We start from the raw sequence: 60,948 nt of genomic DNA on the forward strand, positions 1-60,948 counted from the left end.
TAAACGAAATTCCAGTTTGAACATCGCATTTAGTGTCACAATAACTAACACCATATTTTATACAGAATGATTAACGTGGTCTTTTAACTAAAACAACGAACACAAATACTTGTTTCAGTGTCAAAAAAGGTAGGATAGTGTTAATGTAATCGATGAGGTTTCCACACTTGATTGTTTACAATCTATTTTTAGACGAACAGAAATAGGCCAGACTGGTCGGGGTTTTATTATTATTTTTGTATTATTATTATTATTTTTTTTTAGCTTAGATGTTTCCTTTTTGTCTCTTACCCCCTCGTGCTGTGCACATACATAATGCTCTTACATGGGACATTTCTCAGTAGGGAGATGTCCTCCAGACCGCCTTTGTTAATCCATGTTCCATTGTCATTATGTTGGTAATAAGCAGTAGGCTAAGTAGAAATGGTTCCAACCTTTAAACATCTAAATTGTTTTAATCCAAAATCTCTGCATTGTGCTATTCTTGGCACTATGCTCTCTCTCTCTCTCTCTCTCTCTCTCTCTCTCTCTCTCTCTCTCTCTCTCTATACATATATATTCGTCATAGTCTATTTATGAATAAGGTTCTGTCAAATTATAGAATTATTAGGCTAATTGAAATGTTTTACTGTATAGAGACCTGTCCGTATTAGCTCTTTAAACTATTTATTAAGTTATTTAAAAGTTATTGTTTCTCAAAATAGTCGACCACTAAACTCGAGGAAAAGTTAGTGCACACGTGTTTTATAGATTTATTAATTCTGCACAGTAATGCAGTTTTTATTGTTTTAATTTACATAATCAATTTTACATTACACATATTGAAAGTAGCTAAACAGAAAAAGTAACGATAATATTAATATTAATAATAATAAGCCAGCTTGGTTATTAAGTAACAATAGTATAATATTTGTTGTATTTGTTTCGAGTTAAAACAGAAACATCTAAAATCAAAAACAGGTTCCAGAGCAGACTGACTGTACATGCTGTAGGCTACATAGACTTCAGCTGCCGCATGCAGCGTGTCTTCAGTAAGGGCCCTCAGAACTCCACGGAAGTCCCCAGTTGTGCTGTCTGGAGGACCAGCCACTCCCAGTCACTCTCTTCCTCTGGAGACGCACCGTAAACACCGTTCAGCGGGCGCAGGTGCTACTCCCCTCTGCAAACCAGAGATTACATTTCCATCTCATGCCTCCTGAAGTCATGTGAAACAATAAGCAAACACATTTACGCAATTCTCAAGCCACACTAGGCCACGTATTGTGGTGTCTTTTTTGTTAAGTCACAACATTTATAACAAACATACAGGCTATATTTACACTTCAATAGCCTATTTTATTATACTATATTTTTCTCTCTCTATTGTTGTTTATCTGTGCGTTAGATCAGTTTATTACGCAGTAGCCTACTGTCTTCCTCTTCGCTGTACGCTTTGCATTACTGCACGGTGTCTCTTTGAGATCCCAGCCTCTTTAGACAGAGAATTGTGCAGACATAGCTGCTGTCACTTGGGTCCCTGGAGGTGTCTAATGAGTTCTTCCGTGCTGAGTGCGACTACCGTAAAGGAGTGTATAGGTTTATACCCCAAACAAATACGTAAAAAAGTAGCTTTTATTCATAGCTAACATGGCAACATTCAAAAATTGTAGGGACTGGACAATTCGGACCAGTGGTGAAACTGATCGCTCCGGATCATATGCCCAAGCGGTATGCAGTGCGCGCCGGGCACCGCGTGCCCTCCGCCGCTCTTGAGCGCGAGAATAGAACTTAATGAAATATGTATGCAGAGTGACGTGACGTGTGGAGTTTCCTTTCTATAGAATGTGGAGCTCACGTCTCTGTGCTTTGAGGGACAGACAAGGAGACGGACAGGTGAGGGAAAGGGCCACTGAACTGAGTGTATTGTAATTAAAATAACCTTAAAACAGTTCATAAACGTTTTGGTGGAATATAAAAAGATAACACTCAAAAGTTTATAACAGTAAGAAAAAATAGAATAGTTAGATAACATAAAGAGTCTTTATTGTAACCAATTTATTTGCATTTTGGTTTGTTTTCATTCCCATTTTTACTGTTTAACGCTATTCTACAAATTTATATAAAAAAGTAGCTAATTTGTGCTTTTTCAAACTAACAATTTAATACATTTACATTTAATTTAATTTAATTAGCAATTGGCTAGAATGTGTAATTAATCTTACAATGACCTATAATTGTGTATTCAAATTATATAGGCTACCTAAAAGTTAAATTTGTTTATTCAAAAGTAGTAAAAGTACTAGTTGTATAGTTGTAGTAGTAGCAATAATAAAATAATATACGCCATTACATTAAATGTTAACAGATTATACAAAGCACAAGGCGTATTTTTTTTTTCGTCCTGTTATTTGGGCCTGCTTATATTAATAGCTACATTTGATCCAAAATAGTCAAGAAAATATCTATCACGGTGGGTTGGGGATTTTTTTCTTTTTTTTTTTTTTTTTTTTTTTTTATGTGGGTTGATAGGCCTACTAACACGAAGGAATTCCCGTCTTTTTCAAGTCACTGCATCTTTGTAACCTCAACAACACACATACAGCTCTACAGTCAACCACGCAACTGGGCCGAATACTTTCATGGCCCAACAGCGCCATCTGCCGTTTCGTATCACTGTCATTCACAAAGATGAACTAGTTTTTATTTACATGTAAATTATACATAAGGATTTATATAGGCTACTACTTTTCTTTGTAAAATTGCATTTATTTGATTAGGCAGATAATATAGATAATGGCTACATTTTTATTAAGCCTAATATGTTGCTATTTTCCCCCAAAGTTTTTCAAGTTAAATTCTTGAGTGTGACATTTTATATATAAAGTTGTCACTAAACAATTAGTAGGCTACCACGATTTTACCATCTAAGTCAAGAGACCTACTTTCGACTGTAGCCTACATTTTGTTCGATCATCTGGCAACCTATCAAAAATTCGATTGATCGTGGCTGGTTTACCGAAACAGGACGTTAGAGCGTAATCTGTAAACCACGTTTACCCAAATTACAGTTATTAGTTGTAGTAAAAGCGTTCGTAAATTAACGAAAGCCCCAGGCCACTCATAAATCCATTACGTGCAACTTTAATGAATCTTTTCGCTTGCTTTCATAGTTTATCGGAGATAAATAGTGCATTCATTTTAATGCATTTGTATTTTTACAAAACGTCTATACATTATAACAGAGAATAAAAGAATGAATGAGTTAAAAAATAAATAAAATAAAAGGTTAACAAAATCGCCTTTAGCAACGTGCATGCCACCTGATATTATTATAGGTGTATAACTTCAGACAGACCAACTTTGAAAACAACTTACTAATTGCAATAGATGGATAATATTTTCCCAATATTCATATTAATTTCATGCAACATTTTGTAGACTTACATAAATAATTGAATACATTCACTTAACTTTTAAGGTCTTCTTTACAAGATATGGTAACACTTTATTTCAAGGTGTCCTTGTTACATGTACTATTATAATAACAATAAATTATGCATGCATGCAAGTAACCCTAGGCCAAACTGTAACAAGGACACCTTAAAATAAAATGTAACCATAAAAAAAACATTGTTCATGTTTGGTAGTATTTTTGCATACTGTTTTAAGTTTTAAAGAACCTTTAAGCAATACCATCGAGAAACTCTGTCTCATTTTATCAATTTGACATGACATAATCTTGTATTTTTAAGTTATTGGTGGATACAGAGATCCAGAGAACTGTATATCGATATGAAACTGCAAGAATTGTAGCTAAATATATCCTATACATGTTGATCTATTAAACTATATTTCTGAAAGTGCACAGCTACGAGATATACAAACATAGTAAAATTATAATAATGTAAATTTTGGTGAGGTGTCTTTGGTGGATTTTGGGAACATTGTTTATAATGTATTTTATCATCTACCTGTTTAATACTGACATACATTTAACTAATATTCAACTTGAAATGGGAGAGCATATTTCAACAAGCAAATCAGACAATCAACGAATATAATTTTGGTCAGTTATTAGTATACAAAAATTTTTTTTTTACAGATTTTGCAAGAAGCCTTCATCCAAGCTATAATATTTCAGTCCAAAATACAGAGAGTAATTTACTAATATTAACAATATGAGGCATTAAGGGAAATGTTGTTCATTTATTGGAGTTTTCAGTGGTAAAGTGCTTTTCAATTGTAAAATGTAACTTTGTATTTATTCCCAAGTCTCCGGGTTTGAGGATCTCTGTGCTTCGCAGCCCCCTCCCATAATTGGAGTTCCATTAATCACTCAAATCCATGGCTTCCACTTGCCATCTGATCCCAAATGTTAAGTTGCCACGCTCTTGTGGTGGAGATGTTGGGTGGATCGATGGTCCTCAGGGGTCTGGTGACATCTCCAGCCACACGCCTGCCTTTGCTTCATGGCGTTCCGCCAACTGAGGTCAGCTATCCCAGCAGGCCATTCTCTTCAGCAGCAGTTACCAAGGTGACAGCATGTCAGAGCTTTGGCTGCTTGGATCGGGCTTGTAGGGAGCTGATGCATCACCTCCTTGATGGATTTGCCAATAGTGCTTAGACCAGGAGGGGCAGCAGCCCGCATGACACCCACTGTCCCAAAACACATGCAGGCAAGCACCATCCCATCCAGAGATCGCCCCTTTGTTTGGATAGGCACGTGCTTTCCTATACATCCACTGATTAAGCAAAGTATCAGTGGCTCTTGGACAAGAAGGAAAATGGAATTACAGTATCCTCAGAGGCCCCAGGAGGGGGACAGCGGAGCTGGAAGAGGGGCTGTTAAGTTCATTGTCTCATTAACCAGGTAGGGATTTAGAGTATGGAGCATCTGAGCTGTCTTTAGCTCAGAGAGTTGCAAAGTAACCATTTATAGGTTTCAGGGTTTAATAGATTACTAATAATTGGACCCACATATCCTAGGTTAGGTATTACTGCCTGAAGCCAATAAATAGATCACTGTAAATGGATGCCACAGCTCTTTTGCTTAAACAGAGATCAGCAATGCAGCACTGGAAAATCTTTTCTAGATAAGAAGAGTAAGTGTGAGAGCGTGAGTGAAAATTGGTTTGCATGCATGTGCAGCTGGTTCAATGGGTTTTCTACACTAAAACAGAAGATGCTATAATGAACTGCTTCTTGTTGTGAAAGAAAGTTGTCCGTAGCCTAAATGGCTTCTGTAACTCTTTTGAGAAGGGGAGATGAGGATAAAAGGCTCAAAGGTGCTCTACAGCAGCCCTCATTAGGACAACTCCAGGTGTGGGAGAGTTAACACCTGGACACTCATTCACCTAGCTCGGGCGGCTGAGATTCATCGAATCCGCTCACCATTGGGCAGACGGACGGCGTAAACTTACTCACCGAGGCTTTGATATGAGAGTGATTAACCTTAAACATCAAAGGTGACCTGCCAGAAACGCAGGAAGACAAAGAGAAGAAAAGCAGAAAACTTGGTTAGACATCTGTAGTGCACTCGCAAGCGTTGTATGTGCAGATTCTCAAGTCATTAAAGGCTTTACTCCCAGAAATAATAGTAATTAATTGGTGTAATACACAAAGGACATAATTATCTTTTTTTTTCTGTACTGGCACATATTTAATTACCCGTAATTGTTCCCCGAGCCTCGTTCAAAAGGGGTGTAGACTAGACAATCATAATGCATTATGCTCTAATCCTATATTTGGTTTTGCAAAGAGGATATCAATATATCAAAGAATATATACAGCGACTGCTTCACAATGTTGGAACAAAAACATCTCAGAACTCATTCTCAGGTCAGGTTTACATCATCAGTAGATTGTCTTATGCGAAGAGCATTACGTATGTTAATAACTGCCAGATTTATCCCCTTTCTCTCACAGACCAAAGAACAAAACTACTGATTAACACGAATTCTTGTGAAGTGTGGAGAGTGTTGGGAGCTAAATTTGCCCCCTGTGCAGAGGGCTGAGGGCAGCCGCGCGGCTCCTTGAACACAAGATGGAGTTTAATAAGTAAACAGAACAGCGAGAGGACAGAGACTCTGATCATGGGCCCGTTTGCCCACCCCGGCCCCCTGCAAGCCAGGCGAGCTGATTAGCTCTGCCGATTGTACCTAGTAATTGCGGTGCCATGACCCCCTCCAGGCAAATATTAGATTTTAGTGGTTTAACCTTTGCAGTCTACAGTGGGTTTAAATTGCCTCTGCAGATGTTGGGGAGCCCAGTGGTAGCCGGAGAGCCGGTGTCCTCTCATCAGCGCAGGGAGATGTCTCAAGACTCCCGGTCCTTATTATCCCTGTCTCATTAAGAACAACTCTTTATGTCTGATTGGTAGCACTGAGACTTTCACCGATATCATCACTGGAATCAACTTTGTTGTTTAAAGTGTTTATAGTTGTGTGCACAAATGCGGCTGTGCACAAGCGATTAAAAGACAGAGTGCAAGCATTACCCGTTATTCTATGAACAAATCCCCAAAATGAAAATATTGGTCAAAGAGGGATATTATGCTGGGAATGTAGTTAAAGGTAGCAGGATGAGGGGGTGCCCCTTGCAGGGCAAGTCCATTAGCGGGAAATGTTCATGAGATGAGGCGGTAGGAAGTTTTTCTAAGGTCAGTCTCAGCTACTCCAGAGGGTCGGATTACTCCCGTCCTGTCTGGGGTCTTGAACCTCTTCCTCCCAAGCGACAGGCAGCTGCATCCCACGGCCTCTTTCTCCGCACTGTGTAGTAATGGCTTCCTTCCTGTAGCTGCCACAGGGACCCTACCTCAGATGCTTACCTGGGGAAAAAATACAGACGCAAGATGAAGGAGATGGGGGTGGGGGGGAAGACACTGGTCTTTTCATCCATGGGAAGCAGGGAAGGAACCCTTCAACTTGTCTCAGGCTGGAAACCCAATACAGCCATTCCACTGGTTTGTGTGTGTTTGGGGGGTGGGTTGGGGGGATCTGAATGGGCCTACAAAGTGGTTCCATCTGAGAGTGAAAGAGACTCACACAGGATACAGCCTACACACACAATGTAAAGCTGACGGATCCGTACTCTGATCTATCATTACTGCCCGTGTAACGAATATTGTGTCGATGAACCGAGGTGTACGACATGAGATGAACGAGATAGAAATACATTGAGAAAAATGGCGCTAGTGCTGGCTGTAGCCCCATGACCACATAAACCTGCAAAGGAGGCATTAGCAGAGCTGGCAGAGGCAAAGCACTTCACTGATCTAAATCGCCTCATTCTTCCTTATCAGCAGTGTGTGGGGAGCAATACTCAGGTAGCCCCCCACAGGCCCATCGCTAAAAGCCCTAATATCTGTGGACGTCCGTGGCCATGGCCCAATCTGCTGCGGCGGTCGATTTGTTTCACGCACTGCCAGAAGTGCTTTGTAATTAGGCTGATATTGATGAGGCCTGATTCCAGCAGGTAATCACTGGCAGTTCAGCTTCTCTCCGCTTCTCAGCAAAACGTCTCTATTTATTACATAGCTTTTGCTATCAATTAAAGGCCACTCCACACGCGCCTCTTTGATAATCAGTCGGATGATTTCCATGGCTGTTGGAGGGCAGATATGAAATCTGGATAAGCATTCTCCGCGGATGCCTCGGGAGCATTACGTTGTACCAATACTGGAGGATTCGGCATTAGAAAGACTTGTTTCATTAAAACTCCATTTCCTAAATAAACCCATTCTGGAAAGGCAATGAAAATAAAACAGTGATTTCCAAAGAGCGGCTCTTCCAGAGTTATGCTTTCGTGTCTTGCTTTCACTCCTGCATACTTATTATTTAGGCTTAGTTGATTGTGTGTGCGCTACATGTGTATCTACATGTCTGCGTCCCTGGGCCGTGTGTGTTCTGTGTGGATTACGGCTCTCCTGGATTCTGTCTGTGTCTCCGAGGAGAGGACACCATTTGGGCCTCGCTCGTATCCTCCGGCTGCCTTTTCCAATCACTGCCTCTCTACCTCTTCTTTCTCCCTACAGATAAGCAGCCAATCAGTGCAGGTGCTAGTTCATGCAGAGTTGGGGCAAGGGGTAGGTTCCATGGCCCCGGGACATGAAAGGAGCACTAGCACCCATGACAAAGACACACACACACACACACATACAATCAGACACTCACACATTTGCACCCCAACGCAAGTGTGTGTTCAAGGGGGAAAAGAGAAATCTGTTGTTTTTCTTTCGCTCTTTCACCACCCTCACTCCCCTCCAGCTGTTATGTCTTAGAATCGATCAATGGTGCTCCCTGCATCGGCGAACTATTCATATTTGATTCATTATTGTAATATGGGCCCGTGTTGCACCGTCCTAAATTGTGGCTTACGCTGCGTTATAAGCAAAAGAGTTATGAGTATGAGTGAACTTGTATACTAGACGGTTAAATAATAGCCTTGCTATATTCATTGCTATGGAAATAGCCACTTTGCATCCCATTATGCAAACTCATGAGAACACATTTGTAGTGTTTGTCGCAATATTTCCTTTTCTTGAAATAAAGCCTATTTCAAAAATCTCTGGACAGTTGCCATTTACTTTGGCACTGGCCCCGAGTAAACAAAATCATTAGACCAAGTCTTAACAGAAAGCATGTGCTGTTTGTAGCCACTAAGATGTTTTCACATAAATCCCCCGTGAATGGAATGAGAGATACAGCATGCAAAATACCAGAGGAAAAGCAGTTTTAAGCAGACTGTCCCTATGGCTGATTGTGTCAGCCACAATGGACGCTGTAAGCAGTGTGAAAGCTTTAAGGTGAAAATGACACACGCTGTGAGAAGTGCTTATCCCATCACAGGCCAGTAAGGATATTAGGAAAAGCATGTTGGAAATTATGACTAGAATAAGCTTGCATCTTACTACTAAAGCTTAGAATCCAGAACCATCTCTCTCTCTCTCTCTCTCTCTCTCTCTCTCTCTCTCTCTCTCTCTCTCTCTCTCTCTCTCTTTCCCTCACTCCCTCCTTTTTCTTGCCCTCTCATGCCATGCCACTTCTAACAATTTTTTTCCCTGCGGTGTAAATCTGTATTTCTTAAAAAGACTCAATTCCCACATTTCAGCCTGTGGAATTTGCGATTCCTTTCTCGTTCTCTAAAACCACACAGCTCTTTTGCCTTTAAAGGAACTTACTTTCTGGACTACGGCCACTTTCCAAAATTCCAGGAAAGGAGGAGAACATTTATTAAACTTTTGAAAAGACAACAAAACCATCTTCGCAAGAAAGTGGTGAAGTCACTACGCCATGCTTTACGATTAAGGACGATAAAGCAGTCACAATTCGTTGTTCTTGCAATAATTTTGACATGTTCCAGGTTCAGTAGAAGCTAATATTTATTTATACATATATTTGATCACATATCTATTAACTGATTTTACTGTATACAACATTTTATTCCTGAAAAATTGTGAAAATGTAATCTTCTAATTTATGGAAATTTTCTAATTTATGGAGTGATAAAATGAAAAATACTAAATCCCCTCTGCAACTTTGACTCTAATATGCCAACAAAATGAAACATGAATTTCATCCAATGTTAAAATTTTTATTCTGGAAATGTATGCAAATTATTACAACTAGATTAATTTTGCATATTTAAACACAACATCATAAAAAAAATATATACAAAAAAAATATTTTAAATTCTTAATGTAATCAATCAACTGTAGGGTGACTTTTTCTGTTCATCTGGGATGTTTCGGTTTAAAAGCAGAAAGTATATATAGTATTATAATTGTATAATTATCCTTGTATGAATTATGTCAAAACTTGGATATTATTTGTTATATTGTTTGTTATGTTGTCATGGCAATTAACATGTGACTGTAACTTTAAACAGAAAAAGCTAAACCATTTTTTCCTTTTCCTTTTTGTTTTTGCTAATCAACATTATGCCACGAGTGCTGTGGATTGAGCCGAGTTGTACTGAATGTGGACTATTCCTTTTATTTACATTTCATGTAACTGAAATGAGAAGTGATTTAGAAGTGCAATAAAAGTCTAAATAGAAAGAAGGTTAAAAGTGTTTACGTCTTAAAAACCAAAATTGAGTTTAATAGAATTCTTTAATCCTTTGCTGTACAGCTTTGTGACATTTGACATTTTTCATATTTGCGAGGGTGGCTCACAGAAACACCTCCAGCAGACGTGTTAGCCCTGAGTTAGCTGAGTTAGGCCAGAACTAGCATGTGATTAATGTGAAGCTCACTAACCCCCATGGTGAATTGGAGACCAGGGGTCGAGTCTATTTTTCTTTGTGAACGCTTGTGGCTAAACCTGAGCACAAACGTTGTTCATCATTGCGCCACATTAGCTCGCCAGAGCATTGACTGGCACAAACCAGAAGCGTGTGCCCCTTCACTTTGATTAATGTTCACAAACACTCACTCCAACTCTATCATGAGTGAAGCCCTGGCATCTATTAGGAGCAGTGCACACATACATATAACCCCTGGAATAAATGTTGGCCTGTGGCTCTGAACCCTCCATCTGATTTGTTCACATATAGTGTGAAGGAGATGGATTTTTTTATTTTTATTAATTAAAGTTGGTCTCACCCCACATCTGAAAATGCCTACTTCCAGACTATTTAGTATGCAAAAAATAGAATGGCAAATGAGATGTGCAGTTTTCACCTCTGATGAACATTTGACTATCCCAACACCGAGGATTTTTCAATGGAAGAGAACAGTAAAATGGCTGACATTTTAGATCTCATGACAAATCTGACCTTTTGGAAGATGCATGTCCAGATATGTATACTCCACATATTTTATGAAAATACTTTTTAGCAGTTTTTAGATTTATGTAAGCTACACTTATTTACAGTAATAGGCTACATCACAATTGCACTAAGGATGTTGGTATTAACACCCATCAGCCTTGATTCTGACAGCTATAGGTCGGTTTTTAGAGGTAGAGCATAAAGTTGTATAATCAGGCCAAGAACGTTAATGAGAATATTTAATATTATATTTAGGAACAGGCATCAAAAAGAGATTCAAAGTGATCAAAAATTAGTTTAATTGCAACTGGCACAATTTAGGATATCGTTATTTAACACTCTTACTAGAGATTTGGTATAAAACAACATTTTAAATGTTAAACATTCAAAAACTTTAAACTTTGTTTCTCTTCCAAATATATTTAGAGTCTCTGAGAAAAGATTACTGTGTGGGCCTACCTTGAGAAATATTTTATATTCATCAGATTTTATATTTTATTTTATTCTGGATTCTGATTGGCTGACAGGTAGGCTGTACAGTTAGTTCCAAGTCAGTTTAATCACGTTTCCATATTAATGCGCAGCTTTAACAGATGGTATTTCAGTATTTTAAGGTACATTTATGATATTTTCTTTCTTTCTTTCTTTCTTTCTTTCTTTCTTTCTTTCTTTCTTTCTTTCTTTCTTTCTTTCTTTCTTTCTTTCTTTCTTTCTTTTAAATAATGTTTAAAACAATATACAGATGATGACAGAGTATAATTAGCCTAATTATAAACATGTAAATAATTATTATAGTTAAAGGGGTTAATAAAATAATTTCAAACTAAAAATAGTTTTGAGAAGTCGTCTTTAATGAGGGAAAGAGTTGCAAACAGATTTTTTATTTTATTATTATTATTATTATTATTATTATTATTATTATTATTATTATTATTATTATTATTATTTGTTACTCAAATTGTTTTACGGAAAAAGAGAGGTCTGATCTATGAATGTGGAATTTTATTCGTACCACTACAATGTGCCAAAGGCTTTTTTGTGACTGATGAACGACCTTGCCTGCTTCCAGGATGTGATGTAGTCTCCACTTCCTGTAAAAGCGCGAGTCGTCGAGCAAACATGGCTGCCTCCGGTTGCAGAGGCGTGAGGTCGATTTTATGGAAGTATGGGAGCTGTGGGAAGAATTTCTGCTTGTCCCGATCAAAGACGGTTCCGCAGGTGAAATGCGTTCTTCTTTGAGACTAGTCAGTCGTGACTGGTTCTGATGTTGCTTAGAGTATCATGTCATTGTAACAGTGCTTTTGGAGTCTGTATAAAACATGTAACGTTAGATTGACAGGATGAAAGGCTGCCTTTCCGTTTCATTGCATACATGGTGCGATAATAACCAGTGCTATTTGAACTGTTTGTACTTTATAAAGTATAAACCGTTCAAATAGTACAGGTTATTATCGCAACATGTATAATATAGAGACAATATGGCTTAATATGATGTCCTCTGCTCAAGCTAGCTATTTAGATAATAGAGATTAAGAAATTAAAATAAGATTTATAATTATATAGACCTTTACTTTCATTTAGAATAATATTCATAATAAATAAAAGCTAGAATTTTCTTACTTATTATTGGTGTTTCATTATTTCATATTAGCTTGATCACCAGGCTACTTATGAACTTGTTTTTTGTAGCAATTGACTGACATTGGTTCTTATTTGTTGTTCTTATTTTTTCTTAATTCCAGCTGCCAGTCAGACAAATCTGTGTGTCATCCTCTTTATGGAAGAAGAACCTGGCAGCAGCAGGCCCTCAGAAATTCACACAGGAGTTTATCGACAAACAGGTGGAGGAGTTTGAAATTGGCAAACGACATTTGGCCAACATGATGGGAGAAGACCCAGAGACATTCACACAAGAGGATATTGATGTGAGTTACAATTCTATATTCTATTCAATTCTATTCTCATCTGTTATATTCTGTTCTTTACGGTTCTTTTCTATGCTTCTACAGTCATGGCCAAAAGTTTTGAGAATTACATAAATATTGGAAATTGGAAAAGTTGCTGCTTAAGTTTTTATAATAGCAATTTGCATATACTCCAGAATGTTATGAAGAGTGATCAGATGAATTGCATAGTCCTTCTTTGTCATGAAAATTAACTTAATCCCAAAAAAACCTTTCCACTGCATTTCATTGCTGCCATTAAAGGACCTGCTGAGATCATTTCAGTAATCATCTTGTTAACTCAGGGGAGAATGTTGACGAGCAGAAGGCTGGAGATCTTTATGTCAGGCTGATTGGGTTAGAATGGCAGACTTGACATGTTAAAAGGAGGGTGATGCTTGAAATCATTGTTCTTCCATTGTTAACCATGGTGACCTGCAAAGAAATGCCTGCATAAAAATGGCTTTACAGGCAAGGATATTGTGGCTACTAAGATTGCACCTAAATCAACAATTTATAGGTTCATCAAGAACTTCAAGGAAAGATGTTCAATTCTTGTAAAGAAGGCTTCAGGGCGTCCAAGAAAGTCCAGCAAGCTCCAGGATCATCTCCTAAAGAGGATTCAGCTGCGGGATCGGAGTGCCACAAGTGCAGAGCTTGCTCAGGAATGGCAGCAGGCAGGTGTGAGCCCATCTGCACGCACAGTGAGGCCAAGACTTTTGGAAGATGGCCTGGTGTCAAGAAGGGCAGCAAAGAAGCCACTTCTCTCCAAAAAAAACATCAGGGACAGATTGATCTTCTGCAGAAAGTATAGTGAATGGACTGCTGAGGACTGGGGCAAAGTCATATTCTCCGATGAAGCCCCTTTCCGATTGTTTGGGGCATCTGGAAAAAGGCTTGTCCGGAGAAGAAAAGGTGAGCGCTACCATCAGTCCTGTGTCATGGCAACAGTAAAGCATCCTGACACCATTCATGTGTGGGGTTGCTTCTCATCCAAGGGAGTGGGCTCACTCACAATTCTGCCCAAAAACACAGCCATGAATAAAGAATGGTACCAAAACACCCTCCAACAGCAACTTCTTCCAACAATCCATCAACAGTTTGGTGAAGAACAATGCATTTTCCAGCACGATGGAGCACCGTGCCAAAGGCAAAATTATAACTAAGTGGGAACTTGTGGTCAATCCTCAAGAGGCAGGTGGACAAACAAAAACCCACTAATTCTGACAAACTCCTGAAAGAATGGGTTGCTGTCAGTCAGGATTTGGCCCAGAAGTTGATTGAGAACATGCCCAGTCGAATTGCAGAGGTCCTGTAAAAGAAGGGCCAACACTGCAAATACTGACTCTTTGCATAAATGTTTGAAACGTATGAAGTGCTTGTAATTATATTTCAGTACATCACAAAAACAACTGAAACAAAGATCTAAAAGCAGTTTAGCAGCAAACTTTTTGAAAACTAATATTTATGTAATTCTCAAAACTTTTGGCCACGACTGTATGTTCAGTTTTAATCTGCTATTTTATGTACATGTCTATGTATAGTTACTAGAACCATTAGGATTATCTTTTATCTTCAACAATTAACAACAGCATTGATACAGCAGTAGGCTACATCTGAATCTTTGGCTTATTAATACACACACACACATGTTGGTTTCTCCATAGGTGTAATGATATTTATACAGTACAAACTGTATTTTCTATTGCCCTACACCGACCCTACTCCTTAACATGAAACTTTCTGCATTTTGGATTTTCAAAAAAAACTTATTCCGTATAATTTATAAGCCTTTTGAAATAAGGGCCACACCGAAAGTGTCCTCATAAATTACCTTCATGTTGTAATACCTATGTCAAACCCATGTCACTACACAAATTTGTGACCTCATAGAGATGAGAATGGACAAAGTATACCTTCTTCTGCTTCAGCTGTTAAACTGATATGTCATTTGTTCATAATCTAAAATATATGTTAAATGATATAGACGTTAGATGGTGTTGTTATTCCTTTGGTATTTATAAGTATAGTGTAAATATGGAGCAGAAAACAGTTTTAAGTTGAGTAAGATGAGATATCTTGTCTCTAAAGACTTTTATGAATTAGTCTCTTAGAAATCTGAGAGGATTGACTCTGTACTTGGTGCCAAAGGTACTGCAGATGTTAGGTTTAAAAAAAAATTAAGTATCGACTTTTGACAACCCTAATCGTAAGAATATAACAGAATGAGTAATTTCTAAATACTATTGTGCATTAAGATTTGATTCTATATATTTTTACCCTGTCTATCTTCTATAGTACCATTTAGAAGTTGATATTCTAGAATAGTGTTTCTCAGACTTTTTCTCTCCAAGCTTTCCCATTGTCAACAACAATATTCAAAAGCCAAATAGTCTTAGTTTTGTTTTTCTAAACTTCTTATAATCTAACAGGACATTTTGTAATTGCAAGAACATAGGAGAGGACTGTACGTCCTGTATGTTTTGTGATTAGTTTAAGTATTTGCTACTGACTGTTCAAATGCAGAGTTTTGTGCGTTGTGTGTGCGCGATAGATAGAGAGAGAGAGATAGAGTCACACAATGGAGTCAGCTGTCTTGAATGTCTGTGGCTTGTGTACTGCAAACACATATGAGCTTCATCACTGTGTCTGTCACGCGACTCTGAACTTGAGCAGATGGTAAAACTAAGGACATTATTAAATGTCTTAATGTTTATTTTGAAAGACGAAGCTTGCAATTATGGAAGGAGGTGTTACATATCCGACGAGTGCTTGCAGTGTTCGGCCAATCACAATGCGTTGGGTCACTTGGCCAATCAGAGCAGTCTGCACTTTTCGGAAGGAGGGACTTTGTAGAAAACGATGCGTTTGAGAGAGGCGGGGCATAGAGGACCTACAATAATGTACAGTATTTGAAAAATAATGTGTCTTTTGAACATTAAGCATGTCAGCATATTCTGTTACCCCAAATACACAAAATAATTATCTTTTAAAAAGCATCATATGAATCCTTTAAGATTTTCCTAATTTACATTACTTTTCCAGGTATAGAAATCATACTTTTTCATCTTCTTGTTTAAGGGATGCAAATTAAAAGAAGAAAAGAAATCGCTTTATTGTATTTATTTGGTTCAGATAATTGTATTGTTCTGTCTTATTTTAAGTCAATCTGAGGCCTCTTAATGGGCCCTTGGTCCTCTAGGCTGCCTGGTGCCTCTCTTCTGGTTTCCTTACAAGCCTCAAAAAGAAGGAACTAGAAATATAAAGACTTATACAATCAATATCACTGTGACTCCTTTGAGCTAAAAGTAAAGTCATCAGCTGGTGTCACTGCAGAACTTCTGGGACCTGCTTAAAACATGGGCATATATTTACAAACAGTATTTATGTCCAGTATTTTATTCCGTGACAGACAGGAATGGCCGTAATTGATTTATCCCACTAATTTGGTCCAATTTCTCGATTCTTAGTATTATTCCCCAATCTCTGTCACCATTAATGAATTGAGTCCTCAGAGTAAGTGTGGCTAAAACAAGCTGACACATACCGTCCCTCTGCCAGCTGATCGGTGTGTAAGGGGTGGAAAATGGCTGCGACTGCGGGGCACAAAGCGAGTACAGGATGGGGCGTCTGTGCCTGAGCTGGCACCGGCGTGTCTGCCAAGCGCTTCAGCCGACATGACGTTCCCGTGAATGCGCTGAAGGTGTGAAACAGCTGCACAGCAAGCGCTGCCAGGAGGAAGTAATTAATAAAGACTGCAAGCCTCACCTGCCTTCTCCCGCTGTCTTTCGTCTACTCGCACACACATTGCGTTTGCACCCGTCAGGTGGGATATGACTTTCACAGAGCCCATGCAACTGAAATTGGGAAGAAATTTGCTGAGTTTCTGACAATTCTAACTTGAGCAAACTTTTAAAGCAGAGTGGTTCCACATGTTTTGGAAAAGAGTGCAAGTTATGTGATTTCCGTTTATGTTGCATATTATTGGAGCTTGGCAGTGTGACCATTTATTTCTATTGATAATATCAGCTCGGGGATACTGCAAAATAACTTGCTTTGTGTTCCACCAATACAAAGAAAACATGCTGATTGCAAACAATAGCCAAGTAGGTTATGTTTAGGAGAACTATTGGTTTAACATGAAAAAAAAAAAGTCTCCTATAAAGTTTTTTTTTTTTTTTTAAAGATGCCACATTTTTTAAAATGTACCCGTGCTAGATTCTTATGGTTTAAAAAAGCCATACTGTTTAAAAATAAAAACAAAACACTTAACTAAAATATATTTATAAAATATATTTATAACTAAAAGTTATATTTTGAAATTATGCAAGTTGGTCTATATTTATTTATTTATTTATTTTTAATGTGCACTTCTATTCAAAGGTTTTGTGACCTTTAGAATAACAGATTTCTATTTTACTATTTTAAAATGTAAATAATCAGCAGCCATTAAACCAGTCATCCAGAAATCAATATGCTGATTTAGTGCATAAGGATTTCTTATTATTATTAGTGCGGAAAGCAGTTGTGATGTTTTGAGAAAACTGTGATTCTTTTGATTCATTTAAAATAAATATTTTGTAGCATTATAAAATTACTGTTTGATTAAGTTAATTTGTCCTTGCTGAATAAAAATAATAAATAAATAAAATTCCAGGCACCAAACTTTGATCGATTATTATTTTTTACATCAATTTAATAATCACTTTGATATCAATGAATATGTTTTTATTCCCTTTTTTTTATTAAGATTTTTTTTGTGTGTGTGAACTACTCCTTTTATTGTACAGAATGGAAGGGTCAGCGGGAGTACAAATGTTAATGTAAAATTAATTAAGACTTGGTGCAAGAAACCTTGACTACAAAAAAAGGTGCTGCAAAAGTGATGTGATGGCAGGATTTGTATGGGTTAAAACATGCATGTCCTTATCACCTGTGAAGGTCAGACACTTTTAGATTCTCAGCGCTACATTTTTCATGGCACATGAAGCAAGTGGTCAGATGAAAAAAAATAATAATAATTGGAGTGCGAGTAGCAAGTTTGCTTTTTTCCCAGATTGGGCTTGTGTGAAGTTTAGGCAGCAGAGGTTTCTAGAACACTATGACGAGGCTAAACCTCCCTGAGGGAGTTGGGCCATCTTTCTTTTCAAGGTAGGAACAGGTGCTGCCTTCATCTGTCACTGCATCCTGCACCGTTCTGTCTGTTCTTCTCTCTGTGTTGCTTTATTTCACTCAGTTTTCCTCACCCTTTGGTTATGATGGCCTAATACATGGATGTCTGTTCTCCTAGAGTGCATCTGCCATCACCTCACTTTTTTCTTTTGTTTTCTGTCTCTTTATCCTGAAAACAGGGTCAAAGACCCAAAGGTTGCCATTCTGAATGTCTCATGTTATGCAAATGAGGCAAAAACTTTATGCCCTGCTGAATGCTATCACTGGAATAATTTGGTTCTTTATGAGAGTATTTGAAGTAGAATAGAATGTTTCCCACTGTAGTAAAACACACCTGGGTGCATTGAGAGACCTGTGAGGTGCACCATCAAATAATATATTTTATTGACGTACTGTTGTTTGTATTTAAAGAACTGGAATATTCTGACTTTGTTTGCCTACCATAGTCTACTTGACTAGTAAGGTTGAGATGAGTAAGGTTTAGTAAGTGACAAGCTAATTTTCCATTTAATGGAGAAATCCAAAAGAGTGTGCATTCTGATTCACTCGTTTGTTTGTTTGTTTAGAGGAGTATTGCATATCTCTTCCCCTCTGGACTCTTTGAGAAACGAGCAAGACCTGTTATGAAGGTGAGATTTCATCCATATATATAATTTTATTTATTTTATTTATTTTTGTCAATTTTGTAGAAAGTCAATTTGTTCATTATATTCCTTTCTTTTTGTTTTAGCACCCAGATGAAATATTCCCAAAACAGACAGGTATGTAGAAGTTGCCTTTGAACTCTTTCTATACTCTTTGGCACCAAAAATAAGTTTGCTGGTATCTGGTAATGAACTACCGTTCAAGCTTGTTCTCTCTTTTAGCTGTCCAGTGGGATGCAGAAGGACGCCCTTTTCACTTTCTGTTCTACACAGGGAGACAGTCCTACTATTCCCTCTTGCATGTAAGTTCATGCTCATGTTAAGTGCTTGCATACAACAGGATGAACCAGAGTGTTCTAGGTGATATTTTAATAATAGGTGTTTATATACAGTACATGGGTCCCATATATATTGTGAGAATTTATTTATTTGTTAGTATTGGTTGATATTTAATACTTAATTTAGATGCTTGTTTCCCCTTTTTACATTTAAATTAATCATTCTCACTTTAAAAACACTGACAATTTAACAGTTAAATGTAGACTTGCAAATCTCAAAATTAAATCCAATTTTTCATCATGTGCATAATATTGTGATAGCTTAGTTTTCTTTTAGATGACTGATTTAAGCTTTGTGTTCTGCTTTCTAATTTATATAAATATAGTGTAAAATTTTAAATCGATAATTTATTAGCCATTAATCATTTAATTAAAATAGTTTATAGTTTAACTAATGTGCCAAAATGGCCGAAGATGAATTTCTAGTTTTTGGAAGGCTAAATCTATTGATCAAATGATTTTGTCAATTTTTGGTATGAAACCAAGCATGAGCTTTGTCAATTTTATGCAAAATTTAAATTACGTTCGAGTATGGTGAGACGAGATAGTGTGGCCAACTTCAGTACGTTTAAAGGGTTAGTTCACCCAAAAATGAAAATAAGCCTGTGTTTTACTCACCCTGGAAGCAATCCTAGGTGTATATGACTTTATTTCAGATGAATCCAGTTGGAGTTAAATGTTAAAAACTGTCCTGTCTATTCCAAGCCCTATCATTGCAGTCAGCAGTTGTTGCAGTTGAAAAGTCCACAAGTCGTCAAGTAAAGCATGTGCATCCGTAATAAAACATGTCTCACACAGCTCCAAGGGGTGAACAAAAGTTTGGGCACCCCTTGCAGAATCTGTGAAATGTGAATAGTAAAAAAAAAAAAAAAAAAAGAGAGATCATACTAAATTCATTTTACTTTTATTTAGTACTGTTCTAAATAAGATATTGTACATAAAACATGTTAACATTTAGCCCACAAGACAAAAAGAATTGCTGCAATTATTAAAACAACCCCATTCAAAAGTTTGGGAACCCTTGGTTCTTAATACTGTGTGGTTACCTTGTTTGTTCTGAACAGTTAAACTGAGAACTGTTCTTCAGAAAAATCTTTAAGGTCCTGCAGATTCTTCAGTTTTCCAGCATCTTTGCATATTTGAACCCTTTCCAGCAGTTACCGTATGATTTTGGGATGCACCTCCTTTTCACACCGAGGACAACTGAGGCCCTCAAACAAAACTATTAAAATAGGTTCAAATATTCACTGATGCTCCAGAAGGAAACAAGATGCATTAAGAGCTGTGGAATTTGAAGATCAAGGTAAATTGTACTTAATTTGTGTTTGTGGGAAACATACAAGTATCTTCTGTTGCTTATGAAGGGCAGAACTAAATGGGGAAAAGATTATATTTCAACAAAATTAGAAAAATTTGGCCATCTTCGTGTTCAAAAGTTCACCTAACGTGTTCCCAAATGAACTGTAAGTCGCTTTGGAGAAAAGCGTCTGCTAAATGCATAAAATGCAAATACAAAATGCATAATTTTTGTCTTGTGAACTAAATGTAAACACCTTTTATGTACAATATCTTACTCAGGACAGTACTAAATAAAAAATAACATGCATTTAGTATGATCTCTCTTATTTTTTTTTTTAATTAGTCACATTTTCACAGATTCTGCAAGGGGTGCCCAAACTTTCGAGCTCCACTGTATGTCATCTGCTGGATCAGCTTCTGCGTATGACAGATACCAGAATTGATAGAAAGGTGTTTATTACGTTTGAAATATAGATGTTTTTCTTACAAAAACAAGGATTTGCTACAGGAGGCCTTTATTCACTAAATAAAGGCCCACACAAAATAAAAAAAGTTCAGTTCAGTAAAATAAAATCACTAAATCTATCTGTATCAGCCATCATTTTTATTTAGTTAAACTGGTTTGGGTGGAGATCCTGCTTTGTCTGGTCTGTGATTGAAGGAAGGGAGTGGCACAGACAGAGGGTAGGTGGGGGCACATCACAGAGCGCTGGGATAGACAGAGAGCGCTGCGACTCGGGTCTCTGATTCCCTTAACAGGGCCTGGATGGGGTGATGGGGAGATGGGCTTTGTTTGATATTTTACCCTTAGTGTGCCAAATCAAATGAAATAGAATGGTTGATGTTAAAACAAACCAGTATAAACAGTTGGGAATGATTAAGGAAAATGCAAATGGTAGGTTTGGATTTGTGAAAAGAAGAGGAATGAGAGTTAGGAAGATGAGTGTGACTGAGCTCTTTCTCCTCCTTAAATCCCATTTACAACAGGGCGCATCACACACTTCAGTAGGCACGCCAGGGCTTTGTGATATTAGGTGTGCGTGTGAGTGTGTGTGCGCGTGCACATGTACTGTTTTTTTGTGTGTAGGTGTGTGTGCACATCAGCCTCAGGGGTTTTACTGCGATGGGAAGAGCCCCAGAGAGCCTCCTGCGTTAACCGCCTCTTTGTCACCACGGCTAATTCCTTTTCAAAGTTTGTTTGTTTTAGCTTATTTTTCACTACTCTACCATTCATCTATGGACTCGACCTTGGGCTAAGACGTCTCACAGTAGCAGTAAGGAGTTTGTGTGTGTGTGTGCAAGATGACTAATGCGCCATTGTCCTCAGTGTGCCCAAGCCCCTCATCCTCCCCTTTGCCCTGCAGTGGCTGGGACCCCTGCTGCTAATTTAAATAGGTATGTCAAATCTGCCGGCGTGCACCGGCTCTCTCATCCAGCTTCGAATCGCACGGAGGTGCTTCGCGTTCAGAAACCCTGCAGTGTGCAGAAAATAATGTACAACTCTCCTTCCTGCAGAGAGGAATATTTTTCTAGCATGAGGAAAAGGAAGCAAAACAAAAACATGCGCAAACTAATATACACAGGCGGTGAATATGGACATTTACCCTATAGTCATATACGGTTTATCAGAATGTTGTACAGCTATCAAAGTAACCCATTTGCACACTCAAGTATTAAGAATTTATACTGCTGTTGTAAAGTATTTAAGCATTAATTTTATGACCCTTTTAATTCTCTTAATCTAAAAATGTATGTGTCCCACTAAAGTTCTGTATCAGCTGTATATCCCAGAATTGTTGGTGGTTTTTGTATGTACCTGTGCCTAGTGTTGTTTTTGGCAGCCTGTTTTAATTTTAGTTTTAGTCTAGTCTTTGTGTGAAGCTGTCATTTTAGTTTTTATTAGTTTTAGTCACGTTCATACTCATACATAAGTACTGAGTAGTATAGACGAAACCAACATTTTCTTTAGCCAAACCCATTTCAAACAAGGTTATGTTATATTATTGTTACCTTATAGACTCAAGAATGCATCCATTCCAGACACAGAAGATGCTCTGATTTGAATTTACAAAATTTATTTTACCAACCAAACATTGTTAAAAGTACGCCTGCGCAGTGCGACCTGATGCAGCCACTGAAGTGAGACACCGGAAACAAAAATGCTGCATAATAATAACGTGACTAAATAACGTTATAACAATTAGTTTAGTCTTGATTCGGCATTTTAGCATAATTTTTATTTTGTAAACCACATTTAGTCTCGTTTTTATTCATCAACAATATTGCATTATACATTTAATTATAGTCATCGTCACATGACCAGCATTTACGTTGCAGTCTCATTTTCGTCACATGATAAAGATTCGTTGACAATGATATTTTTGTTGACGAAAGCAACACTACCTGTGCCACTGCTGCTGAACTAGCCTAAAAATATTTTACAGTATAATCTGAGCTAAAAAAAAAAAAAAAGTATACTTTTATACTCTTGTTTTCAGATGTATTACCTAACTTGAAATCTATTATTTAAACTACATTTTGACAAACAGTTTTGCAAATTTCTGTCTCCCACCCTTAGCTGCCTGTGTTTACAAAGATGGCCACAGAATGGACAGACATTATATATATATATATATATATATATATATATATATATATATATATATATATATATATATATATATATATATATAATATAATATTATACTTGGACCAACAATTGTTTACTTTAAACAAGTCATAAAAGCACTGGCTCATGAGTACTTCCTACTTTTAAATGCAGGCCCTTCAACTCTGATCATAACTAGTGTTATTATACAGTATTTTTGACTTAATCTTTGACAAAAATCCTGTGCGTGGTTTGGGAGGAGCGAGTCTGTACAATTTACCCATGATTTGTTGAATACAAGGAGCCCCGGCCAACCAAAGGGCAACATTGAAAGTTCATATTAAAAGCTCAAACGAGGAGCCTCTCTCTCCTCCTAAAGGCATTTGAATTTCTCTGGATTCGTTATGGCGCTGTGATCACGAACGTGTAACGTGCATTCCCCCGCTTTTTTTCTCCCTCCCCCCTTTCTTTTCTATTACTCCTCCTTTTTTGTGCTGAAAATTGGTTTTTGCCCGATGTTTGCTTTTTTGGCGAGTAGCGGTGGATTATACGCACTCTATCAGGACCGAATTAAACAAACAGCTGTGGGATAATTGAGGGGGAAATGAATTCTCGCACAGGCGTGAGGAAGGTGCCGACGTGAGCTGCATGCCAGCGCCGGGGCCCCGCGTCAGACCCCTGCTCCGCACCGCTCCAGCACCACCACGCCTGACGGGCACTCCAGGCTCACGGGCGCGATGCCAATTTAGACAAGTGTGCCCGAGGATGCCATCCTGCTCCGCATGGCAGATTCTCCTGTCAGGAGGACGTGCGAGTGTGTGTGTGTTAAAAAGAAGAGAGAAAGTGTGGGGGGTTAGGACCCTAGTGCTCCCCAATTCAATTTACCCTCCACACACACACACACACACACACACACACACCATTAAATTCAGCCAGAACTGAAGGGAGAGAGATGAGATCTGCCTTCATAATGGAGACTGTGTGTGTGTGTGTGTGTGTCAGAGGGATTTTCAAATCCCTGCTTTTGCTTCACTGCATCTTTTCTTTTGAGGGATTCCTGAATATCTATGAAGAATACCTCGTCCTTCATTCTGTGCATTCATTGACTTATTAGTCAACAGAGACCATACTCCGAGGATTCTTTCTTTTTTCTTTTTTTCTTTTTTGCATAAATTCTGCTTTTGCTATTGAAACTGACCACTTTCCATTTTTCTCTACTGTTATTCTAGGATGTCTATGAGAAGATTCTGGCGATGGAAAGACACCAGGACAAGATGAGAAATAAAGGCCTCTTCGCGTCGGAAACCAAACAAATGTGAGCGCTTCAAAACCACCTGCAAGAAACAGAAGATAGCGAATGCACAAATGTATTGGCAATATATAGTGCTAGGTATATTCGAATATTAAATGAGGAATCAATCTAGTATGTTGTATTATGCAATTAATGTTTTTGAAATGCTGATTTTCCCTGAAAGTGATGATTTTGATGGCTTGACTGCGTTTGTTTCCTCACAGATTGCTGACTGGGAGCAGGTGGCAGTTAAAAGAGGAAATTGAGGAGTATCTGGTGGAGAACATTTCCGATCACGGTGTAAGAACTTGTGCCTTTCCCGAATCCTGTGAAGAGTGTAATTCAGGATGGAAACACTAGAGGGTGATGCTGTCAAACTAAGCGAGTTCTCTTGTTTTGCGTAGTATATGCGGTTGATCCAGCTGCTGGAGAAGTTGTTGTCCATGCCCTACTGCTCTCTGGAGGAGGATTTCATACTGAAATTCCGCAAACAGCTGGAGGTTCAGTCCAGTAAGCACGAGATTCCTGCCCTGCAGCACGACCCGCAGGGAGTCGCTTTCAGCGTTGCAGATGGTAAAGAAATAAATAGGCTGATTAAATATGTCATTATGTGTTTTTCATACTGTATGTAGTCTATATGCCTGATAATTCTGAACCTGATTTGATTATTCGCAATAACTGCATTTATTGTGCACTTTAAATTCCAATGATTGCCATCACAATTATGGAATTTATGAGAAAATAGAAAATAAATTTTTATATCAAAATTGAGACACGAGAAAAACGTGTGCAAGTAGAATGTTTAGGGTGAAAATATACTGCTGTTGTAAATTAATTAATGACTAGACAAATATTATTCCATTAATGTAATATTCTTGTGGGCTTAGAAACAAAAAACCCTTGCGAACTGAAAGTGGGATGAAGTGTAATATTTTAGTTTTAATATTAATCTTGTCTTTCAGCCCCATTTTCCACTATCATCAGTGTTGTTACATTTTTTATACATTACAGTATTTATTAATATTATCAATAAGCTTTTATTTTTAGTTATGTGCTTTTGTCAACTAGATTAAGCTAGGGTTTTTATACTTCTAATTTAGGTTGTTATTTTAGCACTTTTTCAGTTTTCATTTCTAGTTTCCATGTTTATTAATATTTATTTAATTCATCTTTTTCAAATACCGAAAGTCATTTATAATCATTCTGTATGAATATAGTTTATAAGTATAGAGATGCTACTAGTTAATTTTAATACGTAATTTTTTATTATTATAACAATTAAACGTTGTAGTCTTTTTGTAGTTAATTTAAAGCTCAGATTAAACTAAATTAAACTAATGAATACAAGTATTAGTTTAATTTCAAATTGTTTTCAAATAACAACAAATATTTATGAGTTTTAGTTAACTATAATAACCCTGCATTTATATATATGTAATATAACAACACATAAGATTTGACCGCTACATCCGACAAAAGATTTTCAGACCTAATCAGAATTCTGAATCATTCCTCACAACATGAGAGAAAGTAATGGTATATTATTTGGGTGTGCTATTCCTTTAATACTCATGTTCCTGTAAGTAAGATCTGAGAGGTTAAAAACGTTTATTCTCCAAGCTTTCCATCTTGTCTTCTTCTTCTCGTTTCTTCTCAGTTAATTCCCACATCACTCTAACTCCACCCTTCTTCCCACAGGCCGAAGGAAGACCGCCAAAGCCAGCATCACCCTCCGAGACAGTGGCTCTGGGAACATCACAATCAACGGCAGGAACTACCTCCACTGCTTTCCATTACTACAAGACCGGTGTGTATGAGGGCGCCTCAGTCATGTTTTTGTGGAAACATGAAAGATCCTTTTAGCATATCAAGAGCTTGGATATTTGTTTTTACTCTAGTTAGTATGCCATAAATGAGAGCCACACCAAAAAAAATGTTCGAATCCAGCATTTGTGGTCCAGTGAGTGTGTTGGGTTTTTCTAATGTGGTTGAAAAGTTAATTACACAGATGAGTGAGCCGGAGACTTGGCGCTGTCAGCGTGCGGCCGGCTGCCCGCCCTTATCACTCCGTCCGCTTCACACAGGCCTAATTGGAGCAGAAGGGGAGTGCTGCTCTGTGTCAGCACTGTGGGCACACACGCTTGCATCACGTCCTCTCAATAGTTCTCCAAGTGGCGGGATTATCACTTTGTCTAAATTTGATGATACAGTGCTCAAAGTGGGATTTGCAGGAGTGTCATTCATACAGATGTTGAAAGCCTGAGTAGTCCAGACGAGAGAAACATGTTCTTAAGTCTCCTCACACTGTGTGTGTGTGTGTATATACCTTTCATTCGATCTTACTGTTTCCCAGGGAGCAGCTGATGTTTCCTCTGCACTTTGTGGGCATGCTGGGCCGGTTTGATGTGGAGGGCAGTGTGGAGGGCAGTGGTCACTCTGCTCAGGCCGGAGCTCTGCGATTGGCCATCTCTCGGGCACTGCTCAGCTTTGTGTCTGAGGGAGAAGTTGAAAGGATGAGGCAAGGTGTGTGACAAGAAGCCTAGAGCATTAAACTGAAATATGCCTATGCATATTTAATCTGGAGTTTCTTTATAAAGAAGTTATTCTGGGTTATTTTATATGTAGTTCATGTTGACTGCAGAAAATTATTTCGTCCAAAGTTTGTGAAAATGAAAACACTTTTTTTTTTTTTTTTTTCAAATAATATGCACATTGTTTTATTTGAATAAATTTAAATAATAATTTAAAAAAAACTAGTTTCATCAGTGAGACGTTAGATTCATCAAAAATGGCTAAGACTATTATTATAACTTTGAATTCATAATAGAATCTTGACAAAAAGAAATTCTAAATTATATTTCTATTTTATCTACTTGTTTTCTTATTTTTTTTACTGGTTAAAAAAAAAACTTGCACTCTTACGCATGCACTCTTTACTCTATTTATATTCTTTTACTTGTTTTTTCTTTTTGTTTATTATATAAAAATGTATTGGTCCAGTCAAATGGGCATTATTTTACTAATTAGTTGTAATTTCAGTAACCAGTAAATGTTTATTCAGAAAATAAACTATTTGCATTTACACTCATTTACCCAAATTGCTTTTTCAAATGAATGTTGCCCCCCTCCCCTCTCAATTTTTCTTGTTAATATGTGAGTTTAAGTCATATTGACAACATTGTCAGGAATATTAGATTGCACTGCATGGCACAGATGCATAGCTTTTCTGTGGCATAACGTCACAGATGCTGTTTGTCTGTCATCATCTGTTTTCTCTGATTACCCAACAGCTGGCCTGCTGACCGCTGACCCCAGGATCAGGGAGAGGAAGAAGCCAGGCCAGGAGGGAGCGCGGAAGAAATTCACTTGGAAAAAGCGCTGAACAGCACAGCAACCCTGAGAGAGGACACCGCTCATCTCTTTCACTGGATTATTACTGCGTTATTCTGTGGACTACCATACCTTGCTGATCACAAACATAAACCAGTCCTACTGCTTCAAATCAACTGCATCAGTTTAAAATTAACAAAATATAGACTCTTTGGTTGATGGCATTGGACATCTGTGAACTGAAAAGAGATTTAATTGGTGTGTATTAAAGCTGTGTTGAAAATGTTAATATAAACATTCCAATAAACATTGTTTTCATATATGAATATCTCTATTTTATGTTTTTTTTTTTTTTTATAATAGCCAGAATATGAGATTAGTTGGATTGTAATGCTCTACCACAAGATGGCGACAATACTGACTGACAACTGACTGGTGAAATTAATAATTTATCGTTTTAATTTGAATAATCTTATAATTTTGCTAGTGTATACATTTCACACCTCAGAAATTTCGCGTAGCGCACGTGGTGACGCTAAAATACAACATATTTTGTAAAAAAAAATATATATATTTTTCTGTAAAATATAAGTATTTGCATTGGGAAAAAATAATATCATTTTTAGTACATACCACTGTTGGTTTTGCAGCATGAATGTTGTTACAAATGTAACATTTGTCTTTTATTATTGGCTACTTCGTTTACTTGTATCAGGCTATCACTTTTGAAACTATATTTTAATGTGCTGTCCTTACATTATAAGTAGCTTCACAGTTCAGTATTTTATTTACTTTCTGTACTCAGAAACGCGCGCGCGAACACACACACACACATATTATTCACCCTTGAGAGAAAAAAAAGCAGATGCGCTAACCTTAATTTCAACTATCCGGGGCACATCATTAAAAACTATTTGTGTTTTGTCCTCCATTATGTTTCTGAATCACTGGCGCTTTAGTGATTACCATCAGTGCTTGTAACTTCAACTTGATGGGTGGTTGTGGCTTGTCTGAAATAAATAAAAGCTTTAAACAGGTGAAACTGTTGATCTGCTTCTCCGTTCAGTACTGCTACTTGAGGACCCCTGCCTTTATCACTATCCTCATTGGATCCATAATGGCTATAAAATGTCTCTCTGTACTTTTCTTTCAGAATGAAGAACTTCCCAGACCATGTGTTTCCATTCATGTAGGCATAGTTTTATTAATTAAAATGGACGTCTTACATTCTGTACATTCCACCCACACTGGCATCGATTTACAAAGCAACAAATAGTTAATAATACAGTATATACACATCAGTATCTATGTATTTTTTTTATGTATAAAATACTTTGTGGATATAAAGATATGTAGCAACAGAGGATTTCCATTTATAACTGCTCAAGCTGAAAAAGTTTACAGTCTCTTCTTTAGACAGTAAAGCGGAGGAACGTTTTGTTGCACACGACGAATGGATCTTTTTTTTTTTTTTCAGGAAAAAGGCATCAGCAAACCAAAGCAAAGACCCAGTAGCGCACATACACTTTACTACACAGGCATTGTGTACAATACCCAAAGTAATTTATGTATTTAACAGTGGGACAAATGTAAAAAATACATATTATTTACCATAATCCTTGTACACAGTTACCAGGGCAGTACTTGTTAAACCGTTTATGTAAAATACCTCAAGGCAACTAGTCACCCTGCCTTTCCCTTGTCATAACCGAAGTCATTTTACACGTTTATTTTCAAACAGCCTGCTTATTAAGAGATGAGGTTATAAATCAGGCAAAACCTCCAGCGGCTGTTTGCTACCGTGCGTCCCAAAACATGACATGTAATTTAGCATGTTAAAATTATATATATCATTAAAATCACAGCTTAGCATTCTTAAGACATGAGCACTCATATCCATATCACCACACATGCATATGAGAAACAAACAGTTGGATGTAATATATACACTTTAGCATTTAGTTATACACAAAAACAGCACAGCCTGAGTCCATTGGTTTGTTTTGATATGACCACAATTTCACTTAAACTTGACTTTAAAATGCAAATATCAAGGCAAGTTAACCTGACGTGGAAAGGAGAGAGGCGAACAAGAATATCTTTCTTGGGTTGTGCTCATTAATCAGACTTTCATTGGAGAATCTTACATAACACTATGATGTAACTTTGAAGTTTTTCCAGATCAGACTATAAATGTATCGCTATTAAATGGTTTGAAATATCTTTGACCACAAACCATACTCCTAATGAAATTATGAAAAATATGTCTTTGAGCATTGCTCCCTTATATTAAATGAATCATGACGTAATCAATTAAGGCTAGAACTTGTCACTCTCTGAGAACAGAGCAGGTAACTTTGGTGTTTTGTTTGTTTAATGAAACCTAGTGACCAGCTTAATTACATACAGTACACTCATTTTGGAGAATTCTGCTCACAGAGAACAGACAGTCAAGACACTAGCATCCAGACCCCAAACAGTATGCAAGCAATAGTTATTATTGACACAATCCATTTAAAAAGCCACTGGACCAGTCATTCATTATAAGGCAATGCTAAAAAGATCAACTGACCAAAAAGACGTTGTCAGGTTTTCTTTAGAGTTTTTGTTTGACGTTCATTAAAATATTCTCATATTCATTGTCAGCGTTGTGTGTGCCCACAGAGGGATTATGGAATAAATAGTAATCAGACATCCACACACTCATTTGCAGGTCCTGGTCGCACCAAGGGCTCTGAATGGCTGTTCTATGCACTCAGCCTTCTCCCTGTGTGTGCGGTACAGGTACGATGCCAGCATGTCTCCACTGCTCCATGGCACTCATCAGCTTCATGTGTGGTTGCTGCGGTGGGCATTTTCGTGTTGCCGCTCTACTGGTAAGTTCAGGGTTTTCTTGGCGACACAGTGAATGTGGACAGGTGTTCCGCCAGGCAAACAGGCGCAGTCTGGCTCGCTAAAGGTATTGTGGCACAGCTGGCATCCTTTCTTTTCAGACACTAATATTGGGCCACCTCGATACTTGAGCTACACAACACAGAATGCAGTGGTTAGTGGGTCAATGACATTTACTGTAAAGTATACACAATTATAAAAGGAAAGGAACACACTTAAAAACCTACATTAAAATGATTTTAGTCTGAATTTTCTTTTTTTTAATAATAATAATACTTTTATACAGCAAGGACACATTAAATTAGTCAGAAGTGACAATAAAGTTAATACGTCTTATATTTTTCAAATAAATGCTGTTTTTATTAAGATATAATAATACAAGTTTCCTGATCAAGAATCCCCCTTCATTATGATATCTGGAGAGATGTAACCCCCTAAATACATTAAATTAATTTTGATTAAATGAATAGACTGAGCACCATGTGACTTGACACTGTGCTGCTGACATTGAAAATAAAAACATAACTCATGAGAACGTACCCTGTCATGCTGAAGCTGGAGATTTTGTGCTCTGGCCAGCCCCACTGCAATCTGGGAAGTGCACCGTGCATGCACACTGGCCCTCAGCGCCCCGCACAGGAAAGGACGGAGTAATGTTAGAGACCACTCCTCTGGAAGGAGCTTTAACACACGCACTGCATCAAAAATGTCAGCGTTCTGGTTAAGCAAGTCAGCGGCAGCTACTGTTTGTGCCCCTCCTGGTACATCCGGGTCCAAGTAAACACTCAAAAGTTGATGGAAAAGGTTCTGACGGTAGAACTGGTCATGAGACGCAGAGGCCCAAGAGCAATATTCCTCAGCTGCAGCAGAGTCTTTCAGCTGGTGCACTAGAATGTGCAAGGCCTTGTCATGTTCCTCTAACTTCCCATGTAGAGTAGCTCGCTCAAGCAGCAGCAGCTCCGAGTCCTGAACTTTACCTACAAGCACACAAGCAGGGGACACTGAAACCATATTACAGCTCTTTACACCTTCAGCCACTTTATCGGGTACTCCTCGCTAGTACCAGACAACCATGTCACTTTTAAAGCCACTTAAATGACCTTTCTTCCCCATTCTGATGCTCAGTTTGAACTTCAGCAGATCGTCTTGACCATGCACAGTTGCGGTCATGTAATCAGCTGATTAGATCTGCATTAATGAAGAGCTGAACAGGTGTATCTAATAAAGTGACTGGTGGGTGTACATATCAATTGGAATTTGATGAATAACATTATTTTGGTCACACTTTATTTTAAAGTCCAATTCTCACTATGAATAAACCACTAACTATGACTTTTATGACTTATTAATAGTAAGGTATTGGGTTAGGGATGGAGAATATGTGACCCTGGACCACAAAACCAGTCTTAGGAGAGATTTATACATCATCTGAAATCTATATAAATAAGCTATGATGCATGGTTTGTTATTATAGGATTATATTTGTCTGAGATACAACTATTTGAAAATCTGGAATCTGAGGGTGCAAAAAAATTTAAATATTGAGAAAATCACCTTTAAAGTTGTCCAAATGAAGTTCTTAGCAATGGATATTACTAATAATTTTTTTAATAATTATTATTATTTATTTACAGTTGGAAATGTTCTAAATATCTTTATGGAAAATGATCTGGCATAAAAGAAAAATCGACAAATCAAAATATACATGTGCGACTTAAGACTGGATTTATGGTGCAGTGTCACATATGGTCATGCAGAATATGACTTCACAAGCACAAATAAACAGCCAACATGTTAATAATAGGCAAGCTAAAAAGCAACTAATTAATAGTACCGTATTTTCCGGACTATAAGTCGCATCAGTCCAAAAATACGTCATGACGAGGAAAAAAAACATAAGTCGCACTGGACTATAAGTCGCATTTATTTAGAACCAAGAACCAAGAGAAAAAATTAGCATCTTTAGCCGCGAGAGGGCGCTCTATGTCTTCAGTGGAAGACTACAAGAACACTGAGCAGCATACAGCGCCCTCTCGCGGCTGGAGACGGTAATGTTTTCTCTTGGTTCATCTCAAATTAATTTTGATAAATAAGTCGCAGGACCAGCCAAACTATGAAAAAAAGTGTGACTTATAGTCCGGAAAATACGGTAAGAATTGGTCCCTATACTAAAGTGTTACCACTATTTCACAAAATCTCTTATGGCTACTACTTGACAATTTCTTTTAATAAAAAAATACAAACAAAAACAAACAAGATATTCTTATCCATCTTATTAAATTTATAGTTCTAATAAAGAATTCATTTCAATAGAGTATTGTATTGTAAAAAAGAAACAACAACAAAAAGTGCAATATTACAATAGTCAAATATTTGTCTTAACTTTCATGTGTTATTCTGATAGAAGATTCTACTGAAATCTAGTGTGATACTGTAAACCTCTGCTTTAAAGAGGCTCGAGTGCCTGTTATGAACAGAAAGACATTATTGCTGTATGACCAGTCAAAAATGCAATGAGCCATATCTGCAAACTCAAAGACCACTAGAGATCTGCTCAACTCGGCTGTTGATGTTCTTAAGGAGAAAATTAATTACACTGCAACCAAATGGTCAGTGTGTCTGACATTAAAATAAAAACCTTAAATGTCTATTGGAGAACAGACACAGGCGAACATGTACTGGGTGCCTACCTAGTAGTAACTGGACCCTGTACAGATTAGACTCTTTCAGTAACCGTTGTAGTTTCTGGCGGGCAGCAGAGAGCTGGTCCTCAGTGGCTGAAGGTCGTGAGATCAGGCCCAGCACTCTGTCTGCATACAGCACAGCTAGATGTGTGTGACACTTCTCTTTCTGTAACAACAGACACACAACATGCAACATTTAGGGAAACTTCTAGCTTGGGTACAGGACTGGACTAAAGAATTAAAAATGCTTAGAACAGTGATGATTTACCTGCAATCTCTTCTCTAGAACAAGGTGTTCCAGGTAGAGCAGAAGGGCTTGATTGTGCTTCTGCAAATACGTGATCACGTCATCTGGGTTTAACTGGCCCGTCTTCTCCTCCGAGGTAAACCTTTTGGTGAAGATCTGCACACCAACCTGTATTTAAAAGATAAAGAGACCTATTCAGTGACATCCAAATGACTATTATGTGGGTAAACGATAATATAAAGTCCAAACCTTTTGATCCTTCTGTAGTGCCCAGTCTGCATGCCGCCACACAAGATCAAGGTTGGAGCAAAAACTAAGAAAATCCACAACATATTCAAACAGATCTGGTCGCGTTGAGTCCTGGAGATCGCCATTGACAATCTTTATCCACATCTATAACAGGACAGGACCAAAACATGCTTTTACACATCCATTAACTGAGAGTGTATCCAACTGTGAAGTTATTCAAATAAAACGCCATGAACTGACACAGAAGAGAAGAAATTGTTAAATAAAATATTTTTTCCTTTGCGGACAAACCTTATTCTTGTAGCTTCATAATACTATGGTTGAACCACTAATGCCACTTGGACTGTTTAAATGATGACCTTACTACCTACCTGGGCCATGAACATGATTGTTACCTTGCTGTCTATACAGGGTAAGAAAGCGCTATTATTTCATCAAAAATATCTCTGTTCTGAAGATGAACGAAGGTCTAACAGGATTGGAATGAGATGATGGTGAGTAATTAATGACAAAATGCTTTTATTTGAGTGAACTAACCTTTTAAAGGGTTAGTTAGCCCAAAAATAAAAATTATGTCATTAATAACTCACCCTTATGCTGTTCCAAACATGTAAGACCTCCTTTTATCTTCGGAACACAGTTTAAGATATTTTAGATTTAGTCCGAGAGCTCTCAGTCCCTCCATTGAAGCTGTGTGTATGGTATACTGTCCATGTCCAGAAAGGTAGGAAAAACATCATCAAAACCGGACTGGATATCCAGACTGCTTTGATTTGAACTCTCTCACAACAGACACGGAAGAGAAGACAATGCTGAATAAAGTCGTCGTTTTTGCTATTTTTGGACCAAAATGTATTTTCGATGCTTCAAAAAATTCTAACTGACCCTCTGATGTCACATGGACTACTTTGATGATGTTTTTCTTACCTTTCTGTACATGGACAGTATACCATACACACAGCTTCAATGGAGGGACTGAGAGCTCTCGGACTAAATCTAAAATATCTTAAACTGTGTTTCGAAGATAAAAGGAGGTCTTACATGTTTGGAACAGCATAAGGGTGAGTTATTAATGACATAATTTTCCTTTTTGTGTGTGAACTAACCCTTTAACCTAGAGTATTCTTTTAAAGGGTTAGTTCACCCAAAAATGATAATTACTCACCCTCATGTCTTTCCAAACCTGTAAGACATTCGTCCATCTTCGGAACACAAATTAAGATTTTTTTATGGAATCTGAGAGCTCTTTAACCTCCTGCTGACTTCACTGGTTCAACTGTAATTTTACGAAGTTCCAAGAACACTTTTTTTGCACACAGAAAAAATAAACTTAAAAAAAATATCTATATCTAACTAAAAATATCTTAAATTGTTTTCCAAAAATGAACAAAGGTCTTACGGGTTTGGAATGACATGAGAGTGAGTAATTGATGACAGAATTTTCATTTTTGGGTGAAGTAACACTGGCAGCAAACTTAGGCCCAATCCCAATTCTACCCCTTAGGGGAAGGGCCAGATAGTCCTTCAAACTAAGATTTTTCGGGACCAGACTTAAAACGAAGGGGTATGAATTATCTCGGCAACATGGCTGCTACAGCGAACAAAAAGACACATATGTAAGCTTTTTTGGCATAAATAAAGATTTTTACAAAAAATCAATCATATGTTTTATGTTACATTCAATTGTGAGTTCATATTAATGGTCATGTTACTCAAAGAAATGTTTGCAAAAAATCATTTATATTTGCTAACGTCATATTATGTGACTGCATGATAGTGCCATAGCATATGTCTGATCAGGGTGATAACTGCCGTAGACATTGATGAGGGCTAATCCCCCCAATAATTAGAAATCGCTAAACCATTTTCTCAAATATTGCCTATTCGAGAGAGAGAGAGAGAGAGATATGGAAGTTGCATGTATTCGTGTCTGTGCGTTTATCTTTTTAGAGTGAGTTCACTTAAAGGGGGGGTGAAATGCTCATTTTCACCCAATATCTATAGAGTAGTACTACATCCTTCATAACTCCAAAAAGTCTTTAGTTTTATTATATTCATAAGGGAAAGATAGTCTGTACCGATTTTTCCCGGAAAAACACGACCGGCTGGAGGCGTGGCGTGTGGGCGGAGCTAAAGAATCACGAGCGCCAGTAGGCTTTTGCGTTGAGAGCGTTTGGAAGCTGTGACATTACCGTGAGGACAAAACCAACCAAAACAAACCATGGCTAACAGTCAGATTCAGCGTATATTCGATCAGATCCAGAGGCTGAAATTTAACAAGAGCAGCATCAGCAATGACGTCTCTATGTGGTATGTACTGAAACTGTATATATATATATATATATATATATATATATATATATATATATATATATATATATATATATATATATATATATATATATTTGCTTAGCGGTTTTGGAAAAAGACTAAGTTCCACTTTGTCGTCTTTTTTTTTTTTTTTAAGCTGTACATGTGGAAAGTGCAGTTTGATGACAACATCGCATGTTGTTTACTTGATGTGCTTACGCACCGATAGCTAAGTTAACAACACAGAGATATTTGAAGCAGTTTTACTCACCGCATGCGGTTCCAACACACGATCGTGACCCTTTTTCGTTGGGAATGCATTATCCTTAAGAAATAAACGATGTGCAAATCCGGCGTCAAACTGGGCCTTGTTTGTAAAACAAGCATCTTCGAAATGCAGGGAACAAACACAAACACTTGCACAACTAAGTTGATGCTCTGTAAAAATAAACTCCATCCACTGGTCCCTTAATGCTGTTTCTCTTTTGGTAATCTGTGCAGGGTTGTCTTGCCCTGGCAACCAAAAACACACTCCTTTTGTGACATTTCGTGACGCTCTCGCTCTGATCAGTGAATGTGTCTGCTCTGCTATACGGGAGCGCGCGCTCTTCCGGCAGACGTGCCCTTATGACCCATAAGGAAATTCCGCTCCATCTAACGTCACACAGAGCCATACTCGATAAAAACTTTCCGAAACTTGTGACAAACCGGAAGGAGTATTTTTGGAACAGAAATACTCCTTCAAACGTACAACTTAATTTTTGAAACTTTGTCCATATTTAGCATGGGAATCCAACTCTTTAACAGTTTAAAAAACTCAGTATGCATGAAATAGCATTTCACCCCCCCTTTAAAAACAGCGATTGTATCCTCTCATTGCTGGAAAATATAATGTAGCGATTCAGTATTTAAACTGTATTTAATAAAAATCATGGGGCAGCATTGACAAGTATATTTTCTCCTGGATGTGTGAGCTGCGCTATTTCCGATATGTGTCATGTCATATGTGTCAGTAAGCAGCTCATTAATACAGAACGATAATTAAAAGCTCTAATGTACAACAGCTCACCAGTATATGTGTGTATTGTAAGCGCTAGTTGATGAATGATGGCGTGTGACCTCATAGTAGTGGTGTCCCAATCCTTAGGGGAATATTTTTTCGGGGAAGGGGAAGGGGTATAAAATAGAATTGGGCCTTAGGCTAAGCGGTCCCCACACAATCAGACAGCACATCAGCAATCAGATCTCACCTGTAAAGCAGCAGAATCTTGACCATTGTAGTGATACAGAAGCCCAAGAGCAAAATACCTGAACAGAGAGAAAAAAAAAACATTTACAGTCAAATCACATTAAGAATTACAACAAAAGTTATTTAACCATTGTCAAACACTGACATTTAAAGTTTTAATTCATGCGCTGTCATAGTAACTAAACTGAATAAAAGGACAGAGGGCATGGATGATTAATGCATCATGACGGTATATGAGACACCAACCAAAATATTACAAAATGTGATGATCAGCAAAGGTGTCACAAGCATCATCTTTGGAACATCTTTAGTTTTCTTGCAAAAATAAACTCAAAACTGGATCTTCTGATCCATAGCTACTCAAAGGAAAAATAAAAGCGAGTACCCACTTGTGATGCTTCTCCAGCCAGGGGGCGCTGTCTGACAAGACACAGGCATTATCGGAAGCCAGCAAGTCAAGGAGACTCTCGTGGCCGGTCTCTGCGTAGAGCTTCAGCAATGCAGTATCTACATCTTCACGGAAACCATTAGCACTGTCGCTGCTACGCACCTCGTGCAGGTAGCTAATGAGGAAACGTTTGAAGCGTTGTACCTTCTCCTGGTCTCCTTGCGTCAGGTGGTTCAAGTCAGCAAATTCATGAAGCGGTGGATGGCAACGGGTGAAAGAGGAAGAGGCGGGAAGGAGCAGTGGATAAAGAGAGATCAGCTCCCGTACATCAAGCTGTCCTTTCCTAAAATGGGCAACAGAAAAAGCTATCAAAATTAAAATGATATATTTTATATGTATGTATATACACACACACACACACACACACACACACACACAGAGGTGCATCTCAATAAATTAGTATCTCGTGGAAAATTTATTTCAGTAATTCAACTCAAATTGTGAAACTCGTGTATTAAATAAATTTAGTGCATACAGACTGAAGTAGTTTAAGTCTTTGGTTAATTTAATTGTGATGATTTTGGCTCACATTTAACAAAAAAAAAATCACTATCTCAACAAATTAGAATATGGTGAAATACCAATCAGCTAATTAACTCAAAACACCTGCAAACGTTTCCTGAGCCTTCAAAAAAAGTCTGGAAGAAAAAGTTGCACAACCAACTGAGAGAACCGCAGACTCATGGAGGAATGTCAAGCAAAATTGATAAAAAGAATTTGAGTGAACTTCACAAGGAATAGGATGAGGCTGGGGTCAAGGCATCAAAAGCCACCACGCACCGATGTGTCAAGGAATTTGGCTACAGATGAAGTACTCCTTGTTACCACTCCTGAATCACAGACAATGTCAGAGGCATCTTAACTGAGGAAGTCGTGGCCTAGTGGTTAGAGAGTTTGGCTCCTAACCCCAGGGTTGTGGGTTTGAGTCTTGGGCCAGCAATACCACGACTTCTGTGCCCTTGAGCAAGGCATCAAACCCCCAACTCGGGGTGTTCATGGTGTGTGTTTTTTCACTGCTGTGTGTGTGCACTTTGGATGGGTTAAATGCAGAGCACAAATTCTGAGTATTGGTCATCATACTTGGCTGAATGTCACGTCATGTCACTCACTCACCTAACTGGGCAAAGGAGAAGAACTGGACTGTTGCCCAGTGGTCCAAAGTCCTTTTAAGATGAGAGCAAGTTTTGTATTTCATTTGGAAAACAAGGTCCTAGAGTCTGGAGGAAGGGTGGAGAAGCTCATAGCCCAAGTTGCTCGAAGTCTAGTGTAAAGTTCCCACAGTCTGTGATGATTTTGGGTGCCAGGTCATCTGCTGGTGTTGATCCAATGTGTTTTTTGAAAACCAAAGTCACTGCACCCATTTACCAAGACATTTTGGAGCACTTCATGCTTCCTTCTGCTGACTAGCTTTTTGAAGATGCTGATTTCATTTTCCAGCAGGATTTGGCACCTGCCCACACTGCCAAAAGCACCAAAAGTTGGTTAAATGACCATGGTGTTGGTGTGCTTGACTGGCCAGCAAACTCACCAGACCTGAACCCCATAGAGAATCTATGGGCTATTGTCAAGAGGAAAATGAGAAACAAGAGACCAAACGATGCAGATGAAATGAAGGCCGCTGTCAAAGAAACTTGGGCTTCCATACTACTTCAGCAGTGCTACAAACTGATCACCCCCAAGCCACGCTGATTTGAGTCAGTAATTAAAGCAAAAGAAGCCCCTACTAAGTATTGAGTACACGTCCAGTAAATGAACATACTTTCCAGAAGGCCAACAATTCACTTATGAAGTATTCTTATTCGTTGAGACTGAACCACTGATATGAAATTACTCTTTTAATTATGTCCTTGCTACATTTTTTCTATCAGTTACATTTCTATCTATGCAGGCTCAGAAAGCACTCCATCAAAAATATCTTAATTTGTGTTCTGAAGATGGACGAAGGGCTTACGAGTTTGAAATTACCCAAGTAATTAAATGACAATTTTCATTTTTGAGTACTAACCCTTTAAAAAAAATTATAAATACAATTTTAGTAGTGAATAAAAGAAATAAATCTGACACAAGAACAAAAATACTAAAATATTTTTCAAGATGACTAATACCAATTAATAATACTATAATAATATGGTTGGAAACTGTCCATTTGCCCAATTCTATTCCAAGTTTTACTGAAGGCCATGTTTTTCTATAGTAAATCATTCTAGATGCACCTTTTCCATGTCATCGACGTAGAATATTATGGTAGTATAAGCAATTAGTGATTTAAATAGATTCTAGTTCTAGTTCTTGCTGTATGATAGATGTAGAAGCTTAAAATACATGCAGAATTCAACATGGTAGATCTACTGATATTTATGTCAGCCATTTATTCAGCTGTTAGACAAGTTACTGTTCTCCATCCATTAGCATACGGCGATAAGGGTCAGGTGCACAGAGGGATAAGAAGCAATTAGCAAAGAAGTTAATTAACTTCGTTCAGTCATCTTCTGAAGCATCTGGGTCTGAGCGACAATTAACAGTATTAATTACATGACAAAATGAAACACTTCACCTAAAAAGCTCTTTTGCTTCTAAGAACTGTAGCTGGCCAAACTGGATGAATCCTGCTTGTTGGAGAATTCTTTTGTGCAATATCTACAACATAAAAAGAGAAAATTATCAATTAAAATCCTTTCCCCTATTGAGAGAAACACTCATTTCTTCACCAGTTTGCCAGATCAGTTTGTGGTACCTGATATTTTTCTTTGGGAATGTTTCTCTGTGCCGCCTCGGTGAGGGTCAGGGCCTCTTCGACTCGATGGTTTGCCAACAGGTCTTGGATCTGACGCTCCAGAGGTAGAGGAACCAGTATATACACTGCTTTTGAAGAGGCTAAGACCACCTTACCTGAGAGAGGGCATCAGAAATAAAGAATTGAGGTTCTTCTTTACAAAGTGGACACAAAAAATTCATTAGCTAATTATTATCAGAACTTTGAGCACTGCATAACTTGAATGCTGTAGCTGATGTACCTATAGTTCAAGGCATTGAGGAACATTGAGTGATATGAAAGGGAGAACAGGTGTTTACATAAAACACCAATTTCACTACAAGCCACATTTATGAAAACAAACTATAGCATAAAGTAAAGCACATTAATAGGACATGAGAATGTGTGAGTGCCCGTGGTCGTACATGATTTATCAACTGAAAAACAATCAAGCTTGTGATCGGCACAATAATGAGTTTTTGAAGCAAGACGTATGGCGACTGACCTGATCTGAGCTTGTCATAACACTACATCAGGAGCTCCTGAGTAAATGGCCTTCACTATATTCTCTGCACCGCTTGCTTTATTAAATGTGAATGAGTCTTTTTTTTTCATCCTGATTCAAGCCCTATCAAGCTTTAGCAAGTCTTGACAGGAGACATTTTCCTTGCTGCTTTGTAGGGAAATTTACCTCAGCACTTCAGAGAAATCCATTCTGGTAAAACAGTAGACTGTAGCACTAGCAATCTGAAGGAATAACAACTAAGACACCTGAGATCTTAATATATATTGAAATGTTTAAATCGGTGACATTTCTGCTGTTTCTTACAGGATTTTGTTTTTGTAAATTTTCTTCTGAAACTCTGTTTTAGGGCTGTAGCTATCGAATATTTTAGTAATCGAGTATTTTACCAAAAATTATATCGATTAATCAAGTAATCGGATAAAATGTGTTTTTGCTTAAAGTGCAACATTAATTATGCAAGAGAAAATAAGACTCCTTAACAACTAAGTTTCCTTTATTAGAAAAAATATATATATATTTTTATTTTTTTAAATGCATAGAATGCAATGCATATATAAAAAAAAAACATTTAATTATTACCCATTGTTTCTCTGTCTGTAGTTATACTGTGAACAATGACAATAAAGTTGACAGATGAATTAAGTGCATTTAAGTGCCATTCGGTTGGGGTTTTAAATAAAGCATTTTCAGAGATGCACATAAAACATTAATTTAATTTATCTTTTAATTATTGAAAATTAAGAAAACGTAACTTTTTGGTAAACAAAGGGGATTTACTATTAAAAATAAAACATGGAAGAAATTTTGTGTGATTAAACCTTAAAAAATAATAATAATAATGTTTTTGATTTTTTTTTTTAGTAGTAGGCTGTGTACATTCTGCTGAACAATAGTAATACATCTCTGGCAAATACTTGTCTAAAACAGGACTTTTATTTTGACGGGTTGACGACGTACCTTTACAGTTCTGTGTACGTTATGTGACGCTAGTCTTACTCCAATCAAACGGTCAAATGCTCATGAAATGATTGTCAGAGCAGTTCTGGAGATGTTGTTCATGTGTTCACATCCTCATTTAGTTAGACAGCAGATGCTGAAATTACCATGAGCGTCACACGCACTTCAGTTTGTGTGATAAAGGAAGACGCGCTTCTGCTCCATTCCTTAACAGAGACACGCAGAACATGCAGGATTCATATTTAAACAGATGGTTCCGGCTTAATATTTACAGATATTAGTCGATATCGTGACTTGATGTAAGTGCAATGACCTATTTTTTGTTAATTCATTCAAAATTTGGCAAATTCCATGCCACTCTGCGTTAAACTGTAAATTCCGTTTTTATGACTGATCCGCAATTCCGTCTGCGTTTTCTGCATCACGGAAATCATAGGGCCCTAATTGTGGTATGTCAGCTCTATCTTGCAATGGACACACGCCACGACCGTTCTCTTTATGTTTGCCCGCGCCCTCAAATCAAAACACTGCTGACTCCTTGGCAGTATGCGATTTCGGCCGCAGGGCTTGTGTCTCCCTCCGCTTTGCGGAATACGTAAACGCGTTATGTCACATTAAAACAATCATTGTGAAAGAACCTGATGTGAGATTTAAAATAAATTAAAAGAGGCTGAGGCAGAGGAAATTGCCTCTATTTTTTGTAATCGAGGAATCGTTTCAGCCCTACTGTTTTGGATAAGTTAACTACATATCATATAAACAATCAATCAAAATAATTTATTTTAGTACCCTTCCAAATTTTCCTCTTTAAAAAAAAAAAAAAAAAAAAATCACAGGCAAAAAATCCACACACCAAACAAAATGCAAAGTCCACTGAACAAATATGTCCCTGAAGATGAGGGTGACAACAAAAACTATAGCACACAAACAAACAAAAAGTGACCGTGCACACATACACACAAATAAAATATTTCAGACCTTGCTGGACAATCTTTGGTGCTAACTTAGGCACCGTTTACACAATGTTTTCAGACAAAAACTGGAAACTTTTTATGTGTTTTCCTGTCCGGTTACATGACAACGACATTTTGGGACTGAAAACATTTTTGATAACAGGTTTCAAAGAGCAAGTTTTTTGAAAATGCCACCATTGTGGTTTCTGTGTAAACACCCAATACGAGAATCTTTAAAAATGGTGACGTAATGCGCGTGCGTAGTATTTGATTGGTATGTAGACATGCACTGTATGTGTCGATTTTAAAGGCAAGCATGCACAACTTACACAACAATGGTGGAAACAGAGTACATGGTACTATTGTTGCTGCTCAAGAGTTTGCTAATGGTTTTTCAGCAAAGCGTGGATTTACTTCAATATTACAACCAATTCATATACACACGGCAACAGGTACTGTTTACTAACAAGGTGACAGTGCAAACTACTGGCCTGCCATATGTAATACAGCGTGAACATTTAAAAAATACACGATGTTTTGATGAATGATTTGCATTTACACGTCTGCGAAAATGTCATTTATATGTGAACATTTTTAAAAACGCAAAGGAAAAACTTTTCCATTTGTTCAAAAGACAATGAACTTGCATTTTGTTTGGTGCACAGATTTTTTGCCTTTGCTTTTGGTATTTTCACTAATAGTATTTTCACTATTGATTGAATCTATGCACTCAATTATAAACTTTTATTTTACTTAATTGGCGCAGAATTTTATCATATATTCATGTTTAAATCATAAACTGCGATTCGCCAAATGGTACTTTTCCACTGCATGGTACAGCAGGGAACTACAGTGTGACCAAAATGGTCACATATGCGATCCTAATTTTTATGAGGTCGCAAATGTATCATTGATTATTTTTGTACCTACCTTATGTTTTAGGCAATATGCTATGATTTACTATGAGCATTTATTAAAACAGAAATGTGTATTTTAAAAATATGTTTTATAACGTGCTCTGAGCATTCAACACATCAAGTTGGCTTCATCCCCAAGATGCGGGAAAGCTCAACTGGTTACTCGCGAGCTCTGTTGGTTGCGCACCAGAGAGAGAGCCGCGTCTCACAGACAGAAACACTGAACTGAGCTCTCCTTAAGGACGTTCGTGTCCTCCTGCACCTGAATGAACAAATACAATTCACAGTTTAAACAAACAGAAAAGGATGCGAAAGAGCTCAATTCAGCACCGCTGTGTTCTGGTGTTCAGAGCGCACGCAGAGACATCTTCTTGCTTTTGTACCGACAACAAATACATACTAAATAAATATGTCAAAATACCCGTCATGGAAAGTGTGTTCAAAAAGTCTGTGGTTATGTCTTAAGTGAAAGTAAAGAGTTGGAAATAAATCGGGTGTGTATCATTATAATGTCTCTTAAAGTGACCGCGCCTAATTTAATAGCTCTGCTGTCAGTGTCTTTAATGTATGAAAATGAAAGTAAATCACTCACTGCTCTTGATTGAATTACTTTGTAGTTTTAACAAGAATTTATCCACAGTCAAACCAAAAATCAGATATAATTGATTATATTGTTTTACTAGTGGGTGCAGGACACTAGTTCATTTATGTAAGTGAGTAAAGCAAAATACAGTGATTGTGAAATATTATACCCAAAAATTCTTCATACAGTAGACTACCAGTGAAATTGATTAAAAAAAAAAAATATATATATATATATATATATATATATATATATATATATATATATATATTAAATTAGCAACCGGACCATGCTCTGCAGAGCAGAGACATTCACTGATCAGAGCGAGAGCGAAATGTCACAAAAGAAATGTGTTTTTGGTTGCCAGGGCAAGACAACCCTGCACAGATTACCAAAAAAACCCCCAAAAAAACAAGTTGTGCAAGTGTTTTTGTTTGTTCCCTGCATTTCGAAGAAGCTTGTTTTACAAACAAGGCCCAGTTTGACGCCCGATTTGCGTATCGTTTATTTCTTAAGGATGATGCAATCCCAACGAAAAAGGGTCATGATCGTTTGTTGGAACCGCAGGCGGCGAGTAAAACTGCTTAAAATATCTCTGCCTCTTTGTTAGTGCGTCCGCCTCCCATGCCGGAGACCTGGGTTCGAGCCCCGCTCGGAGCGAGTGCTCGGAGCGTCAGAAAGGACCCTGGAGAGAGGGGTTACATAAGCAAATATATGCAGTTTCATTACATACTACATAGAGACGTCCTGTTTTAGTCGTTGCTGCTGCTGCTCTCGTTCAGTTTCAGCCTCGGGATCTGATTCTGGATCATAAATAAACGGATGAATCTGACTGTTAGCCATGGTTTGTTTTGGATGATGTTTTTTTTTTCCTCACGGTAATGTCACAACTTCCAAACGCTCTCAAGGCAAAAGCCTACTTGTGCTCATGATTCTTTAGCTCCGCCCACACGTCACACCTCCAGCAGCTCGTGTTTTTCCGAAAAAAATCGGCACAGACTATTTTTCTCTTATAAATATAATGAAACTAAAGACTTTTTGGAGATATGAAGGATGCAGTACTACCCTATAGGTACTCAAGATTAACAGGATATTGAGTGAAAATGAGCATTTCACCCCCCCCTTTAACTCTGGTAATAAAATATCACAAGAACTAAATTTCTAAACTATAATAAATAAACTGTGATAATGTGAGAAATGTTGAAGGTGTCTGAATACATTTTGGTTTGACTGTATGTTATTTTACAGTGAAGACTATGCAGTGCCATTTTAAATTAGTTTTTGGACACCTACAAACTTAAAAAAATTAACCATTGTGTAAATAGCAGAAATAAATAAATAGAACGAACATACTGTAAATATTAAACCATTTCAGACAGGGCTCACTGTACGATTGGCACCAGGGCCCCTCTAACCCAGCTATGGCCCTGGGTTAAGGTACCAAGACAGAGCAATGCACTGTGTGTACTGTAAGAAATAAAACAAGACAGCATGTGGTTTAAAAGATGGCAAGTAAAATAAAAAGCACATCTGTATGCAGTACAGTGTCATTATTATCCAGAGCGGCTTATATAAAAAGTTTGTACGACCAAATTTTGTTTTGCGCAAATAACTGAAAAAGTTAGTCGCGCAAGTGCCACCAGTGGTAAAGGTTAGTGTAGTTCCCTGTATGGCTTGGCATGGTTCACTTTTGGGGGGTTTTCCACTGGGTACAGTACCTGGTACTTTTTTTAGTACCACCATGGTTGAGGTTCCAAGTGAACCGTACCGTTACCAAAACGTGATGTGCAAACTCTGCTGATCACTGATTGGCCAGAGAGAATAGTCACGACCTGCATCACTGAACTTGCAACACAAATACAAAAGAACCACAAGATTTAAAGAAGCACAGCCAGCGAAGAATTGAATGCAACTGTTTTGAAGAGAGCACACCTTTTTTTTAACAACCAAAGGAGTCGTGGCAGTAGAGGCGGCGCCACTATAATGACATGAGAATAATCCCGCCCACTCTAAAACAATACTAAACTGCAGAGGAAACACAAACCGTGCCGAGCCAAGTCGTACCATGCAGTGGAAAGGCACCACAAGTGAGTTGATAACTGGAACGGATTCGGTTTAGAAATTAGTTGTCTGACTGAATCAATGCCATGACACCTGGGATTGAAAATATAAGTCTATTTTGCAAATAATTTAGACTAGTGTTGGGCAATATGGTCATTTTTCAAATCGTCACCCCATGAGATCGACGATACACGATATTATCGTGCATGGGTGGAGCAAGAGAGAAACTCTTTGTTCTTGTCATAGCATAACAATTTGGTGTTTTAAACCGCACAGGTGCGCGAGAGAGCCAATGGAATCACCAATAATCAAAAAAATATAATTAAAACATACGGACTGATTAAACTAACGTTAAATATAAAAATACTGTAAAAAATACGCAACTGTCATATCGTGCGTTCTGTGACAAATATGCCACATCTACATACTGAGGTAATCAGTCTAAATGTTCTGCAAAACCAGTCAATGGTGAAAATCAGTAGTAGATTTATTTTAAAGTTCAACAGTTTAACACTAATATTGATCATAATCGAACACGTTAAATATAAAAGTATTCAAAACAGGTAAGTTGATATATTTGGAGTAAAGTTGAATTGAACTGATGCATCAGTCTACAGCACTCCGGAGCATGCCTCATGACGAGCCCGACGCACCTCCAAAGAAACAAAAATGAAATGCATTCTAACACAACTGTGGCATTAAACTCAGTTAGTGAGGGCTCGTTTAAAATATTGCACATATACAGATCGTTTAGATTACTTGTTAAAGTGCAACGAAATACCCTATATCTGCAGATGATGGATGATGTATGTTTGTGGATGGAGACTTTGTAACGGCCAAAATGTATTTTGCATGCATCACATTATAGTGCGGTGTGCATAAAAATAATAACAATAATAACGGCAGCTATTATTATTTAATACATTAATAAGAGAATGAGCCTAATATCACCTTGATTATCGACAGAGAAATCTGCTTATGTTGATATCTCTGACTATTATCGATACACGATTCGATCCAAGTGCACACACACAGCAGTGAGAAGTGATTACACTGTGAACACACACCCAGAGCAGTGGGCAGCTATATCCAGCGCCCAGGGAGCAACTGGGGGTTCAGTGCCTTGCTCAAGGGCACTTCAGCCATGGGTATTGAGTGTGTAAGAGAGCACTGTTTATTCACTCCCCCCAACTACAACTCCTGCAAGCACCAAGACTCGAACCTGCGACCTTCAGGTTACAAGTCCAACTCTCTAACCATTAGACCACAGCTGCCCCTCTTCATAAACATTGTTGTTGTTTTTTTCATTGAAGCTAAATAAAAAAATTTGGAACAGTACAATTGTGTGAACTGTAATTTTGTTTTGTGGAACACATTTAAAGATACAGCATGTAAAATTTTCTTAACGTGCATATGCCATTAGGTTGCCTTTTTCTAGCCATCGTTATGTTCACGGTCACATATTGGTTTTAAACTTTTAAGGTAATGATCACTTGTAACAACGGTTACCAGCTTTCCTCAAAGCATCATATTTAACCACAATGAAAATCTGAGTTGAAGCAAACTAAACAAATGATTGGAGACATTCTGCATACATCATCGAAGAGGAGTCATAGTTTCCACCTCAAAGACTGCAGTGAGCCTGACTAGCTTGACTGTGAATATGCTATAAACAGAGCAGACCCCCACATTTAACATGATGTAAATGAAAACACAGTCTATCTGCCGTATGTTTCTACTGTAGGTCCAGTCTAACTGTCAATAAATCTTTTCTGGCTCTGGAATGCTGGAAAGCTATATTTTCATGACTTGACTACATGCCAAATAGGTACACTGTGCCTTAATGTCCCCAGTACAATTAATACAGTGCAAGGTAGAAATAAACGGTAAATGTATGGGACAGCACTCTTACCTTCAAAATCCTGTAAAAGGTGTCCATCTCTGAAAGATAGCGTCTGTTTGAGCTGCTGGTCCAACATGCTGTGAACGGTCACAAAGCCTTCATCCAGAGCGACCACATACGGGAAACACACAGCCGCCGCAATCACGCTCTCTGACCAGCTCACCGGAGCACGCTGAGATATGCCCTCCGCGTTAGCAAACATCCCTGAGAGATAACGATACAGAGATCCATGACTCATCACGAGTGATTGCCATGACGACAGACATAGCCAAGGAGACAGATTCATATCTCAGGTGGGGTGCGGCTAACATTATAATACAAATGACAAATAAACAAATAACAGATGCATTCACCATAAAAACAATTCATGATACAGAGTCCTCAGTCATTTCCTTTTGAAATGCATTAGTGTGAATATAAAGGGATTCTTACTAAGAATTTAGACCACAAACACTATCTTCCAAAAGTCCAAAAAAAAAAAAAAAAAAAAAGGAATATTGGCTTGCATCTCTTGCAGGGTTGACATTTTTGAAAGCCACAACCACTTCACATATAGGATTCCATTATTCTGAAGTCAATGAGGTTTTAATTGGGTTTTTGGTTAAAAGTCTGAAATAAGTTCTGTGGTTAACATAAGCACAAGATATTTTCATGTTTTATTCTTCAACATTAACTTCATCAGTAATTGTGGTGTTGTTCGTTTATAGCTTACATATAGTTTTTTACTTAAGGTGATTTTTTTTTAGTTTAAAAAATAAAAGTTGTGTTTATTTGTAAAGATTATCTTGATGATAAGAATCTTAATAAGAAACTTAATTTCCTACAACAAAAGTCATCACTGCTCAGTCATCACTGACAGCAGAATACATTTTTTAGTCTATTTATTTTTTCAGAATGAAATGTTACATTTATCCAAACACATGTTCTTAATTTATATTAAAATCTCCCTTACCTAAACCATAAAAGATATTCAGTCACAGATCTGAATGAAAACTTCCAGTGAAGATTCTCAAAATTTCATTGATGACTAAAATGTTCCAATAAGGAAAAGAAAAGCCTCATGCTGGGGGCGAGCTTATATTAAAATTTGAATAGAAGGTCAATCTGTACATACTGATCATTCGATGCCATTTTTGACCATTTAACTCACCGAGCCCGCCTGGAGCAGCCAGGAGAAACTCTTCCCGGCCAATCCTCTTCACAATGGGTTTCCTTTCTTCACAGTCATAAGGGAACAGGTCCTGAGAGGCTCCTGTGTTGTAGTTGAGAATCATATACTGTGTGGACAGGGCAAGACAGATATTGAATCCATCCAGGCTCAGAGCACAGGGCTGCTCTGGTGTGGTTACTTCCTTTATCATCTGCACTCGGTCCTCATGGACTGTACAGATCTGGACAGCCCGTCTGCGTGCCAAAACCACTGCCATTTCCACACAGAACGCATCCCCTGTCACTGGATTCTCATTGATACAAAACGCAGTCACACCTTTGAGCTTTGTGCCACCAGTGGGCACAGGCTCCAGAGTAACCATGTCCACAACAATAATGCATGAGTCACAGAGGACAATTAGACGCTCCAACGCAGAGGCAGCCTTCAGCTCAGCCACTGGCTTCTTCAGGCCCAGGTATTTGTGGAGGAGCTTCTGGGCACTGTAGGCCAGCTTACCTTTGGCTGTAGTGTGTTCCTCTAGTAGGAAGTGATGGATGAAGCAGTCACTGGTGCCAAGGTACAGGTGTTTGCCGCAGCACTCTATGCATTCGATGATTATCCGCACCTTTTCACCCATCACTTGCTCCCGCTCCACGGCGGGAACCAGCTCAAAAGCTTTCACGCTCATGATGCCACCCACATCTACAGAGAGAGAAAACAAAGACAAAGTCAACGTCTAAGGTTAGACTTGCACTGACAAGTAGGAGTAATAATATAAAGAATATTATAAAGATTTTGTTATTATTATAATAAATAAAAAGAAACATGTTACAAAGAAAAAAAAACGTTAAGTAAAGAGTTTCCCTGTCTTGCTGAACAAAGTCTAAACTAAAGCTATGAATAGAAATTCTTATATGAAAGATAATTAAGCCCTTCTCATATTTAAAAAGTAATGCGAAAGTAGCGTAAAAGTAACGCAATTTACATTACTTTTCATAAAAAGTAACGGAATTCGTTACTTTTTTTAGGCAGTAATGCAATATTGTAATGAATTACTTTTAAAAGTAACTTTCCCCAACACTGCTGACAACAAATATGAACAATATTCTAAACAGAAACGCAAAATAGCTTATTAGTGTCACTAACTGGTATAATTTAGCATATTCTAGAGCAATAAATCACAGCTCTGACGTAAAAAACAGGTGCCTATCAACCTGTGGTTTGTATTCCACACAGGTTCATTACAGACCTGTCCCGTTCTTCTACAAAACGCAAAAGGCAGTTATTTTTAGTAATACAAAGTTGTATGCGAGATACATTTCTGTCAAACCAGCCAAAGATTACACTAGGAAAACCATATCAAGACGAATCAACACTTAATTCCTCTTTTAAGCACCAGCACCAGTTTCACATCCACACCAGTCTGGTGTGAGCATTTATATGAACGACAGACAGAAGTGAATTGATCACGGGCGTCTACGGCTGTGTTTTAAAGCTTAGTGAGATGCCCATTTAAAAATATTCCTTTTGGATTTTTCCTAATATGCGCCTATTATGCCATTAAGGGTGTGCTGGTAGACAGTTCGCTAGAGTTTAACACACAGCCTACGTGTCTGGTCGTGTGAGTGTGTGTGTGAGTGGTGCGGCATGCAGAGAACGCAGATGATGTTAAAGTCGAGCGCATATCGTACCCCAGCCGTGGCCAGTGCGGTCCTGATTTGAGAGATGGCAGTGTTTTCACGGCCTGCCCGTTTCATTCAAGCGCCCCACTCCACCTCCCTTGCTCGCTCACTCTCCCTGCGGTAACGCTTCCTGTATCTCCAACGAAATACATCCGGCCACGTGACGAGGGTGGGCTCTGGGCTAGCTTATTTATTTGTGAAACCGAAAAAGGTTCCATAAACCTTTTAGTTTTGGCGTTAATGTCGTTAAAACAGAAAACAATTTCTTTAAATAATTCTCTAAATTATTCTTAATTTATGGAGTTTCGTTAGAATGCTAACGGTAGATAATTAAGTTTGTAGGCTTAACAGGAAACATCCGCAGTTTCATGTTATGGGCTCCTTCGGCACTTCCAATTACTGTTATTATTATTATTATTATTAATTAACGGTTTGGATTCACATTTTATTTTACAACATAACCAACATAACATCAAACGTGAACTCTGATGTCATTATTTTATTTGTTTGTGAGTTCCGTTATGTTTTTGGAAAAAAAGTCCCTAAATATGGACTACAACTAAGGTTACTACAAAGACGTAACGTTAAGTTTATGTGATTGAGGAATCGGGCATTTTTCTGCGTACAACAGATGATATTTTAATTACAAAATGTTACCACAAGAGGGAGTTATAAACCAACTTCTTCTCCGGGTAATCTAGTTTACGCTGATCCAACATCTGAAGACCACCATGGTAAAATAATAATACTAATATTGTTCCTTGGTAAGGGTGGAAACATTTTAAAATTTTTCACTATCTTCTTGTTGCCTGCACGAGTAATCTCATTATTCATGTAATATGTCAGAATTGGCATCAATTCAAGCAAGTATTACCATGTTCTGTGAAATAAACTTACATTATAGTAATATTACTAATAACTGTCATCTATGAAATATTTTCCATATTTCCAAATTCAACTCCCAGTGAGATTTGAGTATAATAAACCTACATTGCTTTTAATAAACTACAGAGACAGATGCGTGATGAATCAAACCTTTGGGCTCTGTTTTGGGTTTCACTGAAAGGTGAGAAAGAACAGCTGAGGTATATTTAGACGAAATGCATTGGATGTGAGTCATTTTTTTATAATAGCAATCTCCTGTAAGCAGTACTGAGCCTTACATGAATGTCTTTTCAAGAAGTTTATTATGTGCTCCAGCAAATTCTTCACACAGGCTATAAATGATATATATTGATTGATGAGTCAAAACCAATGTTAGTCACACAAAAAAAAAAAAGGTAACACAGGCAAGTATACTAAAATGTAACATTCCTTGTCCTTTATGTCTCTATATCTAAAATAAAAATTATTTCACACTGCATATGTTTCTTTTGGTTTGGCTAAAGACCACAAAATCATGACACAATATTATAATAATTTTAGGCTTTAGCATGCACAGTCCCCTTTAAAAGTTAATTATCTAAAGATAACTTTTATTAGACAAATACGTATATTACCTTTGATGAAAGCTTTGCTATCGAACTCTTAAGAATATAAGCTATTTAGTAAAAGAATAAAATGTTAGCAATTGCAGTGCTGCACTGTCTGATCAGATGTCTTTGCCACAGTCAGGACACAGGATGTCATCTCTCTCCGTCAGGAAGCCACGGCCCACCAGGGACACCAAACACTTCTTGCAGTTGAAGCAGTCATTGTGCCACTGTCTCTCTTCAAAGGAGATGTATTTGCTGCCTCCCAGACCTGTAAAGGATATGACAGTAACAAATAACAAAGACTCTGATAGTAATATCATGGGAGATATGACTACTGTTTGCTAAAGTGCGGACAAGAAGATTGCTGTGAGACTCATACAGGTCTTGAGGTCAGAAAGTCCACCAGAATAATCCAATCATTATTTACTCAACCTTATGTCATTCAAAACCTGTAGGACTTTCTTTTTTTCCATGAAACACAAAAAGTAAAATTAAAAAAAATATGTTTCCCCCCCAATATAATAAACTTTAGATTTAACATTAGAATTCAACTAGCCCATCAAAAGCTCCAAAATGACATAAATGCAAAGTAATCTAAGTAATATACAAAAAAAACCTGATTCACTTTCACTGAAAAAAAAAACATGTTTTTTTTTGTAATAAAGAAATAAAGTATTAATCTCTGTTTTATTTAGATATATGTCACAATGTAGAATGAAAAGATCTGACACTATTCTGTTTCATCACAACTTTATGTACCAAGATATTAAATGTGTTTAGGTTCTATTTGGTCCTGATAAGCACCTTCCAAATATAAGGAGATGTAAATGTGTTTATTGCTCATACCACTAATAGGGGTGGTGCAGGCAGTGCACTTCTTGGCATACAGATTGCAGAAGCAGTTGAGGCAATAGGGAAAGTCATCCCGAGAGGTGAAGCGCTGGCCAGAGAGCTGCTGCTTACAGCCAGTACACAAGAAGCAGTCCTTATGCCATGGCTGGTCATGGTAGGTCACACCCCCAGTGGTGATTGGCTGAGAGGAAGTGATAAAGGTGTGATGTCAAGTATAATACTTTTTATTCAATGTAAAATGTTGCATTGTGGTTTTTACCTTCTTGCAGTGCACACACTGCAGTGCAAATTGTTTCTCATAGCAGGGCACGCAGAAGTTATTGTTGTCCTTAGGAATGAAGCTCTTGGTTCCAATAGGCTGCTGACAGCGCTGGCAGGTAAAGCAGGTCTCATGCCAGCTGTTCCCCTTATGCTCCATCTTCCTGGAGCCTGGATAAATAGAAAAAAATGCATACAAACAAGTAAGTATTACATAACTTGGCTGGATAATAGCGAGAAGGGATTATAACCTATGTGTTAAAGGGTTAGTTTACCCAAAAATGAAAATTATGTCTTCATTTAGCTATGGTTCATGCACATACTGGGAAAGTTCGTATTTACCATTTATGCATACAATTCAACACGGTTCTTAACTCTACATTTACAAAATGATTAATAGAGAATGTGCATCAGGTGTGTTTTTGCTGTTTTTGGTTTGGTTTGATTAATGAATGTGCTGTAAATTCAGTCATTATGTATTATATCTTAATTGTACAATACTATGCTATTTTGTACAAGCAACTTAAAGCAAAAAAAAAAAAAAAGTGTGCCTCCATTGAAAGTCCATTCCACCAAAACATTAAAACATAAAAGAGTTGATAAAGACACTGTGAAAGAAATACAATGAATTTCTGAGTTTTCACATATCATGCAAGCATGTTTTAGCCTCTCCGAGAACCAATATGGTTTGTTCTATTGTGGTAAGTGCAACAGTTGAGCTGTCACTGGTCACATGCGAGTTTGGACCCCAAAACCAGTCATAAGGGTTGAAATTTTCCCTGTAAAGTTGTCCAAATTAAATTCTTAGCAATGCATATCAATAATAAAAAATTAGGTTTTGATATTTACTATAGGAAATTTACAAAATATCTTCATGGAACATGATCTTTACTTAATATCTTAATGATTTTTGGCATAAAAGAAAAATGTATAATTTTGACTATATGCACCAATTTTTTCTTTTCTTTTCTTGGCCGATACCGATTTTTGCAGATTCCAATTTTCTTTCTAAATTGACAGCATAAGCTATACAAACAAACAACAACAAAAAAACTGAAATTATTAAAAATTATTATAACATAATAAAAAATTATTAAATATTACATTCCCCCATATGGACAGTTTACAGATGTTCTCTCACTTAAACAACTCTCAAAATAAAATGAATTACAAAATAAACTCCATCTTTCTACTGCAGGAAACACGGAAGTTGCATCTGAAGTGGCATTAGATGTATTTACAGAGATTCTTTGATGAAGCTGATGTGCCATAAATGCATTAACACTGCAAATTTTCGAATGCATAAAGAGTATTATAAGATTCATGTTTTAAATATTTTTTAACATACAAATAAGTGAAAATTTCAGGGGGAAAATGCAAAGATAGTATTAAATATGAAACCAAACCAGTAGGTGGAGTCATTTAGTACTTCATTCAACAGATTCGTTCAAACGGATTGATTCATTCAGAAACTAGACAAGTGACTATTGTCTTTATGAATGGGTTACTGAATCATTGACTCACTTAATTTGTTCAAAGTCGTAGATTCATTCAGTAACGAAAACTTGCTCGGAGACACAAAACATTTCGGCTGTGGCTTTGATTTGATTGAAACTATTGATGGTTCCTAATTATCGTATATATAAGTTCCTACCCATCAGATTTTCCTGCCATGTTTACTGTGCATGTGCACATCCATATTGCATCATTTTTCTCATGGTAAACAGCAAAATATAATGTTTAATGCAGAAAACCGGCTTATTCTGGTTCCTATCCGGTCGATCAGTATAATTTTGACCCATACAATGTATTGTTGGCTATTGCTACAAATATACCTGTGCGACTTATGACTGGTTTTGTGGCCCAGGTATGTATGTTGATTAATGTTAACGTTAAACCAATATTAAATCTGTTGAAACTTTTTCAGAAGATTTGGATTAAACAATTCAGTTCATATGAATTACATTTACAATGTCTAGGCCTATATACATTTGTTAAGTGTCAGAGTTTTAGTGGAACTTTGGTGGAAGATAAATAAAAGTCATATGGGTTTGGAATGACGTAAGGGAGAAAAACTGATGACATGAGTGAATAAATGGTTTTTGTGTACCATACTATCCCTTGAAATTGATCCATTCAATTTCTCAGCACTCCCATACTAAAGTTAATTATTGCTATTATGTCATTAGCTGCTGTCCAACGCAATATTTGTCTTATTATGACGAATGTATCATTATGTGAAAGGAAAAGTTAAAGCAAATATTTTACTTACCTGGCATGATTGTCTTCTTGCACTCAAAACATTTAGAGGAATACTCATTGGAGTAACACTCAGTACACAGTAGCTGCTCGTCCTTGGTGGAGAATGGCTTGTCCACCAAAGAACGGTGACATTTGAAGCAGTGGAAACAGTCATCATGCCAGTGACGGTCCTTATAAGACAGATCCTGAGGACAAAAGCATACAGGTATGGACAAATTGGACTTGCATTGTCTCACATGCATTAAATGTGGGTTTAAGGGTGACTGTGCTTGGCCTCAGTGCCCTTTTTCAGCCTTTGAACAGCTAATTAGGGAGAGCGGGTGGGTAAAGTGTTCCTCAATGTCAGCTTCACAGCAGGTCACTCGCCAATGAGAGCCGCAGGTGCTGCTGTCTGCGACCAATCGCAGTGTGATCTGCCAATAGGAGTACATAAGTGAGAGTCTGTCCCGTGCTGTGAACGCAGCCCACCTCAGGAGCAGTTTATGACACCATTGCTTTAATTATCCACCAATTTGGAGTGAGAGAGTGTGTGCTTGTTGAATCGCTGGCCCATTGTGCTATGAGGTCATTCTGATTGCCTGCGACTAGAGGGGGGAGCAGCTAACTGGGCCAAGGACAGGCCACACAGATGTGACTCCACCCCAGGCCTGTCCTCCAGACTGGTGACATCTTCCTCATCAGGACTAATGACCATGTAATGTGACGCTAATGATAGAAAGTCACAGAAGCCTGTAGAGAAGAGTACCACATGTCTATAGCAAAATAAGGGATGGGAAAGTACTTCTAAAGTATACCATTACGGTCCTTAAATATCATCTGTAATATTTACTATAATACACTATTATATACCGTATGTAATTTTCTTCTCTTTAGGGCATTGCTATGCTGTGGCTTAAGTGTTCTGAGTGGCTTGTAGCACTGTGCTATGATGTCGCTAGCATGTTTCTTATTTTGTTTCCCCTCATTTATTTGCAAATGGGTGTTTTTTTTTGTTTGTTTTTTTTTGCGCGTTTTATCATCTGCAATGAAAAAAAATATAATTTATAAGCTGCTCAACTTGTGGCATGATTCATCTCTATAGCACAGGTCCATAGCATTGAGTTGGAATGATAGTTTAGCCCAAAATGTAAATTTTGCCATTATTTCCAGTTGCTCCAAACCCATAGACATCCACACACACTTATAATTTGTGTTCATTCATTGAAAGCCTACACAACCAAAATGTTAATGCTTCAAAAAGTAACACCCTCAGAAAAAAAAGGTACAAAAGCTGTCACTGGGGTGGTTCCCTTTTAAAAGTACACCTTTGTATCTTTTTTACCTAAAGATGCACATTTTTACCTAAATGGTACATAATGGTACACCATACCAGTGAAAATTTTTGTATCTTTTTTTTCTGCATGAATAAAGAAGTTAATTAACTTGAATTCAGGCCTTTATAATTTTAAATACCGATTTTTTTGTACCTTTTACAACGTGTCAATTTTAGTTGCATGGGCTTTCAGTGTGATTTCAAAATGACATTTCAAATATCTTAATTTGTGTTCCTAGATGGTTTGGAATGGAGAAGGATGAGTAAATGATGACAGCGTTTTCATTTTTGGATAATCTATCTCTTTAACATATTAGCTTTCAGAGTTTGTTCCTATCCCTAACCCACAGTTCAATAGTAATGTTATGCTTGCCTTTACAATATCCTGCCCTTAAAATAGAACAGCTATAACAGCTAAATTTTACTGAAAATGTATATTGAAATGATTTTATCTGAAATTAAAAAATTATTTAAAGCTGATAAAAGTTTAAAATATTCTTTGAAATGGCAATGGATGTTTCCATCACCAAGGTGAATCTGGTCTCTTTATTTGGTTCTGGACTCACTCTCCAACACTAACTTCCTGCTGGCTTCAGTCCAGAGTGCATGAGCTGGCGTTCATTCTCCATGACTCCCCACCGCTATGGTGATCTCTCAGCTTTCAGAGCTCAGTCACACAAAGCTCCAAATCACTGTGTTACTAAATAAAAATTGTCAAATATTCTGCACTTTTAGACCTGTCGCTCTAGGTACTGAGTTCTGAGCGAATTGGTGCACAGTCTGCTAGAACTATCATTCTAATGGATGTAATGGAAAATAATGCATATTTCTGAATAATTTCTGCTATTTAAGTTGAAGCACTCTTGAAAAAGAAGTTCATTTAAACATACTGAATGTGCATTTGTAGTGTTTTTGAAATCTAAAAAAAAGTATACTTTTAAAAACTGTAATTGTTTATAATATTAATGGAATAAAATGCTACTTGATTTAAAGAGAGTAGACTTTCATCACTGTTTTGACACACTTAAGTATACTCTTAAAAAGGGCACTTTCAAAAGTTTGATTTAAAGTACATTTTAAATCAGTATTAATAATAACTCTATCTTTAAATACTAAATGTATTATAAAATGTACTGTGTCAATGGAAGCTCCAGGGGTTTTGTATTTGAAACATTTTGTACGGTATGTGAACATAGAAAATGTGAAGATTAACATACTCTGCTGTTGCAGCCAATGGGTTTCTTGCACTCCTCACAGGTGTTGGAGTAGAGGCTCTCATAACACTTCACACAGTATGGATTCTCATCACGCAGAACATACTTCTTCCCGAACAAAGACTCCTTGCAGTAGTGGCAGTCATAGCGTTCTGCCATCTTGGATTCAAACAATTCCTAAAAGATAAACGTGTTTTAAATGTGGACAGGTTGAGGAGGTCATTGAAAATGGTGTCATTAAGCATGAAAATATACTTGTAGGCCTATAATACCAGTGCTTAAAATCTGCTAGATAAAGGCTAACTACATGACACAAACTTTCTAAAGAAAGAGCGGAAGGCATGCCAATGTATTAGTCACAGCTGTTGTGTCTCCCTCAGTAAAGCCCTGCTAATATTCCTGCGTTATCCCTCAGAACTGTGTCCAGACTGGCTTTTGTGAACACAATGCTTACCCATTCTGAGCTCTACACCAAACTTGTGACTTATTTTCTCAATGATCTCAGTCAAACACAATAAAAGACTCTATAAATCTCATCTTTCACTTCAGAAAACTTCACTTGAGTCACTTCAGGAAACTTGATAAAGTGAATGGCAATTTTCTTCACTATTCATTGTTCAATCGCTATTACATTTACTTTAAGATTACCTTTTTCAAAAGTTAAAAAAATCCTTAGTTTCCTAAGTACATTACCATTTTATGCTGTTTATTGTACAAATTGTGGCAGTTTGGAAATGAAATGTCCAGTGAGTGCCTCACATACCATCTATAGCAAAGTCTACCCTAAACCTAACCAATGATGTTAAATCAAACAAGCTAAAAACACATTTACCATTTTAGCTTACTTCTAAAAGTCTTTGAACCCTGTCATCAAGTGTCATGATTTGTGTTTCACATCTTAAATGCAAAATGTAGGCATACCGGGTGATCTACAGAGCAAGTTTACAATTTCGGAAATGTAGTCCATACAGTTAGTTATGTGATGTAAACCTGATTAATTTTATTTTACAAATCATGCACTATGGTAAAAGTGTTAGAGGTCACTGTGACCTTCATAATAACTTAATAGACTCCTTTATATACTGCATGACTCCCACAGAAAAGTAATGGTGTCAGTTAAATCTGCACTGTGAACATTTGTCAGGTCACACTGTTGTATCTGAATGGATTCTTAGATGTGTCTGCCTGGCTGGCTGGCACCAACACTGGGCATCATATGTCCCTAGTGTGTCCCTGACTATCAGTAAAGAGACATATCTCCCTCATTCTCCCTACAGTCTCAAACAGACAGTTATACACATAAAGGGATTAAATAAGAATGACACAAACAGGGGCTTAGCTGGAGAATCTTTTGAGTCATGTGAAGTACTTTCATTTCCATTTTAACCAAGAGTGATAAAGTGAAATGTGCAGCTAATTAAAGACTACAACAAGGCCTCTGTGTGTGGAACCTTTCAGCCATAACTGGATAAAGGAATGACAGGTGGCTGTGGAGATGCCTGACACATTTATTTATCCACATACCAACTAGTAACCAAAAAAAAAAATACCAGTACTTAAACACTGCTTGTTCCATAAATCTCAAACCTAGAGGATGGAGACCACATGTATTTAAAAATACAAACAAAATGCTCATATGTGCCTCGGTAATCGTTTTGTAATGTTAGTTTTAAAATACTTTTAACAACAAATCCATAGTCTGATGGATTTATTCTATGTCTCATGTGTTGTAATGTAATAAATTACCACTAAAGCTATTAAAATGTAGTGCAGAGGAAAGCGTTTGACTCGCAAGCATTGGAATTACAATGCCTGAAAGTAAACCATCTGTGCATGGATAGTCAGAAAATAATTTCAAATTCTTCTGAACAGACAAAACAGAATAGAATTCAAAATAGAATTCTTTAGAGTATATTATTTGAAAGAATAAAACAATAAAGACAATAGAAATTCAATTCAGTTCATGAATAAATGCAATATATGAATCGAAAATGATATTATGGGCAGATACTTTCTTGAAAAAAGAATGTGAAATTTTAGTGCAGAAAGACAAGTTGCAGATTTGAGCTTCAGTACAGCATTCTAGATGCTAATATAAAGCAACAGGCTTAATGTGGGTGGAATTAGTGGGGAAAAAAGATGATAGGTCAAATCTGAAGAGAAGAGAAGAGAAGAGAAGAGAAGAGAAGAGAAGAGAAGAGAAGAGAAGAGAAGAGAAGAGAAGAGAAGAGAAGAGAAGAGAAGAGAAGAGAAGAGAAGAGAAGAGAAGAGAAGAGAAGAGAAGTATGACTTGCCTGTCCTGTGATGTGCTGTGTGTGTCTTTGGTTCTTGAAAGAGAGATGGAGGAGCGACTCCTGTGCTCCTCTTTATTGGATTACTCCCCCTTTTGAAGGGGCAATGGGGTGATTGAAATGGGTTGGACAGTTTATCAGGAACTATAAATACATAGGAACTTCTAAGCCAGTACTTCACAGTGCACACATGCATATTACAGTATAATACATACGTAACATCAAATATCCAGTGGAGCCATGCATGTATTTTCTTGAACTGATGTGCATCTAATCATTACACCATACAGGGCACTCACATTCTCATCCTAAAGTTGTCTTTTAAACTGTAAAGACCATGTTACACC

General features: G+C 37.5%; 3 protein-coding genes across 3 annotated transcripts; 1 reads left to right on the forward strand and 2 right to left on the reverse strand.

Annotated features, from left to right (window-relative positions):
• The first annotated feature begins 11,825 nt into the window (after positions 1-11,825).
• LOC113093967 (28S ribosomal protein S9, mitochondrial-like) lies at positions 11,826-27,700 on the forward strand. The gene is made up of 11 exons (XM_026259593.1): positions 11,826-11,967; positions 12,492-12,674; positions 18,431-18,493; positions 18,595-18,625; positions 18,731-18,810; positions 23,983-24,068; positions 24,269-24,344; positions 24,449-24,617; positions 25,743-25,851; positions 26,398-26,567; positions 27,335-27,700. The coding sequence occupies exons 1-11, from the start codon at positions 11,869-11,871 to the stop codon at positions 27,424-27,426; spliced, it is 1,158 nt and encodes a 385-aa protein (XP_026115378.1). The 5' UTR covers positions 11,826-11,868; the 3' UTR covers positions 27,427-27,700.
• An 852-nt stretch (positions 27,701-28,552) lies between these two features.
• On the reverse strand, positions 28,553-51,102 carry LOC113093974 (transforming growth factor-beta receptor-associated protein 1 homolog). Its single transcript, XM_026259603.1, has 12 exons — positions 50,947-51,102; positions 49,256-49,957; positions 48,115-48,309; positions 40,188-40,342; positions 40,008-40,090; positions 37,395-37,736; positions 37,007-37,064; positions 33,447-33,590; positions 33,219-33,365; positions 32,957-33,116; positions 30,807-31,243; positions 28,553-30,398 (listed from the first exon to the last, which is right to left on the reverse strand). The coding sequence occupies exons 2-12, from the start codon at positions 49,941-49,943 to the stop codon at positions 30,204-30,206; spliced, it is 2,604 nt and encodes an 867-aa protein (XP_026115388.1). The 5' UTR covers positions 49,944-49,957; positions 50,947-51,102; the 3' UTR covers positions 28,553-30,203.
• A 1,003-nt stretch (positions 51,103-52,105) lies between these two features.
• Positions 52,106-60,704, reverse strand: LOC113093981 (four and a half LIM domains protein 2). The gene is made up of 6 exons (XM_026259615.1): positions 60,605-60,704; positions 58,314-58,487; positions 55,795-55,969; positions 53,524-53,693; positions 53,259-53,445; positions 52,106-52,680 (listed from the first exon to the last, which is right to left on the reverse strand). The coding sequence occupies exons 2-6, from the start codon at positions 58,467-58,469 to the stop codon at positions 52,529-52,531; spliced, it is 840 nt and encodes a 279-aa protein (XP_026115400.1). The 5' UTR covers positions 58,470-58,487; positions 60,605-60,704; the 3' UTR covers positions 52,106-52,528.
• Positions 60,705-60,948: the final 244 nt, after the last annotated feature.

The sequence above is a fragment of the Carassius auratus genome, chromosome 6 (genome assembly GCF_003368295.1).
Source record: "Carassius auratus strain Wakin chromosome 6, ASM336829v1, whole genome shotgun sequence".
NCBI lineage: Eukaryota > Metazoa > Chordata > Actinopteri > Cypriniformes > Cyprinidae > Carassius > Carassius auratus.

Bases quoted from the DNA above. Each gene is read 5' to 3' on its own strand.
- LOC113093967 (XM_026259593.1), top strand. From the start codon at position 11,869: ATGGCTGCCTCCGGTTGCAGAGGCGTGAGGTCGATTTTATGGAAGTAT. The intron at 11,968-12,491 runs GTGAAATGCGTT...TCTTAATTCCAG, and splicing joins GATCAAAGACGGTTCCGCAG to CTGCCAGTCAGACAAATCTG. The intron at 18,626-18,730 runs GTATGTAGAAGT...TCTCTCTTTTAG, and splicing joins AATATTCCCAAAACAGACAG to CTGTCCAGTGGGATGCAGAA.
- LOC113093974 (XM_026259603.1), bottom strand. From the start codon at position 49,943: ATGAGCGTGAAAGCTTTTGAGCTGGTTCCCGCCGTGGAGCGGGAGCAA. The intron at 37,737-40,007 runs GTGAAGTGTTTC...TGCCCATTTTAG, and splicing joins GAAGCAAAAGAGCTTTTTAG to GAAAGGACAGCTTGATGTAC. The intron at 31,244-32,956 runs GTAGGCACCCAG...GTGTGCTTGTAG, and splicing joins CAGGGTCCAGTTACTACTAG to GTAAAGTTCAGGACTCGGAG.
- LOC113093981 (XM_026259615.1), bottom strand. From the start codon at position 58,469: ATGGCAGAACGCTATGACTGCCACTACTGCAAGGAGTCTTTGTTCGGG. The intron at 53,446-53,523 runs GTAAAAACCACA...ACTTCCTCTCAG, and splicing joins AGTGTGTGCACTGCAAGAAG to CCAATCACCACTGGGGGTGT. The intron at 52,681-53,258 runs GTATGAGCAATA...TATCCTTTACAG, and splicing joins CTGCACCACCCCTATTAGTG to GTCTGGGAGGCAGCAAATAC.